The 72,089-nt window shown below is 35.4% G+C and overlaps 1 long non-coding RNA gene across 1 annotated transcript; it reads right to left on the bottom strand.

Moving 5' to 3' along the window:
* Positions 1 to 9,794: 9,794 nt before the first annotated feature.
* Positions 9,795 to 52,493, bottom strand: LOC115835376. Its single transcript, XR_004030342.1, has 4 exons — positions 52,462 to 52,493; positions 47,508 to 47,547; positions 20,688 to 20,791; positions 9,795 to 9,936 (listed from the first exon to the last, which is right to left on the bottom strand). It is a non-coding gene; the product is annotated as an uncharacterized LOC115835376 (long non-coding RNA).
* Between the last annotated feature and the right edge of the window lie 19,596 nt (positions 52,494 to 72,089).

The raw sequence follows: 72,089 nt of genomic DNA on the forward strand, positions 1-72,089 counted from the left end.
GGAAAACATCCATGAAAACTTCCCCAACCTTGCTAAAGAGGCCAACAGTCAAATTCAAGAAATACAGAGAACCCCTGCAAGATTCTGCACAAGAAGACAATCACCAAGACACATAATCATCAAATTTTCCACTGCTGAAATAAAAAAAAAAATGTTAAAGGCAACTAGAGAGAAACAGCAGGTCATTTACAAAGGGAACACCGTCAGGGTAACAGCAGACCAACCAGCAGAAACCCTAAGGCCAGAAGAGATTTGGGACCAATATTCAATGTTCTTAATGAAAAAATATCCTCAACCAAGAATTTCATACTGAGCCAAACAAAGCTTCTTAAGCGAAAGAGAAATAAGATCCTTTCCAGACAAGGAAATTTTGAGGGAGTTCTTTACCTCCAGACTCAACCTACAAAAGATCTGGAAAGGAGAACTAAAAATAGAAAGGAAACACTGTTACCAATTAATACAAAAACACACTTAAGTACACAGAGCAATGACACTGTAAAGCAACCACACAAACAAGCCAGCATAGTAACTAGCCAACAACACGATGATAGGATCAAAGCCACACATATAATACTAACCTTGAATGTAAATGGCTAAATGTTCCACTTAAAAGACAAGTGACAAGCCGGATGAAAAAGCTGACCAAATGGGACTAGGCGCAGTGGCTCACGCCTGTAATCCCAGCACTTTGGAAGGCCAAGGCGGGCGGATCACAAAGTCAGAAGATCTAGACCATCCTGGCTAACACAGTGAAACCCTGTCTCTAGTAAAAAAAATACCAGTGTGGTGGCAGGCACCTGTAGTCCCAGCTACTTGGGAGGCTGAGGCAGGAGAATGGCATGAACCTGGGAGGCGGAGCTTGCAGTGAGCCAAGATTGCACCACTGCACTCCAACCTGGGTGACAGAGCAAGACTCTGTCTCAAAAAAAAAAAAAAAAAGAAAAAAGGAAAAAAAACTGACTAAATGTATGCTGTCTTCAGGAGACTGATATCACAGCAATGACACTTACAGGCTCAAAATAAAGGGATGGAGGAATTATCTACCAAGCAAATGGAAAACAGAAAAAAGCAGGGGTTGTAATCTTAGTTTCTGACAAAACAGACTTTATTATTTTTTTATTCTAATTTTTGTTTTTGAGACGGAGTTTCACTCTTGTTGCCCAGGCTGGAGTGCAATGGCGCGATCTCGGCTCACTGCAACCTCTGCCTCCCTAATTCAAGCAATTCTCCTGCCTCAGCTTCCCAAAGTAGCTGGGATTACAGGCATGCACCACCATGCCTGGCTAATTTTGTATTTTTAGTAGAGACGGGATTTCTCCATGTTGGTCAGGCTGGTCTCAGACTCCCAATCTCAAGTGATCTGTCCACCTCGGCCTCCCAAAGTACTGGGATTACAGGTATGAGCCACCGCCCCCAGCCCAAAACAGACTTTAAACCAACAAAGATCAAAAAAGACAAAGAAGGGCATTACATAATGGTAAAGAGTTGACTCAAAAAGAAATCTTAACTATCCTAAATATATATGTACCCAGCACAGGAGCACCCTGATTCATAAAGTAAGTTCTTAGAGACTTACAAAGAGACTTAGACTCCCACACAATACTAGTAGGAGATGTCAACACTCCACTGACAGTTTTAGACAGATCATTGAGTCAGAAAATTAACAAAGATATTCAGGACCTGAACTCAACACTGGACCATGTGGATCTGACCGACATCTATACAGAACTCTCCACCCCAAAACAACAGAATATACCTTACTCTCATTGAAACATAGCACATACTCTAATATTGACCACATAATCAGACATAAAACAATCTTCAGGAAATTCACTCTTAGGCTACAATGCAATAAAAATAAAATTCAAGTCTAAAATAATGCCGCAAGCCATAAAATTACATGGAAATTAAACAACATGCTCCTGAATGACTTTGGGGGTAAATAATGAAATTAAGGCAGAAATCAAGAAGTTCTTTGAAACTAATGAGAACAAAGACTCTCTGGGGCACAGCTAAGGCAGTGGAAAGTGGGAAATTAATAATCCTAAATGCCCCCATCAAAAAATTAGAAAGATTTCAAATTAACAACCTAAAATCACAACTGAAAGAATTAGAGACGCAAGGACAAAGCAACCCCAAGGATAGCAGAAGACCAGAAATAAACCAAATCAGAGCTGAACTGAAGGAAATTGAGACATGAAAAGCATTGAAAAGATTGTGGAATCTGGTCATTGTTTTTTTTTTAAAAATTTAATAAGCTACTAGATAGATTAATAAAGAAGGGAGAGAAGATCCAAATAAGTACAATTAGAAATGACAAAAGAAATTTTACCACTGACCCCACAGAAATAAAAATAACCATCAGAAACTACTATGGGCCTGGCGCGGTGGCTCAAGACTGTAATATCAGCACTTTGGGAGGTCAAGGCAGGTGAATCACTTGAGCTCAGGAGTTCAAGACCAGCTTGGGGAACGTGGCAAAACCCCATCTCTACAATAAAATATGAAAAATTAGCTGGCATGATGCTGAGTACCTATAGTCTCAGCTCCTTGGGGGCTCAGGTGGGAGGATCACTTAGCCCACAAGATAGAGGATATACTGAGCCACGATCATGCCACTGCACTCCAGCCTGAGTGAGTGTCAAAGTGAGACCCTATCTCAAATAATAGTGTAAAAAATTTGTTGAATTTCTCTTTCCTAATAATTCATTGAGCAGGATATGTACAGATACACTTACTGAGTGAGTTACACTAAAGTTATTGGCAAATTGCTAGTCCGTGGAAGTTCTGGAGTTAATAACACATGCCACTCTACTTATCCAATAGAAAGTATAACTGTGCTCTAGTTTACCTATCTCTACGTGTGACTAATAATACATACCCGTGTAGCATTTGCAGAAAACAGGATTAACTTGTACAACCCCACCTATAATTTGAATAGATTGCACTAAACAATCTTATTAATAACTTTGAATGTGAACTTAATAAAATTACAGGCTTTCTAGCATCATCATGTGACTGCAGTTTCATCTAGCTGACACTAGGTGGAGGATATATTAAATAAGTAACGTTTGACTTGAGGCCAATATTTTCAAGTGTTTTGACTTTCAGAGAATCCCAAGACAGGCATTCTTCAAATATTTGATCATTTTTGATTTATATGAACTTAATTTAAGACCAAAGTCAGAAATAATTAACATAATTATAATTGCTAAATTTGAACTGCAAGAATTACAAAAAAATAACTATATGATGAACTCCCAACAGAACATATTCTGAGCACTTTAAATTATCTCTGTGATCTTGGCAAGATTTTTTGCCATCTCTAGGACTCTCTTGGGTAAAGTTACATTAGTGTTTTTTAAATATATTTAGTAGGAGAATGCTTTTGAAGGAAAAATAATAATATACACACACAAAAAGCTATTGATGTTTAGGATAAATTGGGTGTGGAGTATACTTGCTTCTCCCTTTCCTAATCTTCCATCTGATATCATTTCAGGTGCTGCTGTTAAAACCAAATTTTCACAAAACACTCTAAAAATCACTGACCCTTGCTTTTCCCTGAAGATTTCTGATGAAATATTGTTACTTTTCCTAGGTAATTGCTGCCCAAACCTGCTAAATTTAGCATTATCTGGAGCTTTGTAAAAAAAAGATAATAATAATACAGATGCCTGGGTCTTACATCAGAGTACATAAAGTGAATCTGTGCAAATGGACCCCAAATATTGTTACTTAAAATACATTCTCCTCTAATTTGGAGGTATAATATTATATACATATAATATTATACATGTAGCTTTAACTCTTTAATGCCTTTAGAAATCTGACTTGTTTATTAAGCTCTTGTATTAGTCCATTCTCACACTGCTATAAAGAACTACCTGAGACTGGATAATTTATAAAAATTAGACTTGGGAGGCCTCAGGATACTTAGAATCATGGCAGGTGAAAGGGAAGCCAGGCACATCTTACATGAAAATAGGAGAGAGAGAGAGCAAAAAGGAAATGCCACTTTTAAACCATCAGATCTCATGAGAACTCACTCACTATCAAGAGAATAACATGGGGGAAACTGCCCCCATGATCCAATCACCTCCCACCAGGTCCCACTCTCAACATGTGAGGATTACAAATCAAGATGAGATTTGGGTGGAAACATACAGCCAAATCATGTAATTCTGCCCCTGGCCCCTCCCAAATCTCATGTCCCTTTCACATTTCAAAACTCCTAGTGCCTTCCCAACAGTTCCCCAAAGTTTTAACTCATTTCATGATTAACTCAAAAGTCCAAATCCAAAGTCTCATCTAAGACAAGGCACGTCCCTTCCACCTATGAGCCTGTAAAATCAAAAACAAGTTAGTTACTTTCAAGACAAAATGAGGGTACAAACATTGGGTAAATGTTCTTGTTCCAAATGTGATAAATTGCCCTAAACAAAGGGGCCATAGGCCCCATGCAAGTCTGAAACCCAACAGGGCATTCATTAAATCTTAAAGCTCCAAAAATATTCTTTTTTACTCTAAGTCTCACATCCAGTGGACAATAATGTGAGAGGTGGGCTCCCAACATCTTGGGCAGCTCTGCCCCTGTGAGAAATAAGTCAAAGAAGATTATTTTTACTCTTCAGAGTACAACCTCCACAGTTGCTTTCATGGGCTGGCATTGAGTGCCTGTGGCTTTTCTAGGCACACAGTGCTAGCTGTCAGTGAATCTACCATTCTGGGGTTTGGAGGACGGTGGCACTCTTCTCAGAGCTTCACTGGGCAGTGCCCCAGTGGGGGCTCCAACCCCACATTTCCCCTCTGCATTACCCTGTGAGAGGTTCTCTTCTCCATGAGGGCTCCACCCCTGCAGCAGACTTCTGTCTGGACACCCAGGCATTTCATACATCCTCTGAAATCTAGGCAGACTCTTCCAAAAATCAACTTTTGTGTTCTGCACAACCACAGGGCTAACAGCACATGGAAGCCACCAAGGCTTGCACTCACTGAAGCAACAACCTGAGCTGTACCTTGGCCCCTTTTGGCCACAACTAGAGTTGGAGCAGTGGGATGCAGGGTGCTTTGTCCCAAGACTGCACAAAGCAACCAGAGCCTGGCCCATGAAACCATTTTTTTTTTCCTCCCAGACCTCCAGGCCTATGATAGGGGAAGCTTTCATGAAGATCTCTGAAAAGCTCAGAAGACATTTTCCCCATTGTCTTGGCTATTACCATTTTCTTCTTGTTATTTATGGAAATTTCTGCAGCCTTGATTTCCTCCTTAGAAAATGTTTTTCTTTTCTACCACATGGTCAAGATACAAATTTTCCAAACCTTTATGCTCTAATTCCCTTTTAAGCATAAGTTCCAATTTCAAACAATCTCTTTGTGAACACATGTGACTGTATGCTTTTAGAAAAAGCCAGGTCACATTCTGAAAGCTTTGCTGCTTTTAAATTTTTTATGTGAGGTATGCTAAATCATATATCCTAAGCTCAAAGTTCCCCAGATCTCTAGGGAAGGGGAAAAATGCTGCCAGTCTCTTTGCTAAAGTATGGCAAGAGTCACCTGTACTCTAGTTCCCAACAAGTTCTTTATCTTCATCTGAGACCACCTCAGCCTGGGCTTTATTGTCCGTATCACTATCAGCACTTTGGTCAAAGCCATTCAGCAAGTCTCTAGGAAGTTCCAAACTGTCCTTCATCTTTCTGTCTTTTTCTGAGCCATCCAACCTGTGCTGGTTACCCAGTTCCAAAGTCACTTTCATACTCTCAGGTATTTTTATTGCAATGCCCTACTACCTCAGTACCAATTCCATATATTAGTCCATTTTCACACTGTTATGAGGAACTACCTGAAACTGGGTATTTTATAAAGAAAAGAGGTTTAATTAACTCACAGTTCCGCATGACTGAGGAGGCCTCAGAAAACTTACAATCATGGCGGAAGGTAAAGGGGAAGAAAGGCACATCTAAGATGGCAGTAGGAGAGAGAGAGCAAAGAAGAGAGTGCCATTTTTAAACCATCGGATCTCATGAGAACTCACTCACTATCAGGAGAACATCATGGGGGAAATTGCCTCAATGATCCAATCACCTCCCACCAGGTCCCTCTCTCAATACATGGGGATTATAATTTGAAATGAGATTTTGGTGGGGACACAGAGCCAAACCATATCACCTACATAAATGACTCAAGTAATGACTACATTGGCAAATTTACATGTAAGAATATACAGGTAAGATTATATCTCTAATTATATTATTTTCTTTCACACAGCGTCTTGCTCTTTTACCCAGGCTGGAGTGTGGTGTGGTGGCACAAACAAAGCTCCCTGCAGACTTGAACACTTAGGGTCAGTAGATATTCCCCCCTTAAGCCTCCCAAGTAGCTAGGAATACAGGTGTGCCATCAAGTCTAGCTAATTTTTTAATTTTTATAGAGATGGGGTCTCACCATGTTGCCCAGGCTGGTCTAGAACTCCTAGCCTCAAGCAATCCTCTTGCAACAACCACCCAAAGCACTAGGATTACAGGGATGAACCACCACAACTGGCTTCCATTTATACAATTTATGCCCAAATGTGAACTGCTGAGAGACTTAGCTAAACATGTGACTATCCATGATCAAGTAAGCCTTGTTGTAATACGAGTAGAAAGAATAGGCTAAACCCAAGCCTTTTTAAAGAGACAAAATGACAACAATTCTTCCTTTCTACTCCATTTACATTTATATGCCTCATGTATGTTATTTCATATTGCTATATTTTCCTGTACCCTATTATTTTCTGGAAAAATTTTAAATTAAATTTTAAATTTAATAAAAATCTTAATCACTGGTTTTGCTTTTTGTTTAGGTGATCAGATAATTTTAAGACAAAATTATAAGAATATATACATTATATTTGGAAAATTATTGCTTTAATCACAAAATATTGAGCAAATTTCTTTATATTGGATCATGTTTTTCTCTTCATTTTAATATTTCAAGTAAAATGGTTCCTTCAAAAATAATAAAATTGATCCTAAATATATTGAAATTATTACAGATTTAACTATGACAGAATAATATAATCAAATGTCAAAACGGTAAGTAATACTAGTCACACTGAGATGTGAACACATAAATAGAATGTATTAATCTTTACTAAGATAACTTTAATGTATGAACCATCTTTTAGAAGAAATACAAACTTGCCTTTTAAAAATGGTCACTTTTGAGATTTTTAAAGCACATATCTCTTAAATAACATTGGATAAATTTGTTACACCAGTTTTGTTGTTGTTGTTGTTGTTTTTTGAGACGGAGTCTTGCTCTGTTGCCCAGGCTGGAGTGCAGTGGCACAATCTCGGCTCACTGCAATCTCCACCTCCCAGGTTCACGCCATTCTCCTGCCTCAGCCTCTCCAAGTAGCTGGGACTACAGGCGCCCGCCACCACGCCTGGCTAATTTTTTGTATTTTTAGTAGAGATGGGGTTTCACTGTGGTCTCGATCTCCTGACCTCATGATCCGCCCACCTCGGCCTCCCACAGTGCTGGGATTGCAAGCGTGAGCCACTGCGCCCGGCTACACCAGTTTTTTTAAATTCAAATATGCATTAAATAAACACAAAGAAGATTGAAATATTTGGAAATTATAAGCAGTAGAAAGTGTAAGGTGATAAAATCCATTGATATGGTTTGGCTATGTCCCCACCCAAATCTAAACTTGTTTGTATCTCCCAGAATTCCCTAGTGTTGTTGGAGGGACACAGGGGGAGGTAATTGAATCATGGGGGCTGGTCTTTCCCACGCTATTCTCCTGAGAGTGAACAAGTCTCATGAGATTTGACGGGTTTATTAGGGGTTTCCACTTTTGCTTCTTCTTCATTTTATTCTCTTGCCACCACCATGAAAGAAGTGCCTTTTGCCTCCCACCATGATTCTGAGGCCTCCCCAGCCATGTGGATCTGTAAGTCCAATTAAACCTCCTTTTCTTCCCAGTCTTGGGTATGTCTTTATCAGCAGCGTGAAAATGGACTAATTTTATGTTGCTTGAAGTCAAAACTAAACTATGGAATTTGTTCTTCATTACAGATGAGTACAAGCTCCTGCATCCTCATTACAAGCTCCCTTGTATCAAACAATATGAGAAGAATGGCCCACCATCCTTTCCTCTTAGACAAATTAAAGTTATTTTGCTCTGCATCACTTTTCAATGAAACCCCTGTAAAGAAATTATACGATAGAATTTCTGCCAAATTCATTAATCCTTTTTATTATCTTTTGGCTTTTATATACTTTGATGATTTAAAAAGATTGAATCAACCACTAATTTAGGCAAAAGGTAAATACAATACAAAGACATTTCCCCTGGAAACATTTAAGTGTGAGTTGCCACCGTAAAGACCCATTACCCAACTTTAGTTTGTATTTTCCACAAAAAAAATTCCTATGCTGCATGACCACAATACAACCAGTAATATCAGAAAACCAACATTAAGGCCAGGCATGGTGGCTCATGCCTGTAATCCCAGCATTTTGTGAGGCCAGGGCAGGCGGGTCACCTAAGGTCCGGAGTTTGAGACCAGACTGGTTAACATGGTGACACTTCATCTCTACTGACGATACAGAAATTACCCAGGTGTGATGGCTTACACATGTAATCCCAGCTACTCAGAGGCAGGAGAATCATTTGAACCTGGAAGGCAGAGGTTGCAATGAGCCAAGATCGTACCAGCCTAGGCGACATTGCACTCCCGCCTGGGAGAGAGTGAGACTGTCTCCAAAAAAAAAAAAGAAGAAAGAAGAAAGAAAGAAAAAAGAAAACCAACATTAATACTTTACTACCATTGACTCCCTAGACCCTATTTGTTTCACGAGCTATCTCAATAATGTCCTTCCTAGCAACATGATCCACTTTACAGTGAAACATTCCATACAGTTGACATATCTGTTTATGCTCTTTCAGTATAGAACATTTTCTACCTTTTGTTTGGACATATGTGACCTTCACACTTTGATGATTATAAGTCTGTTAGTTTATAGCATATCCCTCAATTTGTATTTGTCTTCTCTTTTCTCACGGTTGGACTCAAGGTATGCATGTTTAGTGAAAATATCACAAAGAGATGCTGTGCTCTCTTTACGTGCTCTCAGGTGGTGCATGTTTTTGATTTGTCCTGATGATATTCACACTGATCACTTGATTAAGGTAAAGCTAGCTAGGCTCCTCTACTACAAAGAAAGAAATGCTCTACAAATTTACCACTCTTAGGTATTTTAGGGGAGTTTGTTTTGAAACTATGTTTCTAATTAAGCTTTCAATATATGCATTTACTTATTTATAACAATATGGGCTCATGTTTTTCTCTTTGATTCAATGAGTAGTAATCCATTTTGCCATTAATTATTTAAATTCTCAAACAGACAACAATTTAATCTTTCAGGATGACCTTATTATTCCTTTCAACAGTCTTAATTTTTAACAATATATATTCCAGGATCATCTTGTAATTTTTCTGCACCAGCCCCAGAATCAGCCCTCATTCTTTTCAATGGAGCATGTTATTGAGAACCAAGATCTGAGGGTTTAGTACCCTCATCGTGATTAGGGTATCACTTGTACCAGTTGCTTGGCCTCTCCGTCTGTCTGTCTGTTTCTCTGTCTCTCTCTCCATATATGTATCCATACACATTTATATTGATTTTTTTTAGATTCCATGATTTCATTACTGATACATCCAGTTTAATCATCAGGCTTCATACTTGTTTATTTCCATTCTATATTTTTAATCCATTCTCTGGCTTTGAGAAATTTGGCACCTGGTTTTATTTTTTCAACTTGTTTTCTTATTTTATCAATTCTCTGTTTAACCAATGTCACATCTTTTCCACCTTCTTCCTGACACAGATTCCTCTTCACCATGCTTGTGCTCTGATATCCTGTGCCAAAACGGCATTTAAAATCCTTAATTACATGAGAAATGAAGAGAAAAAAACAACAGATCAAAAAACAAACAAATGCTCAAAATCTTGCATCATTGTAACACTTCAAAGTTTACCCCAGTATTTTTTTCTCAAAAAAAGTGAAACAATGTATATTATGTGACAAGCATAGAGCAAATGTTTTCTAAACTGATGATAGCTCTGAGAGCTTTACCCTAAGTCACGTTTGTTTGTGTGAGAGATTTGAAGATCTATCATCTAGTTGTCAATCCCTAGCATATTACTACACTCAACTTGTCATCTCTTATTCTGTGCAGTTCCTTCATTCACTCATGCATTCAACAAATGTTCACTGAGCACGTATTTGAAACCGAAGATGCCAGCGTTGTACAGTTAGTCCTAATCCCTTCACTCTTGCACCTTATCTTAGAATGGTGAAAATAAAAATAGAGAGAAATAAACAAATGATACTATTGTGATGGGTTGTGCTATGCATTATGTGGGAAGCAATCTTCTGAGAAACAGAAGCTTGGGAGACCACATTTGGATTTAGTTGTACAAAGACAATTTCTTTAATATAGTGATATACAAAATTATAGTAAATTGGAAATATAGGTAGAAATAGAAGAGGCTTTATTTTGTATACTATAGTGTATGTGGAAAAACCACTGATGTATTTCAAATAAGAAAACAACATTATCAGATTTATATTTTATAAATAAAGATCTGCAGTTCTGTGGGGTACACATTACAGGACATTTTAGCTTAGGCCAAGGGTCACCAGTGATGGTCTGTAGCTTAAATCTGACACACTGACTGTTTGTGTAAATAATATTATATTGGAATGTAGCCATCTCAGCCTGTTTTCTGCTGCTATAGGAGAACACTACAGACTAGGCAACTTATAAGGAACAGAAGTTTATTTGGCCAGTGCTTTTGAGGGTGGGAAGTCCAAGAGTTTACCATTTGGTGTTGGCAATTGGAAAGGGTCATCCCATAGTGGAAGGGCAGAAAATGGATGGGTGAGAGAGAATGAGAGAGGGCAAGAGTACGTGAAACAGAGAGGAAAAGACGATGGAACTCCTAAGACAAGAGACCCAGTTTTGAAAAAATGGCATTTGTTCATCTAGGAAGATGAGATCCTTAGGAACTAATATCCTCCAATTAGCTCCATCTCTTAAAACTGCCACAATGGCAATGAAATTCCAAATTAAGAACTTTTGGGGGGCACATTCAAACTAAAGAAGTAGCCATCCTCACTTTTGTATATATTGTATATGACTGCTTTTTTCACTCTAATGGCAGAATTAAATAGTTGCCACAAAGATCCAATGATCCACAAAGCCTAAATATTTATTGTATGTATCTTTCTAGAAAATGTTTCTTAACTCTTGATTTAGGCAAAAAATAATAGTAACTTGTTACCAAGGTTTTGGTAATATATATGGCAACGCTTGGACAGATTTGAGATCTAAGTTGGTAAGGATGAAAATAGAAGATAATTCCTAGTTTTGCAGATTTACGTGTTGATAAATTGTGGTCTTTTTTACCTTGATGGTGCCATGATTTTTGTATTTCACATTTCAATTTTTCTTTTCCTTATACTTTCCATCTCTATTCTGAAATTTCTCATGTGTTTATGTGTGTTGCCTTCCCAGCAGCTTTAACATATTAATCCCAGTTGTTTTCCTCAGCCATTATCATGATTAATTTTTTCCCACTACTTAGAAGTTGAGCAGGTTTGGGAGTTTGTCTTTGTCTTCCTTGCATCATTACCTTCAAATATCTTCAGTGTCACCATGTGCTTAATGTGGGCTGTGGTTTTCTAAAGGATTTTCTTGCACTGTGCTTAGCTTTAGGTCTTCATCATGTGCTTGTACCTAGAGAGGACATCATTCTATGCTCTTTTTTCCCTCCCACAGCTATAGATTGCTATTGTTTGTTAATTAGTGCTGGCTAACCTGGTGGGGGTTGAAGAAGGTGAATTTTCTTTGGTGTCCAGTTTTAGTCTCAGTCTTAGGCAGATCCTGTGCTACCAAGTCTCAGATGTGGGGTTTCATCAGGGTTTCTGCCACTTTCATATCACTAAGAGCCTTCTGATTCTCTTGGTAGACATATATTTTTTCCCTTTCCCAGGGATAGAGGACTTTTTTCTTTTTCTTTTTCTCCAGCTATAGTAAATCTTCTCCTGTTCTCTCAGAATAACAAGATTGTTGCTCCTGTCCAAGCAGTTTAAAGCTTTTGCTCCTTGGAGGAAACATGATGTAAACAAGACTTTCTCCTTGCTGCAGTAGCAGCTGCTCCCCTTCTGCAGTACAGCTCTGTGGAAGCAACTTTCTCCAGTCTCCCAACCTGCCCCCAACCTCATTATTTCTCATGAGCCCCTAGTGGAGGTCATTGGAGCAGAGCCTAAGAGTAGGCATGAACCCCCCTATGTCTGTGGCAGTGAGATATTGCATGCTGTCACACCAACCAGTATTGGTACAGCCTTACAGTTCAACCACTTATTTTAATGATTATTGTATAATCAAGGCTTCAAATAGTGGGCCTATTGAAAACAGGAGGCATATAGTCAATATTTTTTTAAATTAACCCATATTTTACTGATATTAATTCATTATATGCTTATATAATATGTTTCAATAATTTTCCTGTATGTGAGAATTCTAGTTTTTATTATCATCAAATATGGTGCATGTGATTTTGTGTATGTGTTTATTCTGTGTTTACAGTTACATTTATTTCTGCAGAATAATTTTCCAAAAATAATATTACTTGCTTGAGCATATAATAAGCACATTTAATTTTATTTAAAAATATCCTTCTGGATAATGTTTCTAAACACTATAGCATCTTACAGTTCCACCAGTAATGTATGAGGACTCCCATGTGCTTTAACAGGCACTGGATATAATTACATTGTTTGATTTTCCAAACTATTCATTGATATTGTAATATTTTTGATAATCTTTTCCCTAATTATATAAAGACTTTGTATATGTCAGTTAGATATTTGCATCATTTTCTGTGGAATTTGTGTTTTAAATTTTGGCCCATTTTACACAGGATTATTTAATTTTTCTATCATCATTAAAGGCTATTTTAAAATATTGGTATCTAATATTCTTCATTAGATGCTTTCTATATCTACTTTTGACCTTTAGTCTTTGGGCAAAATCTTATATAATTATAAATCTAATACCATTGTATAATGGGAGATGATAAATATATAAGGAGACCTATTATTAGTCTTTTAAAAAATATTAATTGGACTTAACATAGTTCTAATATACCTGGAATATCTTTATTAAACTCTTCTTTAAGGGTCCATATAGCACTTTTCATACCAAAGTTTCTACCTGTTTTCAGTGGCCTTTTCAGATAGAGATCAAAAGAAGACTATGCAATATAGATCCCTAACACAGAGAAAAGATCTGAAGCAGGAAATCAAAGAAGTTCCCCTGAGATTTCATTTTCTCATTTATTCTCACTGTGGTGAAGAATAAAAATGTTAAATTTCAAATTCTAAGAAAAAGATTAACCAAAAATTGCACCGTAACAAATTCAGGGCTCAGATTTTAATCTACCAACAAATTGATCATTTAGTATTTTCGTAATTTTTCTATCACCTAGATTACAATGACATTATCTGCCTTTTTTCATATATATATATATATATATTACAAATATGTATGTGTGTGTTTGAGTTATTTGAAATACTGTACTGCAGATCAATATCTTATGCAAATTCTTTCATTTAATTCTGATAGTAATTTTGAGATGTGAATAATCTTTTTTCACATTTTACAACCCAGAAAAATACCACGAAAGGCTGTGTCACTTTCAAGATTACAGAAAGACTAGAATAAGGGAAGTGAGACTAAAAGTCCATTCTTATATTTTTGAGTGAATTTCTCTTTCCAAACATAATTGATCATATTGAGATGACCACTTCATGTATCAATCACGGAGATAATGTTGTTTTCTTTCAAGACATACTTGCATTTTACTTCCTGTCTACACTACTATACAGTTATTCTGATGAAAAGATGGTCATCTTCCTACCCTGCTACCAGGTAAATTCTTCTGTCTTGCTCATTATTGTATTCCAATACCTGGCATAGAGCCTGGATTCAAATTGAGGAGTTCTGTAATAAATGTATTCGAACAAATGCTATTAATGAAAGTTGAATGGTACAGGCATGAATAAAAACAACAAAAGCCTTCTCTTTAGTGGCTAGAAATTGTTGCAACATTTTTAAAATAAAATTTATTGCATATATACTTAATTGTGTTTTTAAAATACTACAAAAGTAAAGTTACCTACGATTTTATCTGAATTTTGTTAGTGGATTAAATAACCAGTACACATATGAGAAAATCAACATTATGTTATCATTGCAGAATATCTCATATATTGTTTATTTAAAGCATATATAAAATTTGTGCACCTTCAAGCCTATAGTGAATTAAATAAATAAATATTATATATAATGTACAGCTTATGTAAAATAAATTAAAAACATTAAAATTTTAAATGCATGTGACTAATTCGTTATCTGTATCAGTATAACCCATTCACTAGTATAAATTATCCAGCTTGTTAAACATTTTATTTAACTAAGTTTTAGTTCACTTACTCTTCTTTTTAATGGAAAAATAAAAAATGTCAATTTTTACATTAAATAATCCAAGTATATTATAAAATATGAACTCAATTATTAAAAATAATTTGATGGTTTCTATAAGTTTTGTACATGTATAAGATTTATGGGTATATGTATAAATATACTCTAATTAAATCACTAGAGTATGTTAATAAATCAAGTTGTGAAACACATTTTTTTCTATTTACCCATTATGAGATTACTATGTAATATTTGGATTCAGTAAAATCATAAGTGGCAATCTATTCTGCACTTATTCTAAATCTGCTAAGATTTATCAAAAACATTTGTTCTAGTTATTCAGAAGTAAAAACATTTTTGTTTATTTTTCTTGAGTAAATATAGTTTCTTAAAACTAAAATAACTGCCTAAAAATGCTTGATTTTAGCACACACAAATTTTTTTTTTATAATATGTCTTTTCTCTGGGAACTTGAAGGCCATCTTTGTAAATAAAAAAGAAATAATCAACATATCTTTTTTGTGTGTGTGAAGTGAAATTTTTTTTTAATTTTATTATTATTATACTTTAAGTTTTAGGGTACATGTGCACAACGTGCAGGTTTGTTACATATGTATACATGTGCCATATTGGTGTGCTGCACCCATTAACTCGTCATTTACCATTAGGTATATCTTCTAAGTCCATCCCTCTCCCCTCCCCCCCCATAACAGTCCCCGGAGTGTGATGTTCCCCTTCCTGTGTCCATGTGTTCTCATTGTTCAATTCCCGCCTATGAGTGAGAACATGTGGTGTTTGGTTTTTTTGTCCTTGCAATAGTTTGCTGAGAATGATGGTTTCCAGTTTCATCTATGTCCCTACAAAGGACATGAACTCATCATTTTTTATGGCTGCATAGTATTCCGTGGTGTATATGGGCCACATTTTCTTAATCCAGTCTATCGTTGTTGGACATTTGGGTTGGTTCCAAGTCTTTACTATTGTGAATAGTGCCACAATAAACATACGTGTGCATGTGTCTTTATAGCAGCATGATTTATAATCCTTTGGGTATATACCCAGTAATGGGATGGCTGGGTCAAATGGTATTTCTAGTTCTAGATCCCTGAGGAATCGCCACACTGACTTCCACAATGGTTGAACTAGTTTACAGTCCCACCAACAGTGTAAAAGTGTTCCTATCTCTCCACATCCTCTCCAGCACCTGTTGTTCCCTGACTTTTTAATGATCGCCATTCTAACTGGTGTGAGATGGTATCTCATTGTGGTTTTTATTTCCATTTCTCTGATGGCCAGTGATGATGAGCATTTTTTCATGTGTTTTTTGGCTGCACAAATGTCTTCTTTTGAGAAATGTCTGTTCATATCCTTCGCCCATATCTTGACTTAAATTATGATTGATAAATCTTAAAGGAAAGATAAATCCAAAAATTATGATGAAATAAATGATGAAGAATATTTAAAAACTACTAAGATGTATTGGAAATTATGAAAAATTTAAAAGTAGACATGGATTATGTTGAACTGGGTATATATGTAGATAGATAAGGGTATAGTTTTGGAGAAGGTAGAAATATATATTCTTCTGGAGGAGAAGTATATTTTATAAAAAAAGCACAACACTGTTTTTATATATATGGTACAAGGGCAAAACTAGGTTGTACATTATACACTTTTTAAAAAGACTATATTAACTAATAAGTAAAAAATAGACATTATTTTAAATTGCATTAGCCTTTTTAAAGTATCACAAATGGGGACAAATATGCTCACAAGAAAATCTCCTAAAAGAAGTGAGTACATTCCCTCATCAGTCCTTTGCTCCTAATTATAACATAATGGAAGATGTCTGAAGTGGTAGGTGATTAAATTTAATAATCTCAATTTCAGTTAAATAACAAAAGCATCATTAGGGGAATAAGTGGAATGTTCATAAACCAGGTCATTATTATTGTTTAATATTCATTATTTAACGTAATTATGGGCCATCTAGGGCTAACTTATCATCTTCCTTTTACAGGTGTGTCTCTAATCTATATTAGGAAAATAATAAGAAAATTTAGAGCTTTAAAAAGTTCTCTAGATGGCCACATTCAGAACCTTCAAAAATTGTCCTAAAATTTATTTTTTCATTTTAAAAATTATTCTATCACTAACTCTGCAAATATTTATTCAAATTCCTCTTTATATATGTGCTGTAATCCAGCCCCTAGCACAGTTTTGAAGAAAGATGATGTCCTGTTCTTAACTAGATTGGGTGCTGATGTCAGAGTAGAAAATATACAACTTAAATACACATTAATTCTATAATTTCAGATAGTGATAAAAATAGAAAAAATAAAACTAGACAATTGTTTCTGGGAGCCAGAGGTCAAATCTGTCTGGGTGGGTAGAATTGGACTCAGACAAAGTAAATTAAAAGGACAAGGCCCTAAGCCAGAAATAAATTTAGAGTAACAATCAGAACTTTAGCATGGATTAAACATAATGGGGAAGGGATGGCTGGCTATTGATATAAACAGAAGTAGGGAATATACCCTATCTTCTTGAGAGTGGTAATCTAAAATATTTAAGGGCTGGAAGAACAAATATGCTTCTGTGGGTTGTCATGAAGTATCACTATAAGTTAAAGCATATTTTCCTCTGATATGGCTTGAATGTATCCCCACCCAAATCTCATTTTGAATTGCCACATGTTGTGGAAGGAACCTGGTGGGAGGTAATTGAAATGTAGGAGCAAGTTTTTCTCGTGCTGTTCCAGTGATAGTGATTAAGTCTCACGGGATCTCATGGTTTTAAAAATAGAAGTTTTCCTGCACAAGTTCTCTCTCTCTTTGCCTGTCACCATCCATGTAAGACATGACTTTCTGGTCCTTGCCTTCCACCATGATTGTGAGGCTTCCACAGACATGTGGAACTGTAAGTCCATTAAACCTCTTTTTCTTCCCAGTCTCAGGCATGTTTTATCAGCAGTAGGAAAACAGGCGAGTACAGTAAATTGCCAACAGTAGAGTGGGGTGTTGTTGAGAACATACCCCAAAATATGGAAGTGGCTTTGGAACTGGGTAACAGGCAGAGGTTGGAAGAGTTTGGAGGGCTCAGAAGAAGACAGGAAACTGTGAGAAAGTTTGGAACTTCCTAGAAACTTGTTGAATGGCTTGGCCCCAAATTCTGATAATAATATGGACAACAAAATCCAGGCTGAGGTGGTCTCAGATGGAGATGAGGAACTTACTGGGATCTGGAGCAAAAGTGACTCTTGTTATGTTGTAGCAAAGAGACTGGTGGCATTTTGCATCTGGTCTAGAGATTTGTGGAACTTTGAGCTTGAGAGAGATGATTTAGGGTATCTCACAGAAGAAACTTCCAAGCAACAAAGGATTAAAGAGGTGATTTGGTTGCTGTTAAAGGCTTTCAGTTTAAAGGGAATCAGGGCATAAAAGTTTGAACAATTTGTAGCCTGACAATGCACTAGAAGAGAAAATTCCATTTTCTGAGGAGAAATTCAAGCCAGCTACACAAATTTGCATAAGTAACAAAGAGCTGAATGTTAATCCCCAAGACACCAGAGAAAATGTCTCCAAGGCATGTCAGAAGTCTTCATGGCAGATGCTCCCATCACAGGCCTGGAGGCCTAGGGGGAAAAAATGGATTTGTGGGCTGGATCCAGGGTCCCCATGCTGTGTGCACCCTAGGGATTTTGAGCCCTGCATCCCAACCACTCCAGCCATGACTAAAAGGGGCCAAGGTACAGCTTGGGCCATGGATTCAAATGGCGCATGCCCCAAGCCTTGACAGCTTTCATAAGGTGTTCAGCCTGCAGGTGCACAGAAGTCAAGAATTGAGGTTTGGGAACCTCTGCCTAGATTTCAGAGGATGTTTGGAAATGACTGGATGTCCAGGCAGAAGTTTTCTGCAGGGGCAGGACCCTCATGGAGAACCTCTGCTAGGTCAGGGAAGAAGGGAAATGAGGGGTCAGAGCCCCCACACAGAGTCCCTACTGGGGCACTACCTAGTGGAGCTGTGAGAAGAGGGACTCCATCCTCCAGACCCCAGAATTGTAGATCTACTGACAACTAGCACTGCACACGTGGAAAAGCTGAACACACTCAATACTACTGCACAAAAGCAGCCAGGAGGGAAGCTATACCCTGCAAAGCCAAAGAGGCAGAGCTTCCCAAGGCTGTGGGAGCCCAACTCTTGCATCAGCATGACCTGCATGTGAGATATGGAATTAAAGGAGATCATTTTGCAACTTTAAGATTTGACAGCCCAGCGGGATTTCGGACTTGCATGGGTACTGCAGCCTCTTTGTTTTGGCCAATTTCTCCCATTTGGAATGGCTGTATTTACCCAACCTCTGTACCCTCATTTTGTCTAAGAAGTAACTAACTTGCCTTTGATTTCACAGGCTCATAGGTTGAAGGTCCTTGCCTTGTCTCAGATATGACTTTGGACTATGGACTTTTGAGTTAATGCTGAAATGAGTTAAGACTTGGGGAGATTGTTGGGAAGGCATGATTGATTTTGAAATGTGAAGACATGAGATTTAAGAGGGGCCAGGAGTGGAGTTATATGGTTTGGTTGTGTCCCCACCCAAATTTCAACTTGAATTCCCATGTGTTATGGGAGGAGCCCAGTGGGAGGTAATTGAAACATAGCATCAAGTCTTTCCTGTGCTGTTCTCATGATAGTGAATAAGTCTCACAAGGTCTGATGGTTTTAAAAATGGGAGTTCTCCTGCACAAGCTCTCTTTTCTCTTGTCTGCTGCCATGTGAGATATGCCTTTCACCTTCTGCCAGGATTATGAGGCCTTCTCAGCCATGTGGAACTGTGAGTCCATTAAATTTCTTTCTTTTGTAAATTGTCCAGTCTTGGGTATGTCTTTATCAGCAGCATGGAAACAAACTAATACAGCCTCTAACCACGAAAACCACAGCAGCTCCTATCCAGATTGTGCTAGCAACTTATTCCAAGTGAGTGTTTATATTTCATACTATAATGAGAAATTCTGATTTTATAATTTTAATGAAAACATAGAAACAGAGCATATGTTTCACAAATTACATAGTTATACCCTGTAATTTTGACACTTTGTAATATTTAATAGAGATACCACATGCTTTACTCCTTTGAAAATTTGTGTGTGGTGGAGAAAGGCACACAAACCTTGCCTGTCTAAGTCTACACTTGGTAATTATGGATTGTTTGGGGGCCTGTATTCTAAGGAATGGAAAGAAATGAACTGAAGGCTAGAATGGCTCTTCCAGAGTTTCTTTTAAGAAACATAAAGCCACTAGTGATTCTACATGCTTAGGTAAGCCAATAGATATTTTCTTAAGACTGAGTCTTGCTGTATCACTCAGGCTGTAGCACAGTGGCGCAATCTTGGCTCACTGCAACCTCTGCATCCTGGGTTCAAGCGATTCTTGTGCCTCAGCCTCCCAAGTAGCTGGGATTACAGGTGTGCACCACCACTCCTGGCTAATTTTTTGTATATTTAGTAGAGAAGTGGTTTCTCCATGTTGGCCAGGCTGATCTGGAACTCCTGTCGTCAAGCAATCCACAATTTTTTTCTTTCAAAGTGCTGGGATTACAGGCATGAGCCACTGTGCTCAGCCACCAATGGATAGTATTTTAGCTGATTACCTCTTGAGATATCCCTGATGAGTTATAAAAATGTCATAAGCTTTGGGTCTGGGCGGGGTGGCTCATGCCTGTAATCTCAGCACTTTGGGAGGCCGAGGCGAGCGGATCACTTGAGAGCAGGAGTTTGAGACTAGCCTGGCCAACATCATAGTGAAGTTCGGGTTCTACTAAAAATAGAAAAATTAGCCAGGTGTGGTGTTCAGTGCCTGTAATCCCAGCTACTCGGGAGGTTGAGGTAGGAGAATCACTTGATCCCTAGAGGCAGAGGTTGCAGTGAGCCAAGACCGCACCATTGCACTTCAGCCTGGGCAAAAAGAGCAAAACTCTGTCTCAAAAAAGAAAAATGTCGTAAGTTTCATAAGTTACTGAAAATTGGTTAACAACACCATCATACATGCTAAGATTTTCTGTACCAATGTAGAATTGAAATATGGTAATTTTCAGAGTGCAACATTGAGCTAGTAAGGTAAGCTGGAGAAATGATGGTCACACTACCTTCTGATTCAGGATCCTTTCAGCTGCCAGTTTTGCCAGTTGCATATTGCTTCAGTCAGAATAAATTCTGGGATTTACTGTAGTGCCTCTTTGTGCCATAGAGTCTGGAAAGGAAAGAAAAACATTTCCAATATTTTCTCAAAGCTAAGATACTCAGAGTAGACACACAAGATATAAATGCAAAATCGAGCAATGTGAGATAACATTCATCTGGGAAGAGGCCATCTCTTTTCAAGTAGAGCAGTAGTAACATATGTTTTTTCTGGGGATGCCACAGTGGAGTTTCTAGTACATAGTCCCCATCACCATGGAGGTTACAAGTTGGGCAATGATATAGTAAAGTCACTTTTCCTGATGGGGAGACTCAAACTTTTTTGCTTCTCTATTCCATAAATTCTAAACTTAATAATCTGTAATATATTTCTGTGTAATTAAGCTAGCTAGAGTTTACAATACAATAAACAAATCTGCAATAGAATAAAACAGTTCCTGACAAATCAGATTATATGGCTTAAGCAAATAGATTTTTTGAGACATGAAAATATAAAAGCAAGTTAGTTATCTTCAAAAATGCCTGGACCCAAAGGCTCAAACAGTGTTTGATTTCCCTCTTCCACTTCCATGTAGTATTCACTCTTAGGCACTATCTATGTGATGTCACAACTCAAATCTATGCATCTTACAATCACAATAAAAAATACTTTTCTTTGTTGTTTTTTTTTTGAGACGGAGTCTCGCTGTGTCGCCCAGGCCGGACTGCAGTGGCACTATCTCGGCTCACTGCAAGCTCCGCCTCCTGGGTTCATGCCATTCTCCTGCCTCAGCCTCCCGAGTAGCTGGGACTACAGGTGCCCGGCTAATTTTTTGTATTTTTAGTAGAGACGGGTTTCACGTGTTAGCCAGATGGTCCATCTCCGACCTGTGATCCCCCCCCTCCCCGGCGCCCCCTCACCTAATTTTATGCCTCATTACAGGTCTCACTGTCAGCAGCCCACCTCCGCGGCAGGCTTCCCATGACTACATATATGAGCATGAAGAGGGATGATTTTCTAAAGAAACTCGCTATTAGCAAAACAGGAAAATGGATGCAGGGCAAGAAAATACAAGCACAGAAAACCCTCTCCCAACAACCTCCCTCACTGTCTTTCTCACATACACACATATTACATTAAGAATCTTGGCCGGGTGCAGTGGTTCACGCCTGTAATCCCAGCACTTTGGGAGGCCGAGGCAAGTGGATCACCTGAGGTCAGGAGTTCGAGACCAGCTTGACCAACAAGATGATACCCCGTCTCTACTAAAAATACAAAAATTAGCTGGGCGTAGTGGTGGGTGCCTGTAATCCCAGCTACTCGGGAAGCTGAGACAGGAGAATTGCCTGAACCTGGGAGGTGGAAGTTGCAGTGAGCTGAGATTACGCCACTGCCCTCCAGCCTGGGTGACAAAGAAAGACTCTGTCTCAAGAACAAAACAAAACAAAACAAAACAAAACAAAACAAACGTACAAGAAAACCTTAATTTCAGAAATAAGGAAATTCAAACATTGTTGATAAAATCTGTATATTTTGATGTTGTACATCAAAATATGTACAGTAAGCATGTTGTACAAAGAGAATAGGAATAATTGTGCAGACAATGGAATAGGAGAGAGAGCAATACACATTTTGAAAAACTAAAAAGTTGTTCAGTGTAACTGTTATCTGTTGTACTCTGTGTGGTGTCTGTGGGGAACTGAACAGTAGCAGGAAGCATCCAGAAATGAAAAATTAGAAATCTGAGATTAATGTATGAAAAGATAATGAGGCTTTGAAAGCCATGATAGCAAATTTAAAATTATTTCTAACAGCACAGGAATGTCAGGGCACATTTTTAAAGGGGAGTGTGTGTAGGTGTTGGAGGCAGGGTGATCGAATTTTCATTCTAGACATATTGCTGAAGCTGCTCCTGAAAGAGACAGGAGAGGGCCGCTAAAGTTAGGAGGCCTTGCACTAACCCAGGACAAAGTCACAATCGAAGTCTTGGCTAGGACTGTGACAAGTGAGATCCAGGCATGGAACTTGAAATCCTAGGGAGTTGCCTTGCTTTTTTCTTTTTTTCGAGAAGGAGTCTCGCTCTGTCACCCAGGCTGGAGTGCAGTGGTACAATCTCAGCTCATTGCAACCTCTGCCTCCTGGATTCAAGCCATTCTCCTGCCTCAGCCTCCCGAGTAGCTGGAGCTGCAGGCACCCACCACCATGCCCGGTTAATTTTTGAATTTTTAGTAGAGACAGGGTTTTGCCATGTTGGGCAGGCTGGTCTTGAACTCCTGACCTCAGGTGATCCACCCACCTCGGCCTCCCAAAGTGCTTGTATTACTGGGGTAAGCCACCATGCCCAGTCCTGCAGTTGCCTTTTCTTTAAACATCTTGATTAGAAGGAAGCATGTGTGGCCAGGTGGGGTGGCTCACACCTGTAATCCCAGCACTTTGGGAGGCCGAGGTGGGTGGATCATGAGGTCAAGAGATTGAGACCATCCCAACGAACATGATGAATCCCCATCTCTACTAAAAATACAAAAAATTAGCCAGGCGTGGTGGCAGGCACCTGTAATCCTAGCTACTCAGGAGACTGAGGCAGGAGAATCACTTGAACCCGGGAGGCGGAGGTTGCAGTGAGCTGAGATTGTGCCACTGCACTCTAGTCTGGCGATAGAGCAAGACTGAAAAAAAAAAAAAAAAGGAGGAGGCATGTGGCCCCACCTGAATTTATATCCTTAGGCTTAAGAAAAATGTATCCTGACATAAAAATAGACTAGCTGTCTAAAAATTCCCAGCATATTTTTTAATGCACACAAACTCATAGGTATTCACTCCAGTATATGATTTATAAACAAGTTGTTACTTGATATTTTGTGGAATAAGCCAGAGTATTTTAATAGACGTCAAAATGTCCTGCTTCTATTTCCACCCTGTTATTGAATTACTGTCAACCTCAGAAAAAATTCGAATCTTTTCTGGGCCCCTGTTATCGTTTGGGGGAGATTAGACAAATTGAATTTGATAGTATACGTTAAATTAAATAAAATTGGTACTATTTGATTGATTTCAATTTATAAAACTAGCAAATTTATATGGCTCTACTATTTTTTTCACTTAAAAAACTCACATGTAATTTTTCAACATGGTAGAGAACCAAAAATCAGGACCCTTGCTTTTCCTCCTTTTTTTTTTTTTTTTGAGACAGGGTTTTTGCTTTGTCGCCCAGGCTGGAGTGCAGTGGCTGGATCTCAGCTCACTGCAAGCTCCGCCTCCCAGGTTCATGCCATTCTCCTGCCTCAGCCTCCCAAGTAGCTGGGACTACAGGTGCCTGCCACCACACCCGGCTAATTTTTTGTATTTTTAGTAGAGACGGGGTTTCACTGTGTTAGCCATGATGGTGTCCATCTCCTGACCTGGTGATCCATCCTCCTCGGCCTCCCAAAGTGCTGGGATTACAGGCGTGAGCCACTGCGCCTGGCCTTGTTTTTACTCTTAAAGTCAGTAGAAAACAAAGCAAACATGCTTCTATATTTACTTAAAAATGATTGACATAGACATATCTGAATATCTATAAATTAAAATTATGTTTTTCAATTACAAATAACTCATAACACCAGCTCTTTAATTCTACCACAATTGCAGATGCCTTAGGCACATCTCCATGGGTAGATTATTGTTTAATAAATATGTACTATATTCATAATTATAGGAACGAAAAGTTAAAATTAATTTCTTGGCCATTTTTTTTCCTTTTTGTAATCTTAACAATGTGGAGCCCTATGTTCATTATTTCTTACAATAAAAGTACTCAAGAATGCCTTAGGTAATTGACCTATAATGATGATAATTTTCTCTTTGCCTGAGAAAATTACTTTTAATTTTAAATTTCTTCTTAATCTTATGGGAATGATTCACCTTGTCAATTCACTTGTTTTTGATTTTCCATTTTAATTAGTCTCAATTTAATTACAATTGATTGAGTTGAAATATCAAACATAAATTCCCTGCATGAATAGACAAATCTCGTTTTCTCAGTAGGCATCAACTTACATGTTAGAGAAAAATATACAAGTTAACTCCTTTGCATGTGGTTGTGTACATGAACTTCCAAGTTTATTTTCCAGAGATTTTAATAAACTGATTTTTTTATAAGAAAAATAACATCATCCCTGGGGTCTAGGTTACTCTTCTTCACTCTTCTTTTGCAGACAGAGAGCAAGAGCAAGAGAGAGAGAAAACCTACAGGTGATTCTTATACATGATCAAAGTTAAGAACTAGAAATTTTATACATTTATTCTCTGTCATTAATTCCCTCCTCCATTTCTTAGTCTAATTACAACATATTGATATAGTTAAGCACCTTTTTAAAAATATAATTGCAATTAGACAGTGTTAGAAAATTAGGTTTAATTTGTTTTTCTTTTCCCAGTTGATTATTGCAATAGCTGTCATTTATCCTTATGCTATGCTCATCCATTTTTCCCTGTTGTATAAATGAGATTTAAGGGATTAGTGTCAAAATAGTATTTTTAAGAGAAAGTCTTATTAAACATTGCCACATGGGAGACATAAATCCAGGGCAATTTTACCAGGACAGAAACCTCTCTTTATTCCCCATCCTGCCTCAATACCAATTTACCCACTTAGTGTTCATTCCCAATTGTGAAAGAATATTTTGTTTTATTATAATACTTTTTATAAGATTCTCAAATTATGAGTATAAAATGTTTTAGTACAATACAATATATGTGAAGATTAGCATTCAATATCTAGTTAAAACAAAAGTATAACCATGAAAATTTAATTACAATTGCAGGTGACTTTCACACTATTGGGCAGTGAGCATTCTTAATATTCTGTATTTTTTTTAATTTTTATAAAGTATGATCAACTTTCAATGGAACACTTTTTTAAAATTTCAAAACTGTTAAACAATCTGCTAAAATGAAAGGCATTATGAATCAGGAAATACAATTAAACAGAATTTGAGGTGAATGTGTGTGTTTTCTGTAAGTGATGTATTTTGTATTACATAAGTACAAAATAAGGTGCTTATTATAAATCAACTCTTCCATTGTCATGTGTCTAAATAAATGCTATGCATTTTATAACGTTTCCTTTGGAAGTATATGTAGTTAAAAAAAAAAAGTATGGCCAACTAGCTTTTGACAACTCTTTGACTGGATGATTCTTAAAGATTTTACCTGTTTTCAACAACAGGCAAGAAGAGATATCATGAATGAACTCCCATTCACAATTGCCACAAAAAGAATAAAATACCTAGAAATACAGCTAACAAAGGAAGTAAAGGACCTCTTCAAGAAGAACTACAAGCCACTGCTTAAAGAAATTTGAGATGACACAAACAAATGGAAAATCATTCTATGCTCATGGATAGAAAGAATCAACGTCATGAAAATGGCCATACTGTCCAAAGTCACTCATAGATTCAATGCTATTCTATTAAACTATCATTGATACTCTTCACAGAATTAGAAAAAAAAACTATTTTAAAATTTATATGGAACCAAAGACAATTCTAAGCAAAAACAAAACAAAAACAAATAACAAAAAACAAAGCTGGAGGCATCACACTACCCAACTTCAAACTATGCTACAAGACTACAGCAATCAAGATAGCATGATACTGGTACAAGAACATAAGCCAAGAAACCAGAATAGAGAGCCCAGAATAAGATAGCATGCGTATAACCATCTGATCTTCGACAAACCTAACAAAAAAACATGAAATGGGGGAAAGGATTCCCTATTTAATAAACGGTTCTGCCTGGCCAATATGGCGAAATCCCATCTCTACTAAAAATTCAAAAAAATCAGCCAGGCATGGTGGTGTGTGCCTGTAATCCCAGCTTCGTGAGGCTGAGACAGGAGAATTGCTTGAACCTAAGAGGCAGAGGTTGCAGTGAGCTGAGATTGTGACACTTCACTCCACCCTGGGCAAAAAAGCAAGACTCCATCCCAAATAAATAAATAAATACATAGTTCTGAGACAACTGGCTTGCTGTATGCAGAAAATTGAAACTGGACCCCTTTCTTCCAACCTATGCAAAAATCAACTCAAGCTGCATTAAAGACTTAAATGTAAAGCTCAAAACTATAAAAACCCTACAAGAAAATGTGTGCAATATCATTAAGGACATAGGCACGGGAAAAGATTTCAAGACACCAAAACCAATTGCAATAAAAGCAAAAATGGACAAATGGGATCTAATTTAACTAAAGAGCTTCTGCACACACAAAAAAACTATCATGAGAATGAATAGAAAACTTACAGAACGGGAAGAAATATTTGCAATCTATCCATCTGACAAGGGTATAACATTCAGCATCTACAAAGAATTTAAACAAATTTTCACGAAAAAAAAACCCTATAAAAAAGTGGGCAAAGGACATGAACAGACATTTCTCAGAATAAGACATACATGTGGCCATCAAACATGAAAAACAGCTCAACATCACTGATCACTAGAGAAATGCAAATCAATGCCACAATGAGATGCATCTCACACCAGTCACAATAGCAATTAAAAAGTGAAAAAAATGCCAGGTGCGGTGGCTCACACGTGTAATCCCAGCACTTTGTGAGGCCGAGGCAGGCAGATCATGAGGTCAAGAGATCAAGACCATCCTGTCCAACATGGTGAAACCCCGTCTCTACTAAAAATACAAAAATTATCTGAATGTGGTGGCACGCACCTGTAGTCTCAGCTATTCAGGAGGCTGAGGCAGGAGAATTGCTTGAACATGGGAGGCAGAGGTTGCAGTGAGCTGAGATTGTGCCACTGCACTCCAGCCTGGCAACAGAGCGAGACTCTGTATAAAAAAAAAAAAAAAAAAAAAAAAATGTCAAAAAACAACTGAGGCTGGTGAGCTTATGAAGCAAAAAAACACTTTTACACTGTTGCTGGAAGTGTAAATTAGCTTAACCATTGTGAAAGACTGTGTGGCAATTCCTCAAAGACCTAGAGGCAGAAATATCATTTGACCCAGCAATCCCATTACTGGTATATACTCAAAGGAAAATAAATCATTCTATTATAAAGATACATGCATTTGTATGTTCTTGCAGCACTATTCACAATAGCAAAGACATGAAACCTACCCAAATGCCATCAATGATAGAGCGGATAAAGAAAATGTGTTACATATAGGTCAGGCATGGTGGCTCATGCCTGTAATCCCAGCATTTTGGGAGGCCGAAGCGGGTGGATCACAAGGTCAGAAGATCAAGATCATCCTGGCTAACATGGTGAAACCCCATCTCTATTAAAAATACAAAAAAATTCACCGGGCATGGTGGCGGGTGCCTGTGGTCCCAGCTACTCAGGAGGCTGAGGCAGGAGAATGGCATGAACCCGGGCGGCGGAGCTTGCAGTGAGCCAATATCGAGCCACTGCACTCTAGCCTGGGCAACAGAGTGAGACTCTGTCTAAAAAAAAAAAAAGTTACATATAAACCATGGAATACTATGCAGCCATAAAAAAGAAAGAGATCATGTTCTTTGCAGGAACACGAATGGAGTTGGAAGCCATTATGCTCAGCAAACTTACACAGGAACAGAAAACCAAATACTGCATGTTCTTACTTACAAGTGAGATCTGGACAATGAGAAAACACGAGCACATGGTGGGAAACAACAGACACTGGGGCCTTTCAGAGGGTGGGGGTTGCGATGAGGGAGATTGTCAAAAAGAATAGCTAATGGATGCTGGGCTTGATACGTAGGTGATGCGATGATCTGTGCCGCAAATCAACATGGCACAGTTTTACCTGTGTAACAAACCTACACATCCTGCAATGTACCCCTGAACTTAAAAGTTGAAAAAAACAACAAAAAACTAAAAAGAAACAAATGTAAATAGGTCCTTTTTAGCAAAAGGCATTCATTTCAAAATTATGTGTTGAGACTTATGTTTCTGGGATGAAGGATGCAAGAGATCAAATCCTACCCTTCTGGTATTCTTTGTTTAGTGGAAACAAATATCAAATTAAGTTTGCAAAATGTTCCACAATAGTAGATTTTTTGAAGATTAATTATAAGACAGAAAGTAGAGTTCTGGTTGACAGGGGCTGAGGGGAGAGGGGATTGGTGATTTAATATTTAAAGGGTATGGGATGTTTGTTTTTTAAGATGAAAATAGTTCTGGAGATAGGTTGCAAAACTACATGAATGATACTTAACACTACTGAACTGTACACTTAAAATTGATTGAGGTGATATATTTTATATTACATACAGTTTACAACAATCAAAATTATAAAAAATTATTATAGCACTTCCATAAAGTGGACCAGTATACAGTGTTTAAAATATAAAATATAAGAATACCAAAATACTATAATCCATGTGACACCACAAGTAGAACTTCCTAAAACCTAATAAAATTAGAGAAGAAGAAGAAGGAGGAGGAGGAGGAGGGGGAGGAAGAAGATTAGGAGGAGGAAGAGGGGGAGGAGGAGGAGAAGGAGGAACACAGTGGTATACCTAATGTAAATGATGAGTCAATGGGTGCAGCACACCAACATGGCACATATATACATATGTAACAAACCTGCACATTGTGCACATGTACCCTAGGACTTAGAGTATATGTAAAAAAAAATCAGTAAGTCAAATAAATTCAAAACTAAATTTAAAAAACATATTATAGACTGGACAAATTACTTTTTTTCTTTTCAATAGAGATGGGGTCTCTGCATATTGCCCAAGCTGGCCTTGAACCCCTGAGCTCAACCACTCTGCCCACCTTGGCTTCCCAAAGGGCTGGGATTACAGATGTGAACCACTGTGCCCAGCCAAAATCACTTCTTATTTTTTTTAATTTTATTTTAAGTTAGGGATATAAGTGCAGGTTTGTTACATAGGTAAATTTGTGACATGGTGGTTTGTTGCACAGATTATTTCATCACCCAGTTATTAAGCCTAACGCCCATAGTTATTTTTCCTGATCCTCTCCCTCCTTCTAGTCTCAACCTTCTAGAAGGCCCCAGTGTGGGCTGTTCCCCTCTAGGTGTCCATGTGTTCTCATCAGGCAAATGACTTCTTCACTACAATTAAGATGTGTATTGAAGAGAAAAAGGTGATTAGACAACTTTCCTGTCTTAGTCTGTTCAGGCATCAATAACAAAATACCATAGACTGGGTGGCTTAAACAACAAACACTTATTTGTTATAATTTTGGAAGCTGAGAAGATTAAGATCAAGATGCCAGCAGATTCAGAGTCTGTTGAGGGCCCTCTTTCTGTTTATAGGTAGCTGTCTTTTTGCTCTTTATAGGTGGCTTTTTCCCTCATATGAGAGAAGGGATGAGGAAGTTCTCTAGGACCGCCTTTATAAAGGCACTTATATCCTTAATGAGTGTTCATCTCATCATGACCTACTCAATATCCAAGAGCTCCACCTAATACAATCCCACTGAGTGTTAAAATTTAAACATATGAATTGGAGGTAAAATAAGTAGCCCGTAACACTCCACATCACTAAAAAAAGTAGTTAAAAAAAAAAAAACAACAAATACACAAAAACCTCTCTGTCTGTTATCTCTTATAGAATAATCATAATAATGTACTTTTGATTTTGCCACATGATTGATAACTTATAATCCCCCAGATGCTGAATAAAATGCTAAAATATTATAATAAAATATATTTTTTATCTCTGGGAAAAATTAGAATAATGTCAGAAGAGTAATTTTCTATAATATATTTTCAATAATTTTCTACATTTTATCTCCATTACCATTATCGTTCCAAGAGGAAAAAGAAAAAACAAGAACAGCAACACATTGCTGTGGTTTGTGTGTTTGTCTCCTCTCAAATTCATGTTGAAGTTTAGTTTCCATTGTAACAGTATTAAGAGGTAGAACCTTGCAGAGGTCTATGAAGTTTCTAACTTCATAAACGGATTGATGCTGTTAATTAAAGAGTGCATTCCTTATAGATGAATATTTCAGTTCTGTCTTTTCTGTCTCTCTCCCACCCCATCCCTGCCCTTCTGCCATGGCATGACACAGTAAGAAATCCCTTGACAGCTGCTGGTAGCTTAATCTTAGATGCCCCATCCTCCAGAGCCATAAAGCAATAAATTTGTGTTCATTATGAATTTACCAGTCTGTGGTATTCTGTTACAGCAGCACAAAATGGACTAAGACATAGGTACACATAATATACATAAGCATGGCACCAAAACTTCAAAGATTTGGGGATTAGAGCTTATATTAATATTTTAAATAAAACAAAGAATAACAACACTTAGAGACTAACACTGTGCTAATACTAAAATTTATCTAATCCAGGTATGAATAGAAGGAATTTTAAAAAATATCTTGAAACAAATGAAAATGGATATACAACATAATAAAATCTATGAGATATGGCAAAAGCAGAACTGACAGAGAAGTTTATAGCAATAAATGCCTATATCAAAAAGTTAAAATAGACAAGCTAACAATAACACCTCAAGGAACTAGAAAAGTAAAAACAAACCAAATCCAAAATTAGTAGAACGAAAGATATAATAAAGATCAGAGCAGAAATAAATGAAATTAAGTCTAGGAACATAATACAGAAGATTCATGAAATGGAAAGTTGGTTCTTTGAAGAGACAGAATTGACAAATCGTTAGTTGGACTAAGAAAAAAAGAGAGACGGCCTAAGTAAATAAAGTGAAAAACAATTAAAGAAGGCATAATTACTGAGACTTCAGAAATACAAAGAATCATTAGAGACTATTGTGAACAAGTATACAGTAACAAATTGGAAAACCTAAAATAAATGGATACATTCCCAGATATATAAAACCTACAAGGATTGAGCCATGAAAAAAGTGAAAATCTCAACAAGCCACAAACGAGTAATAGATTAAGACTATAATAAAGAGTCTCAAAAAAAAAAAGAAAAAAGAAAGCTCAGAACTTAATGGTTTTATTGCCAAATTCTACCAACCATATGAAGATAAACTAATACCAATCCTACTCAAACTCTTCAAATAAATTGAAGAGGAAGGAATAACTTTCAACCTCATTCTACGCGTCCAGAATTACCATGATTCCAACACCAGAAAGGGACACACAACAAAAAAGAAAACTACAGGCCAATATCACTAATACAGGTTGGCTCTGTGTCCCCAACCAATCTCATCTCGAATTGTAATCCCCATGTGCTTAGGGAAGGGCCTGATGGGAGGTGATTGGATCATGCGGGGCAGATTTTTTTTCCATGCTGTTCTTGTGATAATGGGTTCTCATGAGTTTTGATGGTTTAAAAGTGTGGCACTTCCTCCCGAGCTGTCTCTTTCTTCTGCCACCATATAAGATGTGCCTTGCTTCCCCTCCTGCGGTAATTGTAAGTTTCCAGAGGCTCTCCAGCCATGGGGAACTGTCAGGTAATTAAACCTTCTTTTCTTTATAAAGTCCCCAATCTCAGGTATTCTTTATAGCAGTGTGAAAACGGACTGATGCAATCACTGATGAACATAGATGTAAAATACTAGCAAACTGAATTCAATGATGCATTAAAAAGATAATACACCATGATCAAGTGGGATTCATCCCAGGGATGCAGAAATGTTTTAACATATGCAAATCGATAAACATAATGCATGACATTAACAGAATCAAGAACAAAACTACATAATTATTTCAATAGTTGCCATAAAAGCATTTGATACAATTCAACATCCCTTTATATGACAAAAACTCTCACCAAAATAGTTACAGATGGAAAATACCTCAAAATAATGAATATCATATATGACAAACACACTACTAGCATCATAATGAATGGGGCGAAATTGAAGGTCTTTCCTCTAAGGACTGAAACAAAGCAAGGATGCCCACTTTTACCACTTTCATTTAATATAGTACTAGAAGCCCTGGCCAGTGCAGTTAGGTATGAGAAAGAAATAAAGGGCATCCAAATTGGAAAGGAAAAATTCAAATTATCTCTGTTTACAGGCGACATGATCTTACACTTAGAGAAACCTAAAGACTCCACTAAAAATTTTTAGAAATGATGAACAAATTCAGTAAAGTTGTAAGATAAAAAAAATCAACCTACAAAAATCAGTAACATTTACATATGGCAACTACAAACAATCTAAAAAGAAATCAAGATAGTAATCCCATTTACAATAGCTACAAAAAATCAAATACTTCAAATAAATCTAACAAAAAAAGAATGATCTATACAAAGAAAGCTATAAAATGCTGATGAAAGAAATTAAAAATCACAAAAAGAAATTTCATGCTCTTAGAATGGAACAAAGTTAATATTGTTAAAATGAGAAAACTACCCAAAACCATGTACAGATTTAATATATTACCTATCAAAATAATAATATTCTTCACAGAAATTATTAATAAAGTTCTAAAATTTATCTGGAATTACCAAAACTCCAGATAGCCAAAATATCCTTGAGAAAAAGGAACAAAGCTGGAAGCATCAAACCAACTAACAGCAAAATTTACTACAAGTCTGTAGTAATCAAAACAGCATAGTACTCTCATCAAACAGACACATAGACCAATGGGACAGAATAGAGGACTCAAATAAAAATCTATGCATTTACAGCCAACTCTTGTTTGACAAAGACACCAAGAACCTATAGTAGGGAAAATTAAGTCCCTTCAATAAATGGTGCAGGGAAAACTAGATAACTATGTGCAAAAGAATAAAACTAGACCCCTGTTCCTCCTTATACACAAAAATGAAATCAAAATGGATTAAAGACTTGAATCTAAGACTGCAAACTATGAAACTACTGGAAGAAAACACAGGGGAAGTGCCACAGGTTGTTGGTCTGTGAAGAATTTTTTGTGTGTAAGACTTCAAAAGCACAGTCAATCAAAGCAAAAATAAAAAAAAAAATAGGATACTAAAAAGCTTACACACAGAAAAGGAAACAACCAAGAAAGTGAAGGGGCAACCTACAAAGTGAAAGAAAATATTTGCCAAGTATCTATCTAATGAGGGCTTAGTAACCAGAATATATAAAGAGCTCAAACAATTCAATAGCAAAAAAACAAAAGAAAAAGCACTCAAATAATCCAACTTAAAAATGGGCTAAATTTCTGAATAGACTTTTTTTTTCAAAAGAAGACATACTAATATCTAATATAAGTATATGAATAAACACTCAGCATCACTAATCATCAGAGAAATTTAAATCAGAACCACAATGTGATATCATGTTGCCTGTCTTAAAATGTACTGTATCAAAAACACAGACAATAACTGATGCGGATTAGGATATGGAGAAAGGGAAATCATCTTACATTATTGGTGAGAATGTATTTTAGTACCACCATTATGGAGAACAGTATAGATGTTCTTCAAAAAACTGAAAATAGAACTACTATATAATCCAACAATTCCACTAGTGAGTATAGAGTCAAAAGAAAAGAAATCAATATATCAAAGAGATAGCTGCACTCCCATGTTTATTATAGCACTAATCACAATAGCCAAGATAGGGAATCAACCAAAGTGTCCATCAATGGATGAATGGATAAAGAAAATGTAGTACATAAAGACAATGGAATATTATTTAGCCATAAAAAAATAAAATTCTACTATTTGCAACAAAATGGATGAAATTGAAGGCCACTACACTATGTTAAGAGAAGTAAGCTAAGCATAGAAAGACAAATATTGCATACTGTCACTCATATGTCAGATCTAAAAAAGTGGACCTCATGAAGCAGGAGAGTAGAATGATGGTTATGAGTCTAAGAAGGCTAAGGGGAAGAGGAAATTGAGGGAAAAAAGAATATAAATGAATTTATTACCACTGAAGTATACACATGAAGTGGTAAAGATGGAAAATTTTATATTATATGCATATCTTACTTCAATCAGTGAATACAATTAAAAAACATATACACTTATAAATAAATAAAAATAACTGTAAAAATGTTTACATAAATAAAATAAATAATAAATAAAGCACATGAATATTAGAAATATTGAAATTTGGCCTTGAACCAAAGAGACTAAATATGAAAATTAAAAGTAAACAAAAAAAATAACTATTTTTGAAACTTAAAAAATTGCATCACACACAGACATATGCACAAAATAATTTTAATGTTTTTGTTAAAAAAGAATTAAAAGATAAAATTTAAGATTTAAAAACATTACAATTTAAAATCACTAGCTACATAGCCATGTATTAAGGCTAAATCTTCACTCGTAAAAAAATATATAGCCATAATATCTTAAATTTCTAAATACACCAAAATGGGAATACATATATGAAATTTTTTCCAAAATAGTTAAAAATTATAAACAATTACATCATAAAGAATAATCTATGGATGAATAAAAATAAAATTAGAAATGAATGAAATGTTAAAAGTCCATTACTAAGTAAATGCTCAATAAGTAAACTGCTAAATAAATGCCAAAATCTAACCATCTGAAAACCTAAATTTTTGTCTCCTCCACAAAAAAATGCAGTAATACAAAATGAAATGAAATAAAAACACAAATAGAATTAACTATAAATGAAATTAAATTAATTATAAGCAAAAGCAAAGAAAAATCAGAAACACCTAGAAAAAAGTAAAATAAATGAGCGGTTTACACAGTTTAAAAATAATGTTCATAAAACAAATGAAATAAATGTCTTCACATAAAAATATACAGTATCAAAATATACTGAAAGGCAATAAGAAAGCTACGTATATTGATTAAAGACACTGAAAATATCCTGGGGAGTTTTATTATATTCACTTTTACCACCTACCATTTCAGGCAATAAGATATTTTTGCATTACCTTTTCCAAAGCCATAGTTCTGTTATTAAAAATGTGACAAAAACAAACAAACAACAACAAATAAAACAAAAACCAAGAAAGTGTGCCGATAAGTGTTACAAAATTATATTAATGAAGAAATCATTTAAAAATATTTTCACAATGACACTATTACAGACTCAAAACTAGTACATAAGTCTCAAGTTGTCTTAATTTTGATTATGACATTTTGTCATTAGTAATTGTGGTGATATAATGCACCATAGCATTCATTTAAAAGAAAAATGTATAGTCGTCTTATTAGTTATACATATATTTTTGATAAAGTATGTTGATCAAATTCAAATTAAGACTAAAATACTCAAACAAAAATTACATACTTTTAGTAAATGAGAGATGGACTTATAATTAATTGCTCTCTGGATTGCAACTGCCATGCAAAAATGTTACTTTTCGTATCTCCTCACATCTGTAACACTGCCCTGGGATCAGCCCCAGCTACATTGCACAACTTCCTGTGAGCTCAATCATTTTGATACTACTTTACTTCTACTTCTTACCTTCAATTTCTTGCTTTTTTTTTTTTTTTTTAATCTCACGGTCTTTTCCAAAGTCTAGGAAACCTACTTGATCAACACCAAAGCACAAGAAAGTTAAGTTTTCCAGGGCAATCCTCAACTAACAGAGGATAGGAGCCAGTGGATGTAGGTCCAGGACTTGTCCTTAGAATGGGCAATTTTTAAGGTCATTCTTTATGCTTCCAAATAGTTTTACAAGAATTGAGCTATTCTTCCCAAAGCCAAAAAAAAAAAAAAAAAAAAATCCCCAAGATACAACCTAATATTAGCTTTGTATTAAGCCTTTTCTCAGCCTTTCTATTTCCTCATTCCTATATGGGATCACCTTCCAAATTCAAACAAATAGGTGATGTGGGACTGAGATATGCACCCAAGTCATTGTTTCATAAATTACTTTCAGGGAACCCAAACTAAAATAAGTGGCAATAAACTAGTTTTAGGAAAGGGACCATCATTATGGAATTCTGGAACTGGACCTTACTGGCTAGATGACAACAGGTTCCTATTATTGTTAATAAGTGAGTAGTGACGCCTCTTCTACTATGCTATCAGTTCAACATGACAAAGACTTTAAATTTTAGTCCATTGAATCACATACAAAAGAAAAGTTTTGGGTTGTCCAGAAGCTCTAACAGTTTAACAATTTTAGAGCAACAGGAATTATAAATATTGTAGAATTAGATAATTTTTGTCAACTTATCTTAAAAGCCTTGAAAAAAGCAAGTGGCTGATTCACGTCAGCCAACTACTATCTCAAAGTTGGCAGTGAAATCCAGAATCCCTCCATGACAGTTTACAGAGTCCCTCATCTTTTACAATCAGAAGGCAGATGATTAGAAACCAGACACGCAAGTTAATTTTAAGGTCTTCAGAGTTGCCAAAGGAAGTGTATGCCAAGCTCAATGTGACTCCTATGTTAAAATCAGGGGCCTCCTAGGCAGGAGTAGTTCCCTCAGACATCTAATGGGGATGTTCTGAAGGGGTCACAAAAACCCCCTAATTCTAAAGTTCTCCTAAAACATCCAGATCAACAAAAACAAACAAACAAAATCCTCTTCTTATAGGAGAACAGTAGCCACTCATTGTCTGGAGACATTAGAAATTCTAATCTGGGCAGAAGTTCCTGAAGATGATTCTTGTCCTCCTCTAACCCTGTTCCTATCTCTCTTAAGACTTCCAGACCAATCACTAGAGTCAGATTACTCCCTGAAGATTTGTAGTCCTGGCAAACACATACTAGCAGGAGAACAGGGAAAGTGTGTGGGAGCGAATTTTGAGAATTTTTGACCAGAAGTGGGAGTTATGGCTCAGTTAATCATTTTCCTGTGAATCTAAACTTAAGGTGCAGACAAGAACACCAGGAGAGGAATTTTTTAAATGTTGCTGCTGAGATGGCTTTTAGTAGATGAGTTGGAGATGCTGCCCTCATTTCACAAAGGCTATCAGCATGCACTATTGATTAGGACATCCAAAGTCTCAGTGACTGTTGTCATGATTTGGCCAGAGTTGTTAGTAGGAAAAGATGCCATGAAATTAGTCTGCCAAAAGATAATGAGACAATATTATTCTCAAATATCTCAGATTAGGTGGTGATATCTATTCATTAGAATTAATGTGGGTGTGGTAACTGAATTTAGCAGCAATGCCAGAGGGACAAGCAGGATGTCTTTTACGTAAGAGTCTCTTATGATATATAACAGACTGTGATTTTCCTAGGGGTGAAATGGATAGCCAATCAGGGTGTTTCTGGTTTTGCAATTAGAATAAATCCTGAACTAGCAAGCAGAAAACTGGCATTAGCTTCTGTGATGAAAAACCACAATTTCTCACCCACCTACCCAGTCTGAGCTAGTTCTCAGAACCGGAGCCCATCTGTCGAAGTGGAGTCATAACAAACTTGAGGAAGGACTCTACAATGACAGTATAAGTATCAATAACAAATATTAAGAACCTACAGCCATGTACCATAGCGAATGTATACAAAGAAAAGAACACTATCCAGAACTTTGAAGAGCTGTTGGACTTGAAGTCTGAGATTACATTGATACAAGCATACCAAAATTCCCTCTTCGGTTAGATTGAGTGCTCATGAAGAACAGGTACTTAACAGACACATGATTGAAATCAGATTCCAGTCCATAGTTATCTCCCCAGATGCTGAGTGCATAGTTGAGATGGATAGACTTAGTTGCTCGAAGAACCTGCACATTGGTTACCTGATTTCTGTAGTAATATGTAATCATAGGATTCATTATGTATTGCATATTATGTATGATCAAATATAAATCCTTGAAGCTTCCCCAACCCTTTCCTAGCCAGGGCAAGAAATCAGAAACAATACTTAATATCAGAATTAAATTACAGAGATTCATACTACGTTCAAACAATTAAAGAATTGGTGGTGGTAGTTATTCTCTTTATTCCTCTGTTTAATTTAACTGTAAGGGCCACTGGAAAAAAATAAAGAGCTGGTAGATGATAGAGAACTGCTGCAAACTTAACCAAGGGTGAGTCTAATTTACTGTTATTATACTAGATTTGGGATTTTTATTGGAACAGATCAATTTTAGTACTTTATATGTGGCAATAGTCTGGAAAATATGTTCTTTTGTCCTTTTTGATCTTAGTAGATTTTTAAAAACATTTTATGTATATGTGGAAAGATGGTATTAGCAGGAGAACAGGAAAAGTGTGTGAACATACATCTTCTCCTAGGTCTTAGGTATATGTCAATTCCTCTGCACTCCAACAGATTATAGTCCACAGAGGACTTGATCAACTTTCCATTCTGGGAAATGCTATGATAATCCAATAAATTGATGGCATTGTGCTAATTGAACCTAGTGAATAGAAAGTGGCAAGTGCCCTGAATGTCTTAGCAAGCTACAACACTAACATAGATAAGAGCAAAACTTTAAGGTCCAACAGTCTCTGGCATTCTGGGGCATCCATTCTAAGGTAAAGTTTATATTATATACTTTGCATAACCAACTACTAGGAAATAGATACAAGATTTTGTAAATATATTTAGCTATTGGAAACAGCATCTGTAGCTTTTGGGAATGTTGCTTAAATTTTTATATTAGATTACTTAGAAGAAAATATTTTTTAAGTGGGTCATTTGGAAGAAGAGGGCTTTGCAGCAGGTCTAGGTTACAGTGAAAATGGCCCTTCCCCTTAGGATATAGTATGGTGCTGGAGGTACACATGGTAGCCAAGACTCTGTGAGAAACCCCCTGCGGAAGAGTTGCAGCAGAAACCACTGGGGTTCTGTATCGAGGCCATGTTCTCTGCAGCAGATAACTCCTTGCTATTTGAAATGCTGCTTCTGATGTGCTACAAGACCTTAGAAGAGACTGAGTGCTGGATCTTAGAATATCAAGAGATTATGAGACAATGACTCCCATCATGCACCAAGAATCAGTCTATCCCATAATAAAATAATGCATTTTGGATCTTCTCAAAGTATATCCAGAGGCACTCATGATCTAGACCCTCATGTCACCAGCCATTGTTTTTTTGTAATCCCTTCCTCTGATCACACCATGACCTCATGGAGAATTCATTTTGATCAATTAATGAAGAAGGAAAAGTTTTGTACCTGGTTTGTGGATGGATTGATTGAATACAATAGTGCTAGATGATACATGGACCATTAGCACACACAATCATAATGAGAATTAGCCTTAAAGGACTTTGGCAAAAGGGCAATCCTCCTCGTGGGCCAAGCTATGAGCATCACATTTGGATTTCCATTTATGTGGCAGGAAATTTATTGGAATTACAATGTGTTTAAATGCTTGGGTGTGGATGAATGGCTGACCTGATTGCACGTAGACCTGGATGGAGTAAGACAGAAAGATCAGATGTACAAAGGACGGACATGTGGATGGACCTAGAAAAGTAGAAATAAATTATGTACATCTTTGGTTTTCTTTTGCTTCAATGCTTGCCTGAGATCATGCATAACATTGGCCTCTGGACAACTGAAGCTATGTGCCCAACCTGTAAGCAGTAGAGACTGGGATTAAGTCTTTGATAATGTTCCATTCATTACATAAGAGCAAGCAACCACTTAGAATAACTCAGTTACTGGTTCTAAGTCAGTCTACATTTTCAATTCTAGAAGTGGGTTGTAATTCATCTTTGCTGAACAAACTCTTATTTTAAAATGTATTTATATTTTTTGTTCACAATACCTTGGCTAATACTATGATTTGGGGGCCTACTGAAAGCCTAATTACTGAAAGCATAATTTAATTATGTAATGTCCTGCATAATATCACTTGAGGCCAAGTAATGCACTTTATGGTAGAAGAGGTATAATAATAAGCATATAATGATGGGGGCCTTCAGTTCCAACCATATATCATATTTATCAGCAACACCCAGCCAAATAAGATAATGAAATGGTATACTAAAGTTTCAGCAGGGATGTCAGCTCAGGGGAGGTACACTGCAGTGGGTGCCAGTCTCTAGGATGCAAAATATATTGTATACAAGGAGTAGTTAGTTTGAGAAACCAAAAAAGTAAAAGTAGGAATGACCAATTTTTGTATTAGTTTTCTCATGCCAGTAGACCTGAATCAAATGAATGAATTACTACATTGGAAGACAAAATTATGCATCATTAGTTTGAAATACTAAAACGAACAATTTTCTCTAATTATAATTCTATAGAATCAAGGCAGGTCATTATCTCTAGATCTCAGGGGATCAACTGATGTGTCCCTGGCAGTGAGACTAAATAAGCAATTATTGCATCAAAAATTGACTAAGACTAGGCAAACATGCCTGGTTTATTTCACAAAAGGGAAAATCCAGAATAGCTACTATAGTGGCCAAGTTCGTGGAAGAGATGGAAACACAGTAAAGGAGATGAGCAGGAAATCAATTTCTGCCTTTGGACCACTTATAACAGCAGATACTGTGGTTTATTTCTTTAACATTTTGATGTTTTCAGAGCTTAGATCCAGCCACCAGTTTCAAAATATGCGACAGAGAAGAATTTACTTTGTAATAGCATAATCAAACTCCAAGAGCCCTCACACTTGATATTCAATATCACATCGCATTGGCCCTTTTCAATTTCAGCCACAATGGAAGTGGACAGCTACTGGGGAACTCAAACTCCTGTTTATTATCTAAGACCAAAACAAATGTTTCCCTGCTTTTTGTACTCAGGACCTTTCCCAAAGCTGGGAATACTCTGCATAAATACAGTCGATAGATATAGTAAAGGTAATGACCCCAAAGGTAACCCTCAAATAATGAAAGATGGAAGTCAGTGGATAAAAACTCCAGCCTCTGCCTTTGGATTCCTGGCAGAATTATGCTCTCATTGCCTACAACCAGTGACCTGGATTACACAGCCTTATATCAGTTTTTCATTCTTACTTATCTAATGCTCTTCTCTGTCACTCCTCCTTCTTCAGAGTATTTACTAAACTATCTGCATCTAAGTTCTTGTCTCGGATTCTGCTTTTAAAGAAATATAAACTAAGATACCTGTGTTGTATACTGAAAATCTTTTCTAATCCAAGAAGAGTAACTAACATATAGAAGCTTTCATGGAAAATTTTATTGAACAAATAAGCTATATTATTTAATACCAAAGCTAGAATCGCACGTAATGGTTTCCAAATCCTGGAGAAATCAGGTAGAGAGAAACAAATACGTTCTAAATTTTGTTTATAGAGTATACCAAATCATTAAAAGCTGTTAATAGTTGAAAAGAAAAGTTTCCTTGACTCTGAAAAAAAAAATTAAAGGATCAGCAACTTTTTAAGCAAAAAGTCAAAAAGATTACTTCAATCTTGTATTAGTTCAGTCTCTGTGGTTAATTACTGTTCTGTTTGATATTCATGAATATTTCAGTTCTCCATGAGTCCTAAAAGTTTTTCTTCTATTCTGATGTAACAAACTCAAAAGTTATCAGAAACTTGTATTCAAGAGGACCTGTTAGAGTTTTATAGCTGATTATAAAACCAACTTCTAAAGAGAACCAAAAGAAGACAACAATTGTCCATGCATGAGAAAAACTTTTAGGGCAGCTATAGTCAAGGACACAATTGACAAGGAAATTGTTATCTCTGTGGCACACAATAATTTAATATAACAATTATAATTATTACTGATAATGTACAATATGCACTAAGTACTATCAGAATTACAGAAGTTTTGCATAATTTTCAAACATATACCAATAACATATTTATACAGATACAGCCCAAAGACAACCACACACCATTTCACATTTGACAATGTTTCTTGTATAATTTGGCTTATTTTGTATCAAATAAGCCAAATTATGTCATTTTTGGACTTTACGGCACCTAATATCTTAAAGGATTAATTACATTAGTAAAAGACACAATTTTTTATTTAATTTTGGAAAGTCTGTCAAATATCAAAGATTTAAAACACTTGACATCACAGGTCATTGTAAAATAAGTTATTCATTTGACCAAATAAATAACTCAAGGATTTTTTCAAAAAGGCAAAAACTTTATTTCTTTGAGACAGTAGACTTAATTTTCTAAATAATGAGACCTAATAAAAACAGCATGAAGCCAATTAAATTTGGTTTTTGAAATTTTATAAACAATCTATAAAATTTTAATCTTGACCATAGGGTATAACCTCCATAAACCTTTTAGAAGCTTTATAATCTTTATTAAAAAGTCAGTTAGTTTTTTTTTAATTATACTTTAAGTTCTGGGGTACATGTGGAGAACATGCAGGTCTGTTACATAGGTATACATGTGCCATGGTGGTTTCCTGTACCCATCAACCCATCATCTACATTAGGTATTTCTCCTAATGCTATCCTTCCCCCAGAACCACACCCCCTGACAGGCCCTGGTGTGTGATGTTCCCCTCTCTGTGTCCATGTGTTCTCATTGTTCAACTCACACTTATGAGGGAGAATATGCAGTGTTTGGTTTTCTGTTCTTGTGTTAGTTTGCTGAGAATGATGGTTTCCTTGCAAAGCACATTAACTCATCCTATTTATGGCTGCATAGTATTCCATGGTGTATATGTGCCACATTTCTTTATCCAGTCTATCATTGATGGGCATTTGGGTTGGTTCCAAGTCTTTACTATTGTGAACAGTGGCACAATAAATATACGTGTGCATGTGTCATTATAGCAGAATAAATGGTGCTGGGAATATTGGCTAGCCATATGCAGAAAACTGAAACTGGATCCCTTCTTCACACCTTATACAAAAATTAACTCAAGATGGATTAAAGACTTAAATGTAATACCTAAAACCATAAAATCCCTAGAAGAAAACCTAGGCAATACCATTCAGTACATAGGCATGGGCAAAGACTTCATGACTAAAACACCAGAAGCAATGGCAACAAAAGCAAAAATTGACAAATGGGATCTAATTAAACTAAAGAGCTTCTGCACAGCAAAAGACTATCATCAGAGTGAACAGGCAACTTACAGAATGGAAGAAAATTTTTGCAATCTATCCATCTGACAAAGGGCTAATCATCAGTTACAGTTTGAAGAAAACCTTGTTAATTTGACATAGGAGCCCATATGCTCATTTTGCATCAGTGTCCTTTGACATTAATGACTAATTTATACAGAAACTGAAGTTATTTTAATCTCAAAATCAACCCTGACAATCTCACATGCCCACTTTTTTTGTGAGAGTCCCTGGGTCTTGAGTTGTTGAATTGCTTTATTTTTGGCCCTGTGTCTCAAGAATGCAGTTTATTTTGATTGGCATCTTCTACTGGGTCTGAAGATGAGGCTTTAACTGCTCTCAGTATTTACAATTTAGCAGGACTTGGAGTCCTTTGTAGACCCAGGAGTCAAATCCCTGTAACTCAATGTCACAAGAACTTTAAAAGCACATGTAGAAAGATACACAGATTTAATAATCTTAATTAAAATAAAAATTTTATCTAAGCTTTTTTTTCCTAAGCAAACCAAAACATAATAATGACTTAGGAATTGTTTTTGATAAAGTGAAATATCTTTTAGGCCAGTTACTGAAAGGTGGAAGAAAAACTCATCTGCACTGAACAGAATTTTATGTTGAAGAAAGCATTTCCTTTGGGCATTTAAGAAAGCATTGTTAGCATCAGACCACAACAAACAGAAATGGAGGAAAAAAAACTTATATGAGCTTTAAATGAGTTGAAGGAGAGCGTTATCATTTTGTGTCCTTTAAAAGGGGAGAAAAACCTGAAAGTGGCAAGATGCAATAAAAGTTAAACTTGGGTAAAAAAAATTAAAATCTCCTATAATTTACTAAGAGTAAATCATTTCCTTAAGAGAATTTCACTGTTGGTTTCTTTTTTTTTTTTTAATAAATCCTCTTATTGTGACTTACGACTTATACAGACCCTTCATGACATGCTTGAAATTTTTATTTGTCCTGAACATAACCTCTTGCTTAAACAACCATTTTATTCTAGGAATAAATCTACCATATAATATTGTTTCTCATATAAAATTATTTCTCTTTAAGCTTTCTTACCAAAAAGTCACTATTTTTATAATTTTCTTTATATCTCTCTTATTTTCTGGTTTCTTTTACCTAGTTTTTACCTAGCTTTAAATAAGCTTTGAAATAGAAAAAATGGTTCACCTTTTTAAAAAGGACACATGTGTTTTAGAAATAATGTTTTCTAAATATATATTTATAAATATATTTTTATAATATATAAAATAATTTGGATATTTATAATATATAATATATTTTTATAACATATAGGGTATTTATAATATATAATATATTTTATTGGAAAATATCCATATAATGAAATACCTATTATTAAACTTAATACAACTTTAGATTCTAAATTATGACTAGTTTTTCTACATGTATTTATCCTATTACATTTACCTAATTATTTTATTTTAATCATTTACCTACATAATTTGTGAAAACTGTGATAGTCATTATTTAAAGTTATAGAACTGCCATTGCAAAATTTTAACTGAGACAGTGAAAAAGATCTGACCTAACTGACTCCATCTTGCTTCTAACCTCAAGGCTGTTCTTGTTCATTCCTGGGCCTAGGCTGACCTAACTTTGGGAGGAAATTCATTTATAGTTTAGCTTTGAAACAAAGACAATAACAATTCCTTCCCAAAACAAACCTTACTGCCTGTGGACTAGATTGCCTAAAGCCACAAGATTAGAAGTTACAGTAATCTTACTAAATTCAAGATGTAGCTATTGTTATAAAACCAATGTTACTGTTAATAAATCAATGTCTTATTTATTAAAGATTACACAGGCAAAGATCATTCTGCTTTGGGCTGGGATTATACTTTTGTAAACTCTATGCCAAATTTTGACACATTATATTATTTGGCAAGAATAAATATTAAATTGCTTGATTAAATGTAAACAACGTCTGCTGGCAATTTTTAAGCCATTTCTAACATTGCTTAACCAATAATTTTAAATCTAGCTTATTTATTAAATATTTTACTTAAGTTACGTTAACTTGAAAAAGCGCTTGTCTAGTCTTTTCCCTTTTCCTGATAAAGTATTTGATTCAAGTGCTTTTATTTTCTTAAGCCAATTAATTAGAGTTCTTTTTTTTCAGTAGTGAAATGTTGTGTACATAACACATAAATACATAAATGTATTAGGCATGCTGGTAGAAATACATCTTATAGATTCATGATAAACTTTTTTTCTTAAACTTTCAAAGTCTTGATAACCTGTTTTACTATCTTAGGTAGTTGTTAGCTAAATAGCCTTAAATTTGCATATTAAAGGAAATAACTCAGGTGAAAATCCAAGAACAAAATTTAGATCATAAGATACAGTGAGAAAAATTCTGATATGCTAGAGGGAAATTAGAATAGGTTTAATTGCCAATTGAACATAAAATTATAGAAATTATGAACACATACACACACACACACACACACACAGCCTAAATCTTTTACTCCATAACTTTAGCTATGAGATAAATACAAATTCACTGTCTTGCAAGAAGAATGTTTTGGATCCAAATAGTGGTTTTTATCTTAATAGAAAACAGCAGATTCAAAGCAGGCAGAAAAGAAAAATAGAGAAAAAGAGAACTTAGGAAGTCTGTAGTTTGCAGGTCGACCTTAGGGCTCTTTAATGTAAATGTACTCAAAGACCATATTACTTCCATTTTACATAAACTCTGGCAGGTGGAAGTGCCATAAAACCTATGGAGTGCTTGAAAGGGGTTCAGTCTCCTTGTTTTCTCCTCATTCTTAGATTGTTTTCCACTCTTTTTCTTAAAAGGAGGCACTGAGCTGTGGCCTAGGGTTTTGTGTGGTGGATCAATGTGTGCTGCTTGTGGGCAGGACTCCATAGTGTGTCAACACTGAGTTATTTCCACCGTTATGTGTCTCAGTTTTTCTCTCCAGGGGTCTATGACCTGAGAGAAGACTCAAAATGGCGGGTGATCAGCCCTTATATGCATTTCCTGGACGAATGGGGGGTTTTTGTTATTGTTGTTTTGAATTAAGTTTTGTTAGGGATTTCCCTGTGGGGCTGCTGCACGTTGTGCTGGTTCAACCCCCCGAGACACTCCCACGAGGCCCCCAGTCACCCAGGGGTGCCTTTTGGTGGGAGGAACAAATGCCCTTTCTCTTTGGAGCTGAGAAAACTCAATCTCTCATTTAGCTTTGAAAACAGCAGTTCAGTTCCTCACACCAATGCACATAGACAAGCTGAATTGAGAGTAATTTGGGAGAAAAAGCGTTAGATAAGATTCCTTAGAATGTATCCCCAGACTAGAATTAGAATCCTTAAACAACAACTTCCTGAGAGAGAGAAAAAGACAACAGCCAAGACCACTTTATTTAAACTCCTGCTCAGCCACCCCTACTTTGTAGCTCTCATCTGCCATTACACATGCCAAGGTCAAATCCTCTCACAGTAGAATCTCTGTGATCCCCAAAGCCAAAGAGGCCAGGTCATGCAATACAGGAAAACAGAGCTTTAGACCTAAGAAGAATCTGCCCATGACTCTTGAAACTCCAAAAGAAAACAGAATGCCCCAAAACAGGTGAATTCTTTAAAGCGGTGCAAGTCATTAGATGACTTCTCTAGATCTTTTGGTACTACAGATGGCAAAGGGGGTAGGAGGTATAAGGTGGAAGAAAAGTAAATGAAAGAACTTTTGTTTTTTAAAAAAACAAGACGAAAACTCAGAAACTAAGTGCATGTTTTTCCTCCTTTGCAGTTGCAAGGAATTTTGTCCAAATTAGAGAGGCTTTGTTACCCAGAACTTGGAATTCTCACTCTAATTTGACCAAGTCAGGTAAAATTGGTCAAATCTGATGGGTGAAAATCCAGAACAAACAACAACAATAAAAACCCCACAATATGATCACTGGGTGCTCTAATGGTAAGTAGAAATTAAGACCAGCTGGTTGTTAAACTTTAGCCAAGACAAAACCCCAATTCAGGTACTTACCTAGGGATGGGTCTCAGGCTGAAGACTGCTTTCTACCATCCTAGAAGCAGGAAAAAAAAAAAAAAAGAGATCTCAAACTCATCTTCCCTGCTGAAAGGGAGCTCAAACTCCATAAAGAAGTTACCTGCCTTCCATTGTGATGGATACAGGAAGTCTCGCCTTCCTTGTTGGGAGAAAGTAAAACTCCAAAAAAGAAGAGAGGTGCACAGCAAAATAAACTTTAGATCTTGACCAAATTTTTGGAGATCAGAGATTCTCTTTAGGGGATGCTTACAGACCTCTGCAAATTCTCCCACTGGTTTGAGCCATAACAGTGAGAGGAGGTGTCAGCTGGGCTTCCTGGGTCTAGTAGGGGCTCAGAAAGCTGTGAAACTTACTCATTTCCTGCATCAGGACTTACTTCAGTCCTGGATGAATAATATTGAAGATATATGCTTAAAATATTCCTAACACCAGGACTTGTGCATGTGTTTTATTCCTCAAGAAAGCTATAAACAGCTGAAAGTTTGCTGTAAGTTTCCCTGTGTTCTCTCTCCCTTCCCCGTCCCCCAAAACTAAAGGAAAAGAAATGTTAACTTCCCATTTTTCTGTGACCAGCAGACCTTATCTATACTCCCTATTCCAATTCCTTGTAAACATACTTTGTAAAGTCCTGTAAGATCCTGTCTCCTTTGCCATGCTGCTGCAAGGTCATAAAGTAGATAAAACTTAAGTTGCAATTCTGGTTTTCCTCAAAATCTTAGACATGTCACAAATAATTTACTGCCTTTGTTTCTCACTCTGGTAACATCTTCCTGCTGCACATATTTCCCGCCTTGAAGAGTTTAAAAGGCGTTCACCCAAAACCAACACTGGCTACCCATTTGGGACCGCTTCTACGCTGTGGAAGCTTTGTACTTTCACTCTGCCCAATAAAGCCTGCAGCTTTTTCTCTCTATCATTCCATGTCTCTATCACTTGCCGCGGACAGCCGTCACATCAATTCTTTGGCATGGCTAGGCAAGAACCTTAGGCGTTACACTGGTACCAAGCACTGATAGGAGATTTGTCAAAGGTCAGGGGCATCTCCACTCAGAATGCCTCTGGGGTTACCCAAATGTGAACACCCAAAATCTGAGACAGGTCTTAGTTTATTTAGAAAGTTTATTTCGCCAATGTTCCAGACGTGCGCCCATGACACAACCTCAGAAGGTCCTGATGACCTGTGCCCAAGGTGACCAGAGCACAGCTTGGTTTTACACATTTTAGGGAGACATGAGACATCAATTAATATGTGTAAGATGTACATTGGTTCAGTCTGGAAAGGTGGAACAACTTGAGGCAAAGGCGGGAAAACTGGAAGCTGAGAGGGGGCTTCCATGTCTTAGGTAGATAAGAGACAAATGGTTACATTCTTTTGAATTTCTGATTAGCCTCTACAGATGAGGCAAACAGATATGCATTCATCTCAGTGAGCAGAGGGGTGACTTTGAATAGAATGGGAGGCAGGTTTGCCTTAAGCAGTTTCCAGCTTGACTTTTCCCTTTAGCTTAGTGATTTGGGGGCCCCAAGATTTATTTTCTTTTCGCAATAGTACACTATACATACTTTTATCTATATTGCATTCATCATTGAACATTGTATTTTGGAGTTAACAACTTAGTAAATTATGGAGTTTATTCCATTTTCCAGCAGTACAGCATACTTCTTGATTTTTCATTGTTTACTCAGTTTCCTAAGCAACATAATTTATCCAACCAGTCAACCTAAACAGCATTTAGGTTGTTTCTGGTCTTTTGCTATTTTAAATAATGCTGAAATGAATGTTCATAAATCATTTTCTATTTTTTGTCAATTTAACTTTGAATAGATTCCCAGGATTATGAAATAGGTTTGCTGGTTCAAAGGATAAAGGAATGTACAATTTTGATAAACATTGCCAAATCTCCCCTAAACAGTGATATGCCAGTTTGCATTTCCATAGTGATATATAAATGTCCTTATGATCTACAACTTCGACCTTTAGATTTGTAAAAGCTTGAGAGATAATGAATGATATTTAAATGAAGTTGTATTTGCTTTTCTCTTATTATTACATATTGTCATATGTGTAAGAGCCACTGACATTTCTTTTTCTGGCATTTAATATTCATATTATTTGCTCTTTTATTACGATACATTGTTGATTTTTTCCTGATTAATTTTGGAAACCCTTTATAAATTTAACAGTCATTTTGTTTTAAAGAAGTTGCAATTTTATTTTTCAGTTTGTCATTTGTCATTCTTATCTATGGTGTTTTTGAGATGAAATGTTTAGTATAATCAAATTTATATTTTCCATTACTGTGCTGAATTTTGAATACTTACTAAATTTTACTACTTGTGCATTTCTAAGAATTCACTCATTATTTACTAATTTTTATAGAAACTTCATAACTGAAATTTTATACATTTATATATTAATCTGCTTACAATATATGCTAATGTAGAGATGAGACAGGGATCCAGTTTTTCCTTCTAGAACTACCTAGTTATCAAAACATCAGTTATCTTTTCCTCACTGATTTGAGATGCCTTGTTAGTGTACACTGAATTCCCAAATATAATTTGTCTAATTCTGGGTTTTCTATCGATCTTATTTCATTGGTATGCCTGTCAGTTCTGATGTTGATACTAAACTGCTTTAACTACACAGACTTTATATTATATTTTAAAGCTTGGTATGGTTTGATTCCCCACATGGCTTTTCTGAATTTCCTAACTACTCTTTTAAACAATTCTTTTAAATAAAATTTATAGTCAGCTTCCTCAGCCCTTACAATCAAAGTGAAAATACTTACTAGAACTGAATAACTCATCAATTAACTCACAGGGAATTTCTATCTTTTTAATATTAAAACTTCCTGTTTTAATATTAAAAAATAAAGATACAAGGTATCTTTATTTATTTATTTTTATTTTTTATTTTTTTTTGAGACAGAGCCTGGCTCTGTCACCCAGGCTGCAGTGCACTGGCGCAATCTCGGCTCACTGCAATCTCCGCCTCGTGGGTTCAGGTGATTCTCCTGCCATAGCCTCCTGAGTAGCTGGGACTACAGGTGTGTGCCACCATACCCAACTAAGTTTTGTATTTTTAGTAGAGATGGGGTTTTGCCATGCTGGCCAGGCTGGTCTCAAACTCCTGACCTCAGGTGATCTACTCTCCCCAGCCTCCAAAGTGCTGAGATTACAGGCGTGAGCCACTGTGCCCTCCTGGTATCACTTTTTTGTTGATGAAGCTACTGAATTTTCAGTAGCATCCATGATTTTTTTATTAAAACATATTTTAAAATACATTCAGAGATAAGATATTATTAAAAACAAGGGACAAGGAAAAGAAGGACTGGAAGGAAAACTGGAGAAAATGCATTTAACTAGAGTAAAAATACCAAGATGGGGAGATCTCAAAGGAATGTTCAAATACAAGGGCCAAAATAAGATTGTACATATACTAAGTTCGTAAAAGCAAGAACAGGATAAACCCATGATTTTAAAAAATAGGAATAAAACAAAATATCCACATATATCACTGGGATATTTCAGATCACCAGAGATTGTTTTTTAATCCTTTAGAGAATTTGGTCCTTGTTGGTATTATAAATTTGATAACAAAATATAAGCTTATTGACTAAGAATCATTTTAATTGTATTAATATCATGTTAATAATCATGTTAATCGTTTTGATTAGCAATTGTGTCAATGCAAAATTAATATTATTTTAGGAAAAATAAATCATATATACTTATTATTTCTAGTTACACAAATAAGTGGTCCTCAGGACAAAAGGGTGTCTAAGTTCCACACAACAGTTCAACAAGAATCATAAAATGATGGCTGCATAGCAAGCATAAATAGCAGATTCATATGGGAGAATCACTAGAATTTTTTACAGTTTGGATGATCTTAGGCATCTTAATGATTACTTAACGACTAGAAAAAGGGGCAAAGAGAAGAAATCATGGATAGAGAAGTGGGAAACAGCATTAAGCTATTTTGAACAATTGATGAAGTGTGAGAAAATATAATCTGTTAGATCTCAATGCTTAAGGCATTCTCTGAGTGATATTGATAAAAGGATTTTGTGATAGATAGATAGATTGAATTTGCCTGATTGTGCAGAAGGAAACATAATATTAAAATTAATATTAATGTTTAAAATATTAAAAGTTAAAAATAATATTAAAATCTTTCAAATTGATTTTCTATTCTCAGGATAAAATAATAACAAAATATATAAAAATATATGAAGTAATGTAACTATTATATATATTTAATTATAAATATAATAGTGTGGCTGACATATTTGCAAGCGGGAGATAGAAAATAATGGGGAACATAAGGCTTCCACTACCTTACTGAACAGCAATCAAAGAGTAAGTTTTAAATTTTGTAGATAACAAAGCAGAGATTTTGTTTTAAAAGTAAAAAGCTTATTAATAATCTTTGTGATCAAATCAAAGTCAAGATGTGAATTAAAATTAAAGGCATACCGTGAAATCTGTGAAGGGAAGGTGGAAGAAGATGGTTTCTCAGTATAGTACTTTGTCTTTTATTGAGGGAAGACATTAAATATCATTTCATGTTTTAGGAAGAAATCATGGTACAATAATATATTTGAGAATTCTATAACAAAAATCATAATATAGCCATGTGTTGCTTAATGACGGGAATATAGTCTGATAAATGTGTTCTTGGGCAATTTTGTCACTGTAGAGTAAAATTACAAAAACTAGATAGGAGAGCCTATTATACACCTAAGCTGTAAAGCATAGCCTATTGCTCCTAAGCTACAAATTTGTACAGCAGACTACAGTATTAAATACTGTAGGCAATTATAATACAATTGTATTTGTGCATCTAAAAATGTCTAAATCTAGAAAAGGTACAGTAAAAATATGATATAAAAAATATGATACACCTGTATAGGATACTTACCAGGAATGAAGCTTGCAGGACTGGAAGTTGCTGTGGGTGAGACATTGAGTGAGTGGTGAGTAAACATGAAGGCCCAGGCATTACTGTGTACTTTATAAATACTGTACATGGAGTCAACATTAAATTTATTTAGAAATTTTTCTTTCTTCAATAATAAATTAATCTTAGTTTACTATAACATTTTTTCTTTATAAACTTTTTATTTTTAATCTTTGACTTTTGTAATAACATCCTAAAACACACATTGTACAGCATTACAAAAATATTTTATTTTTTATATCCTTATTATTTTTGTATTTGTAACATTTTTATATATTTTTTAATATTTAAGCTTTTTTGTTAAAAACTAATATACAAAAATACACATTTACCTCAGCCTAATCAGGGTCAGGATTATCAATATTACTGTCTTCCACCTCCACATCTTGTTCCCCTGGAAAATATTCAAGGGCAATAACATGCATAAAGCTGTCATATTTTATGACAACAATGCCTTCTTCTGGAATATCTCCTGAAGGAACTGCTTGAGGCTGATTTACAATTAATGTTTTTTTATAAGCAGAAAAGTATAACTTTTCAAAGTTTTACTCTAAAATAATGATAGAAAGTATAGCATAATAAATATATAAACAAGTAACAGTCATTTATTATTACTGTACACAATTACATGTGCTACACTTTTATACGACTGGCAGTGCAGTAGGTTTGTTTATACCAGCATCTCCACATACATGTGAGTAATGCATTGAACTGAGATGTCAGAATGGCTACAATGTCACTAGATGATAAGAATTTTTCAGCTCCATTATTATCTTATGGGACCACTGTCCTATATGCGGTCTGTTGTTAATTAAAATGTTGTTATACAGCAGGTGACTTCACTTAAAAAAATAAATGGTGACCATGCCAGAGAGTGGCAAGTGTATTAGGAAGAAAAAAAGTGGATATTTGTATACAATAAACAAATACAATTTTGATTTGTCAATTTAAAAATTCAGTTAAAAAAGAACAGAGTTGATGAGGTATAAAAAGTGTAATTAAAAATGGGCAAAGGACGTGAACAGACATTTCTTAAAAGAATACATACCAGTGGCCAACAAACATATGAAAAAATTACTTAACATCACTAATCAGCATAGAAATGCAGATCAAAACCACAATTTGATAGCATCTTACACAAATCAGAATGGCAATTATTAAAAAGTAAAAAAACAACAAAGGTTGGTGAAACTGTAAAGAAAAAAGAATACTTGTAGACTGTTAGTGGAAATACAAACTAGTTCATCAACTGTGGAAAGCAGTTTAGAGATTTCTCAAAGAATTTAAAACAGAACTACCAATGAACTCAGCCATCTCATTGCTGGGTACATACTCAAAGGAAAATAATTCATTCTATCAAAAAGACACATGCATCCTCATGTTCACTGCAGTGTTATTCACAATAGCAAATACATAATGTCAACCTAGGTACCCATGAACAGTGGATTGGACAAAAAAGAAATTTGGTACATGTACACCGTGGAATACTATGCAGCCACTAAAAATAATGAAATCACATTTTTTTTGCAGCAACATGGATGAAGCTGGAGGACATTATCTTAAGCAAGCTACTGCAAGAACAGAAAGCCAAATACCATGTTCTTACTTATAAGTGCAAGCAAAATGACTAATACATATTAGTGTAAAGATGTGAAAAATAGAGACTGGGGACCACTAGATGAAGCAGGAGAAGGGGGAATTGGGCAGAAGAATCACCTGTTGAGAACTATGCCTAGTGCCTGTGTGACGGGATCAGTGGGACAAACCACAAGCCTCAGTGCCACACAATTTGTCTATGTAACAAACACACGTGTACCCTTTAATCTATAATAAAAGTTGAAATTATATGTTTAAAAATATGTACAGAGTAGAATGGAGGTTCCCAGAGGCTGGAGGGTAGAGAGATTTAGGAAAATTAAGGTATACAACATTTCAATTAGATAGAAGGAATAAGCTCAGGAGATCCATTGTACATCATGGTGATTATAGCAAATACCAACATATTGTATACTTGAATATTGCTAAGAGGGTAGATTTTAAGTGTTCTCACCACAAAAATTTTACGTATGCAAGGTAGTATGTTAATTAGTTTGATTTAGTTATTCCACAATGTATACAATTATCAAAGCATCATGTTATATACTAGAAATATAAATATATTTTTTATTTGTCATTAACTAACTAAATACATATCAATGAGCATTTGAGGCAAATGTCATATTTAGTGGCAAGCCAAATGAAAAGTAAAAGCAGTGTTGCTTATCTATATCTAGATATTTTAGGAATTTGTCCTTAACCTGTAAATTTAAAATTATAAGATCTATAGGAAAATTCCATTTAATTTTTGGTGTTGGTGATTTTAGCTGTCTATATTTTTATTTATCATTATTACTAGTAGTTTATTATCTTGTGAATCTCTTATGTTGTGTATAAATTTGCTTTGAAAATTCTTACATTTTAATTTAATAATTTTCATTCTTGTGCTGAGTCTAGAATCTTGATTTTTATATAGATCTGTTTATTTTATGTCAAGTCTAAATATACACTCAGGACACCCATTGTATGTCATAGTGACTACAGTTAAAAACAACATATGGCTGGGCGTGGTGGCTCACGCTTGTAATCCCAGCACTTAGGGAGGCCGAGGCGGGCAGATCACGAGCTCAGGAGATCGAGACCATCCTGGGTAACATGGTGAAACCCTGTCTCTACTAAAAATACAAAAAATTAGCCGGACGTGGTGGCGGGCACCTGTAGTCCCAGCTACTCAGGAGGCTGAGGCAGGAGAATGGTGTGAACCCGGGAGGCGGAACTTGCAGTGAGCCGAAATTGTGCCACTGCACTCCAGCCTGGGTGACAGAGCCAGGCTCGGCCTCAACAAAAAAAAAAAAAAAAAAAAAAAAAGGATGGCTTGACTTGTTAAACTCTTCTCCATCCTTAATTCCTCTACCATATGCTTGTGAAAAGGAGAGAGAATTCTAGAAACTGAGGGAATATTACATGAAGGGCAGCAACAAATTTAGAGGCTCAAAAAATAGATGTGTTTACTTTTAATAAATATTAAATATATATAAGCTACATATTATTAAAGATGATTTTTATACTCATCAAAATTCATCCTGAATAAGACTATGCATAAACATGTTTTTAAAATGAGTTTTTAAAAATGAGTGAATACATTTTAAAAGGAATAACACAAATACGCAATATATTTTAAGATACACTTCATGCAGAGGTTTATTTATTTATTTATCTATTTTTTGTTTTGCTTTAAGTTCCAAGATACTGGCGCAGAATGTGCAGGTGTGTTACATAGGTATACATGTGTCATGGTGGCTTGCTGCACTCATTGACCCGTCCCCTAGATTCCCTCCACTCGGCCCCCATCCCCCAACAGGCTCTGCTATCTGTTGTTCCCCTCCCTGTGTCCATGTGTTCTCATTGTTCAACTCCCACTTATAAGTGAGAACATGTCTTGTTTGGTTTTCCGTTCCTGTGTTAGTTTGCAGAGGATGATGGCTTCCAACTTTATCCATGTCCCTGAAAAGGACATGATCTCATTTATTTTTATGGCTGCATAGTATTCCATGGTGTATATGTACCATATTTTCTTTTTCCAGTCTATCATTGATGGACATTTGGGTTGGTTTCATGTCTTTGTTATTGTAAATAGAGCTTCAATAAACATACATGTGCATGTGTTTTTATAGTAGAATGATTTATATTCTTTTGGGTATATACCCAGTAATGGAATTGCTGGGTCAAATGGTATTTCTGGTTCTAGACCTTTGAAGAATCACCACACTGTCTTTCACAATGGTTGAGCTAATTTACATTCCCACCGGCAGTGTAAAGTGTTCTTAACTTCTCTGTAGCCTTGCCAGCATCTATTGTTTCTTGACTTTTTAATAATTGACATTCTGACTGGCATGAAATTGTATCTAATTTTGATTTTGATTTGCATTTCTCTAATAATCAGTGATGCTGAGCTTTTTAAATGTTTGTTGGCCACATAAATGTCTTCTTTTAAGAAATGTCTTTGCACAATTTTCAGTGGAGTTGTCTGTTTCTTGCAAATTTGTTTAAGTTCCTTGTAGATTGTGGATATTAGAATTTTGTTGGATGGGTAGATTGCAAAAAATTTCTTCCATTCTGTAGGTTGCCCATTCACTCTGATGATAGTTTCTTTTGCTGTGCAGAAGCTCTGTATTAGATCTCATTTGTTAATTGTGGCTTTTGATGCAATTGCTTTTGGTGTTTTCGTCATGAAGTTTTTGCCCATGCCTATGTCCTGAATGTTATTGCCTAGGTTTTCTTCTAGGGTTTTTATGATTTGGGGTTTTACATTTAAGTCTTTAACTCATCTTGAGTTAATTTTTGTGTAATGTGTAAGGAAGAGATCCAGTTTCAGTTTTCTGCATATGGCTAGCTGGTTTTCTCAGCACCATTTATTGAATAGGAAATCTTTCCCTATTGCTTCTTTTTGTCAGGTTTGTCAAAGATCAGATGGTTGTAGATGTGTGGTGTCATTTCTGAGGTCTCTGTTCTGTTCCATTTATCTGTATATCTGTTTTTGTAGCAGTACCATGGTGTTTTGGTTACTGTTGCCTTGTAGTGTAGTTTGAAATCAGGAGTGATGCCTCCAGCTTTGTTCTTTTTGCTTAGGATCGTCTTAGCTATACAGGCTCTTCTTTGGTTCCATATGAAATTTAAAGTAGTTTTGAATTCAATGTAGAATGTCAATGGTAGTTTGATGGGAATAGCATTAAACCTATAAATTACTTTGGGCAGTATGGCCATTTTCATGATATTGATTCTTCCTATACATGAACCTGGAATGGTTTTCCATTTGTTTGTGTCCTCTCTTATTTCCTTGAGCAGTTGTTTGTAGATCTTCTTGAAGACGTCCTTCATATCTTTTGTTAGCTGTATTCCTAGGTATTTTATTCTCTTTGTAACAATTGTGAATGGGAGTTCATTCATGAGTTGGCTCTGTGTTTGTCTATTGTTAGTGTAAAGGAATGCTTGTGATGTTTGCACATTGATTTTGGATCCTGAGAGTTTGCTGAAGTTGCTTATCAGCTTAAGGAGCTTTTGGGCTGAAATAATGGGATATTCTAAATATAGAATTATGTCATCTTCAAAGAGAGACAATTTCACTTCCTCTCTTTGTTTGCATATCTTTCTTTTTTTTTTTTTTTTTTTTTTTTTGCCTGATTGCCCTAGTCAGAACTTCCAAGACTACGCTTCATAGGAGTGGTGAGAGAGAAGACATCCTTGTCTTTCACTGGTGTTGGAAGGGAATGCTTCCAGCTTTTGCCTATTCAATATAATATTGGGTGTGAGTTTGTTGAGTATCTCTTATTATTTTGAGATATGTTCCATCAATACCTGGTTTATTGAGTTTTTAACATGAAGGGATGTTGAATTATATCAAAGTCTTTTTCTGCATCTATTGAGATAATCATGTGGTTTTTGTCTTTGGTTCTGTTTATGTGACGGATTACATTTACTAATTTGTGTATGTTGAAGCAAACTTGCATCCTAGAAATGAAGTCAATTTGATTGTGGTGAACAAGTTTTTTGCTGTGCTGCTGTATTTGGTTTGCCAGTATTTTACTGAGGATTTCCGCATCGATGTTCATCAGGGATATTGGCCTGAAGTTTTCCCTTTTTTGTTGTGTTTCTGCCAGGTTTTGGTATCAGGATGATGGTGGTTTCATAAAATGAGTTAGGAGGCTGGGTGCGGTGGCTCATGCCTGTAATCCCAGCAATTTGAGAGGCTGAGGCGGGCGGATCATGAGGTCAGGAGTTTGAGACCAGCCTGGCCAGCATGGTGAAAACTCTGTCTCTACTAAAAATACAAAAACTTAGCCAGGCATGGTGGCATGCACCTGTAGTCCCAACTACTCAGGAGACTGAGGTAGGAGAATTGCTTAAACCCGGCAGGTGGAGGTTGCCATGAGCCAAGATTGCACCACTGCACTAGAGCCTGGGTGACAGAGTGAGACTCCATCTCAATAAATAAATAAATAAATAAATAAATAAATAAGTTAGGGTTAGTGAGGAGTCCCTCCTTTTAATGTTTGAAATAGTTTCAGAAGGAATGGTACCAGCTCCTCTTTGTATTTCTATTAGTATTTGACTGTCAATCCATCTGGTTCTGGGCTTTTTTTTTTTTGGTTGGTAGACTATTAATTACTGCCTCAATTTCAGGGGTTATATTGCTCTGTTTAGGGATTCAACTACTTCCTGGTTTAGTTTTGGGAAGATGTATGCATCCAGGAATTTATCCATTACTTCTAGATTTTTTAGTTTATTTGTGTAGGGGTGTTTATAGTTTTCTCTGATGGTAGTTTGCATTTCTGTGGGGTCAGTTGTGATGTCCCCATCATCATTTTCTTATTGTGTCTATTTGGTTCTTCTCTCTTTTCTTTTTTATTATTCTTCTAGCAATCTATTTTGTTAATTTAAAAAAAAAACAGCTCCTGGATTCATTGATTTTTTGGAAAGTTTTTCATGTCTCTATCTCCTTCAGTTCTGCTTTGATTTTAGTTATTTCTTGTCTTCTGCTAGCTTTGGATTAGTTATCTCTTACTTCTCTAGCTCCTTTCATTGTGTTGTTAGGGTGTTGATTTGAGACTATTCTAGCTTTCAGATGTGGGCATTTTAGTGCTATAAATTTCCCTCTTAACACTGCTTTAGTTGTATCCCAGAGATTCTGGTATGTTATCTCTTTGTTCTCATTGTTTTCAGACAACTTCTTGATTTCTGCCTTAATTTCATTGTTTACTTAGGAGTCATTCAGGAGCAGCTTGTTCAATTTCTTAGCTCCTAATATGCTAAGAAATTCTTAGCTCCTAATATGCTAAGTTGATAATTAATTATAGTTTAAGTGTAAAAAATCTAGTAAAATATTATAAATAACTTACAGTTAAAGTTTAAACATTTTCTATTTTCTATTAGAATTTTTTAAATACAAACTTAGATTTTAATGTTAATTAGGTCCATAATGAAATACTACCTTGTGCCTGCTAGAATGGCTAATCAAAACCTAAAAGATAAATGTTGCTGAGAATGGAAAGAAAAGGGAAGTCTTTTACAGGCAGACTGTAGATTGGTCCTGCCATTATGGAAAACAGTATGGATATTCCTCAAAAGGTTAAAAACAGATTTTCTGTATGATACCATAATCTTACTTCTAGCTGTGTATGCAAAGGAAATAAAACCACAATCTTGTAGAGACATGTGAATTCCCCTGGGAGCATTATTCAACTAGCCAAGCTGTAGAAACAATGTAAATATCTATCAACAGATGAGTTGACAAAGAAAACATTGGTATACTTCCACCATGAAACATAATTGAGCCATAAAAAAAAGAAGAAAACCTCACCATTTGCAACAACATGGCTGAAACTTGAGGGGATTATACCAAGTGAAATGAGCCAGACACAGAAAGGTAAGTAGTGCATAATCTCACTTATGTGTGGAATCTTAAAAAAGAAGTTGAACTCATAATAACGAAGAATAGAATGGCATTTACCAGGGAAATGGAGGGCTTGCGGGAAAGCAGAGACATTTGATGAAGGGTACAAATCTTCAGCTACAACATAAATAACTACTGGAGACCTAATGTCAGCCTGGTGATTATAGTTAATAATAACATATTGCATATTTGTAATTTGCTAAGAGCAGATCTTAAGTGTTCTCATCGCACATACATAAAAAAGGTAATTATGTGAGGTGATGGATATGTTTATTAGATAATGGTAATCACTTCCCAATGTATACATATATTAAAATGGCAAGTCATACACCCCAAATGTATTCAATTGTCATCTGATTTCTTAAGAAAATTATAAAATTATATAATTATATAAAAGATGGTAGTAGAAAAAAATTGTTATGCATGGTACATTCTTTCCTGAAGGATTTAGTGTATAACTTTCAAAGATTAAGTAAGTTTTCTTTTTGTTTTGTAATAGTTAATAATAAAAGAGGGGAAGTAGAAGATTTCTCAAGTTAATTTCAAGAAAAGTAATTTCTTTATACCTGAAAGTGCAATATATTTGATTATCCAACTTGTAAACACAATTTTAAGATATATTTACTTTTGAAAGTAAAAGTAAAAAATGCCTATATTCTAAAGTCTAATTTTAAATTAAAATTTAGTCAAAATAGTTTTGATTATATTTTTTCCAGCTGTACTAAGTAAAGTATATGAGGATGATGCAAAGGGGAAAAAAAACACATAAGCATCCTGAGCAATCTCAAACACAGGGAGCACAGGAAAACAAACCACGCATTTAAAATATTCAGAGTGCTTTGCAGTGTTTATTTATCCTAGGAGCCACAGCTCTTCAAATCTAATGATGAATCAGGTGACCAACCACCAGGAACACTAATCTTTAATCAACCCATATTTGAAGCATGAAATTCCCACCCCAGGAAGATGATTAGTTAATTTAATGGCTGTAGAATTGTCAAATAGGAAATGTGTATAGAAGAGTAATTTAGAATGTTGCTGTTTGTTATTACTCTTACAATTTGAAGAGTAAAATGTCTCTTTATCTGGAACTTACATGATGATTTTTCCAACAACATAACTTCCAAATAGATCACATAGAAAATGTCTCTTTTAATGTACTTTACAATAGTAAAACTATAACGTCTCAATTTTTTTAAATAAATTTGAATAATGGTTTAGGTCATTTGATAAATATCACCTTGTAACTAATAAGATGAAACAAAGCTAAATAGGACCAATTAAGCAGGTGATTTAAATATCAATATGTGGTGAGTAAAAGAATAATCCAACTACCAGTAGAAGATTACTACATTAAGTACTATAACAAGTGTAACACTGTTCCTAAAAAAAGTGCTTTCTTATGTTTATGTAAGATTTATTTTAATGTTGAACACAAATAATTAGATCTTTAAATGAACAATTTGAGAGTTAAATCCATTGCTTTTGATTTTTATAGATTTTACGGTATAGGAAATCTATACTGTCTGATTTGATCCCATTTAACTGTAAGATTTTTACACATGTTGCACTCTACTAGCTGGCAGGAAAATTATTTTAATCGACTGAATGAAAGTATTATTTCATGTAAAAGTTTATTATATCAAGGAAATGATTCAGGTCAGAAGCTAGAATCTATATAAAGTCAGCTTTTGAAAATAAAGACAGACAAATCATTTTTTTTACATTATTATAAAAGAGCTAAGTTGCAAACAACTATCCTTGAGACCAGACCTTTTTCTTCTGGAATAAGTGTGACAGAAGACTAATGTTACTAATTTTATGGCTTTATATTTTGGCATTTAATTCTTCGGAAAATTTTAAACCATTGTGGAAACTGTGCAATAAATCTGGTCAACTTAAACTACCGAAATATTTCAATACATTATAATTAATGTCCTTAAAAACCTTCAATCATTTGGAGGTGGTAGTTTTATTTGATACAGATAAGGGTATACTTTTAAAGAGTCTATTCTTTTTTTGATTAATTATTGCTAACTAATAAAATTCGAAGGTTTTATTTTGTTTTCATTTGATTCCAGTTTCTTAACATGATTTATTATGCTATTTATACAGGTGCAAACAATTATATGACAAGATTATATTTAGATTGCATGTATTAAAATATGAAAGTGATATTACTGAGTTTATTTGAAATGTCCCAACATATTGCCACTATTTCTACTTCATGCAGGTTAAAATACAGACATTTTAAACTCATATTTTCAAAAGATTTTTTTTTTTTTTGAGAGACAGCGTATCCCTCTATCACTCAAGCTGGAGTGCAGTGCTGATCACAGTTCACTGCAGCCTTGACCTCCCTGGCTCAAGCAATTATTCCACCTTAGCCTCCTGAGTAGCTGGGACTAGCAGTATGTGCCCATGCCTTGCTAATTTTTTTTTTTTTTTTGGAGAGACGAGGTCTTGCTATGTTGCCTAGGATATTTAGAGGATATTTTTTACTTTATAAAAGAAAGAGAAGGGGAAAAATAATTAGGCCCTCAACAACTTCTAAATTAAAATGAACACTGTACACCGCTTAGAAACAAATGGGAAATCTTTGGCAAAGGATACATTATAATATTGAATTGAAATTAGAAATGAGTCATGTTTCTGTAACTATAAGTTCAAGAGGTAAAAAACTAACAGATTTTGCTTTACAAATTACCAAAGTATTCAGCTTTGTAATATTAGAACAAACCATGTTGCTGAAATCCAATGTTAATAACATTAGAAAAACTGAGTTGCTTGTACTGTGTGTATCTGACTTAAAATTAACCTATTTTATCTGATTGTGGTGTACAGGTATAATGTGACTAGTCTAACCACATTTTGATTTTGCTTTTTTTGCAATTGTATATAGATATTTACTTTAATATTTACTCTATCATTGAGTAGATTATCGGAATATTTCTTCATATATTCCAAGCAATTGAACAATAAACAATTCTCAGAAAAAAATGACTTTATTTTCAAGTGAGAGACTGATTTTTTTCAATCGGTCACATGATATCTTTGGGCTTCTTGTTTTTCTCCTACCACACTACCTACTTTTTTATCCCAAACATTATTTGACTGACCAACTTTGTGAAGGGTAATTATTATGAGTGAGGTATTTATAGTTCACTAGGAGGCTGGGGAGACACGGAGATGGGGTGACATGAGTGGTTGGCGCCAGATTGTGAAAACAGTGGCTCTCTCACTGAATTGTACCCCAAAGACAGATGTAGAAATACAACATACAACCTAGACTTTTTCTCTCTATGGAGACACAACCAGTTAACTAGTAAGTTTACAAACAGCAATGATGGGGTTTCTAAGAACATTACCATTATGAAATAAAGATAAACTAAAGCAGTAATGGGTAAATGAGCAGCAGTTTCATTAGTGGAGAGGACGATTGCTTGACTATTGTGGTTTGCACAGTGAGCTGGTTTTGTCTGTATTTAGAAAAGATGAAGAAGTGGTCTTGTTTCATCTTCCTTCATCACAACTTCCATAAACCAGTTCTTAACAATTTGAACAGATTTTATAATGTTGAGACATAATGATAACACGTAAATTCTAATTCCATTTGTTACCTAAAATAAGCACTTACGTATGCTCAGTTTTTCCCCTCTCAGTTGAACTTTAGATAGTTTCCCTTGTTTGTTTGTGCTGATGTGTGTGTATGTGCTTGACACATGGGCTTTGTGATGAATAATATTAGGTGTTGACTTGATTGGATTGTAGAGATCCAGAAGGCTGGTAATGCATTGTTTCTGGGTGTGTTTATGAGGATGTTGCCAGAGGAGACTGACATTTGAATTGGTGGACTGGGAGAGGAAGACCCAACTTCGGTGTGGGCGGACAGCATCCAATCATCTGCCAACCCTGCTAGAACAAGCAGGTGGAGAGAGGTGGGATCACTTTGCTTCACTAAGTCTTGTGGCTGTCTCTTTCTTCTTTCTGAGCCCGATGTTTGCTTCTGCTTCTCCTGACCTTCGACATCGGACTCCAGGTTCTTTGGCCTTTGGACTCTGGGACTTGCACCAGTGGCTTCGCCAGGGCTCCCTGGGATTCCACCACAGACTGAAGGCTGAAATGTCAGTTTCCCTGGTTTTTAGGCTTTCAGATTTGGTCTGAGACACTACTACTGGCTTTTCTGTTTCCTCAGCTTGCAGATGGCCTATTGTGAGACTTTGCCTTGTAATCATGTGAGACAATTCTCCCTAATAAACCATCTTTTGTATATACATATTTTCTATTGGTTCTGTCCCTCTGGAGAACCTCAGCAAATACAGGTGTGTGTGTGTGTGTGTGTGTGTGTGTGTGTGTGTGTTGGTGAATCTTTTTCTAACAATTTGCCATTATCTTTTAGGTTTCCCCTTCTCCACTTGAGTTTTGGCCTCCAGAATGAACTACAGGCTAAATGTGTAGGTGCCTCCTTTTTACTTTTGGTCACTTATGTCTTTCCTATGAGTGGGTTCTACAGGAATCCTAAAGAAGCTTCCATACTTTCTAGTTCCCTGATTGGAGAGATGCCTTCTGGGACAGTTTTTCCAAACTGCCTCTCAGCTGCCCTGGAAGGTTGTGCAGCCATACTGCTTCATGTTGCTGAAAACCTCTCTCTAGCAATCAACTTTTGTAGTGAAGTGGCACAAACTCAAGTATACTCAAGGCTCATGGAGAACTCACAGCCTTGCCCCAAATACTGACAGTACATTTTTCTCCCCTACTTCAGCTCTCTGTTGCAATGCTGTAATGCTTGCCTACCCCATTCCCTTTTTAAAAAATCTTATCATAAAGAAATAAACTGGTTATGCTGACATTCAGTATTCATCCTAGGTGTGATTACCATGAAAACCGTTCAACTGGCTTTTATGAATGGTCAAAGGCACCACATGGTAGGAAAGACGGGAAAGAACACATTCTTTTCTTGACATACTAACAATTCTCTCCATTTTATTTCTGACATTTTTCTTTGTCTTTAATACACATGGTGTATATTTATTTATATTAATCTCTTTCTATATTTATCTATATATAAACCTATATCTATATATTTTAGATATTAATATAAATGTAGATATGTTACATATGATACATATGATATATTTATGTAGATATGATGTGTCATATATATCTTTATATATTTGTGGTATATAAACATATAAATAGACATTGATATGAGTATATATAGATATAGATGTATATATTATATATGTTATGTTTATATACATGAAAATGAGAGAAATGAGAAATATACTACAAGTTGCATATCTTGTATATGAAATTCTTAGGGTCATCAGTGTTTTGAATTTCAGATTTTTTCGTTTTGAAATACTTTCATTATACTTACTGATTATCCTTATTCCAAATTTCCAAAATCCAAAATTCTCCAGTGAGCATTTCTTTGATTGTAACATTTGTGTTTAAAAAGGTTTAGATTTGGCCATGCGCGGTGGCTTACACCTGTAATCCCAGCACTTTGGGAGGCCGAGGCGGGCGGATCATGAGGTCAGGGGATCGAGACCATCCCAGCTAACACGGTGAAATCCCGCCTCTACTAAAAATACAAAAAAATTAGCCGGGCATGGTGGCGGGCCCCTGTAGTCCCAGCTACTTGGGTGGCTGAGGCAAGAGAATGGCGTGAACTTGGGAGGCAGAACTTTCAGTGAGCTGAGATCGCACCACTGCACTCTAGCCTGGGCGACAGACCGGAGACTCTGTCTCAAAAAAAAAAAATTTTTTGAATTTGGGATGCTCAACTTGTATTTTGTGATAGTGATTGTTATTGCTCTTAGTAAGTCCTGCAGGGATGAGTCTTATACTTCCTCCTCTTCTATTTTTAGAAAGTGAAGCTACTTAAAATTTATTATTCTTAGTTTTAGTACTTTATTCACTATTCTAGAAAAAGAGGTACAATTCTACTTAGTAGGTAATGTTATTATTTTCCCAGTCAAGGAGTTTCAAATGTTTCTATGTCATTCCCTCGTGATGGCATTATCTGAGCTATAATTTAATCTTCTTTTTTCCCTTAATATAAGCTTCTATCTATACCCTATTAATCATATTTCTTAAAGTGATTGTCTCTTCCCTGCATTATTGTAGTTTTTGTTATTTTTCCCACATCTAGTAGCACTCAGTTTGTGAATATTGGTTCATTATATTTTCGAAAATTACACTTCTGTTTGTATTACAGTCACATGCTGCAAAACAATGTTTCAGTGGATATCAGGCTGAATATAAATTGTGGTCCCCTAAGATTAAAGTAGACTTTTATTATATAGGTGTATGTATAGGTGTACTATTTTTAATCCTTTATAACATCTTTTACTGCATTTTTGTATGCTTAGATACACAGATATTATTGTGTTAAAATTACCTACAGTGTTCAGTACAGTAATATGCTGTACAGGATTATAGCCTAGGAGCAATAGGTTTTACTGTCTTGCCTAAGTGTGTACTAGGTTGTACCATCTAAGTTTGTGTAAGCATGCTCTAAGGAGTTCACACAATGACAAAATTGCCTAACCAGTAATAAAATGATGCATGACTGTATATTTATCTCCATAATAATGAAAGACATTTTACTTGCATTCAAAATGAATTATAAATTGGTACACCCTCCCACGATCCAAAGTCGAACCACTCTTTTTCCTAGAATGCAAACATAAAATTCATTCCTAAACATGCTCCTGCTTTCTAATCTCAGATACACTTTTGCTATTCATTTTTTATTATTTCCTCTGCCCATGTCCACTTCATATTTTGTTTTCTATTAATACATTACCCACCATTCCAAATCCATCACAAATTTCACATCCTACAGCTTTGAAACGATCTCACATTTCCCCTTAAATCTGATATGGCAGTTAGTGCCACTAATAAGACATTATTTATGCCATACAGAATCATTATGTTTGTCCCTCTTTTATTTCTCAACTAGAGTACATGTTTTATTAGAAACATTCAGTGTTATGTCTCTAGGCTTGTCCAGACACTAATCTTCATTTTCATAAACTATCAAAGAATAATTTAAATTAATGAAAACTGGAACTGTATTTTCTTTACGTATGTGAAATGCTAAAGAATATGTATTTCCATTTTGACAAACAGTTGTCTCCCTTCCAATTTGGGATGGTTTCTCTAAAATTATTTTTATCATTTATAAGTATATTAATGCATATTGATATGTCACATCTAAGAGAAGGAAGTTAGAAAGATACTGTCAGCAGAAGCTTGTTCAACTTTTAATTATCTTCTCCTAGTTACAGATAGAAATGGTAAATGGTTAACAATTTGTGAAAAAGATTATCAGCAGCAATGTTAGTTTTTCATATCATGTCCTAAGAAATGTTTTAATTTTGGAAAACAAAAGAGTAAATTAACTTTACAAATAAAGTTAAAATAATATTCAGAAACCAAAAGAAGTGTTAGTTAACACTTTGGGAATAATATTCCCTTCACATGCATTTTATATAATTATACATGAATATGATATAATATGACAGATATATCTATCAAATAAGTTATTATACCTTTTTTCTATTGTGCAAACCAACATGATGATCATAGATTTGCTCCAGTGGAAATAAATATACAAACCTTAGTAATGTGAGATGTGTGGAATGTGAGAGAAAGAGAGAGACTGGAGCATAGACGGTTACAAATTATCCAAAGAAAACATCCTAGGGCCTTTACTGGGGTCTCATTTGTTTGATTGACTGATTTTTAAGTGATCATTTTTAATTGAAAAAAATTATATATATTTATTATATGAAGCATGATGTTTTGAGACATGTATGCCTTGTAAATGATTAAATTCAACTAACATATACACTACATTACATACTTAACATTTTTTGTGGTGTCAACACTTAAGATCTCTCTTAGCAATTTTCAGGATTACAATACACTGTTATTTACTATATTCACCATGTTGTACAATAGATCTCTTGAACTTATTCTTTTGTGTAACTGAAATACTGTATTCTTTGACCAACATCTCCCCAGTTTCCCACCTACAGTCCTGGGTAACCACCATTCTACTCCACTTCTATGAGTTTGACTTTTCAGATTCCACATATGAGTGAGATCATACACTATTTCTACTTCTGTTCCTGCCTTATTTCATTTAGCGTAATGTCCCCAGATCCGTCTATGTTATTGCAAATGACAGGATTTCCTTCTTTTGCTTTTTTAAGACTGAAGAGCATTTCATTGTGCATGTGTATTACATTTTCTTCTATGTATGTATGTATGTATGTATGTATGTATTCATTTGAGATGGAGTCTTGCTCTGTCACCCAGGCTGGAGTGCAGTGGTGCAATCTCGGTTCACTGCAACCTTTGCCCCTCGGGTTCAAGCGATTCTCCTGCCTCAGCCTCCCGAGTAGCTGGGACTACAGGCATGTGCCACCACGCCCAGCTAATTTTTTTATTTTTAGTAGAGACAGGGTTTTGCCATGTTGGCCAGGCTGGTCTCAAACTCCTGACCTCAGGTGATCCACCTACCTTGGCCTCCCAAAGTGCTGGAATTACAGGCGTGAGCCACAGCACCCGGCCCACATTTTCTTTATTCATTCTTTTGTTGTTGGTCTTTTGGTTGATTACATATCTTGGCTATTGTAAATTATGCTACAATGAACATAGGAGTGCAGATACTTCTTTGAAATGCTGATTTAATTTTTTATGGATATACACCCAGAAATGAGATTGCTGGATCATAAGATAGCTCAATTTTGAATTTTTGAGGATCACTCATATTGTTTTTCATAATGGGTATACCAATTTATCTCCCCCCCCAACGATGTGCAAGGTTTCCCTTTTCACCATATTTTCTTCAACATCTGTCACTTTCTATTTTTAATAATAGTGATCCTAACAGATTTGAGGGGGTTCTCTCATTGTAGGTTTAATTTGCATTTCCCTGCTGGTTAGAGATATTGAGCATTTTTTCATACACCTATTGACCATTTGTAGGGTTTTGCATTAAGGACTTGATTGATAAAGAGTAGAAACAATAGCCTCAGAGAATACTAGAAAAAATTGTTATATTCCAGTTAGATAGGAATTTCAATATGAGAGAAATACCAAAAACAAAAGCTCCAAAAAGGGCACAGAGAATCCACATATTTAACTTGAATTGTACAAACTGTAAAGAATCATCAAAAAACAGCTAATGACCAGGAAACAGTTAATTAATTTTAACTGATTTTTGGAAATGTTACAGATGAGAAATTTATTAATCCATCTAAACTACAGGTACAAATAATTAATTCCTCTCCCAAATCATAACTCAATTGAGAACTGCAGATGATTCAATTGTATTCGTACTTACTCTCAGCAAAATCTCAGTACTGTTACAGTGAATCCAGTCTTCCCTCTATTTCATCCATTTCTTTGGACCCAAAGATCTCACACTCTTTTCACATTTTCTGCTCTGTTTTCTTTTTTACCAATTCCATTCTTAACATATTTTATTTTCTCAGCTGATAGTGTAGTTTTCTTCTACCCTCAGAAAAATACCACTGCATATGCATAGGTTTCGATAGATTGTGGGAAGAATTCCACCATAAATACTGGAAGTGTGGTAAAGCAGCTCTTTCCATTTATATATTAATCCCTTTGTTTCAAGGGGTTCTGGAATACGTCTCCATATGCCATGTTGGAAATGATTTGTGTAACATTACGCTGTGCCTCCTTTAAGTTCTCTTATCGGGAGGTAAAGGAACGAGGAACTAGGATGTAATTCAGCTTCCAGGCTATTTTCTACATATGAATTACCTGTATAAAGTGGTCTATGACGTCCTAAGATCAATGCATGTAGGTCGGCCTTGTAACTGTTTGTTTGCCAATTGCCTTCATGCAAAGGAATGTAAATTGCTGGGCAGCCAGGACTGCATATCTTTAATCATTAAAAACCTAGTTTTAAAAATTCTGCTATGATTATTCAGGTTTTGGGAAATTCCGTTTATCCTTGTTAATATGTACATATATAGAGAATAACATATTATTTTATCATAACTTTTTACTCTCTTTATAGATTATCTTATTATCTTATCTAACAAAGTATATATCTAAGTATATTATATAATATTTGTGTAAAATACATAGAGAGATCCCCACAAACAGTATACACTAACACATGCACAATTATTGTTTTATCTGGTAATGATATAAAATATTGGTTACCTAATTCGCAGGCAAATGCAGGGAATATCAGTGAATTTAACCCACATATAAAGATACTATATATCTCAAGATTATTTTATAAGATGTACTACTTCATATGATTTTGCTTAAGAGCTTATTGCTAAAACGTTAGCACATTTTTATCTCTTTTTAATTTGCTTAGATCGTTATAGGCCTGCAGGCTGCCTAGGTTGCTGAGGTCAACCCAAGGATCGGATTGTGCTGCTGTTGTCAGCACTTCAGTTTCCACTGAGATCATTCAGTTCAATTTCATATTTAACCTTTGACTTCAAGCTTATCTTCATCCAAAATGCTTTGCAGACACTTTGAAACAACACATCATTTACATATCATTGCCCCAGTACAAGCCAAAACCATAGTTATCAGGATGTAACAGCAGTGTGAGTTTTACTTCAAGGACACAGGATGATGTTTCTTCTGAGCAAATTAAAAAAGAGAGTTTTCTAACGCACCCAGGGACATTTAAGACACCAGAATAAATATGATAAAATCTTGAATAAAAAGTTCTATTTTAATAAGAAGTGAATAGCTAATAAGAAAATTGAATTGAATATCTTGATATTCATTATTACTACATTATATAAAACAGCACAGTAATGATTTCATCTTTATAAAAATCAATAGTTACATTCCTTCTCTTTAAACATTAATATTTTATGAAAGGTTTAATGTTTTGGATGTTCACCACAGAAGACAATGTTATTTGCTGATGGATAGTGAAGAAATACTTTAGAACATTAAATAACTTACTGATTGTTTCAAATATGTTAATAATGATGTTAGAACTGAAAATATCTTTATGCTATTACTAATGTGTTTATATTTAAGATGCTTCTAATTTTACTGTAAACAACGTAATCTGTATAAAATGGCTAAGTAGAAAAAATGTCCCAATTATTCTTCTCCTACTTATGTTGAATTGTTGAATTAAAAATAATCAATTTATTTTGGATTGAATAGATAAAAATATAAATGGCACCGAGTGGTTCTTTCTTCTGCCATATTTACAAAGTTTATGTATGTCCCCCACCCAAAAATAAATACACAGATTCTAATAGTATTTTCTATAGAAATTAGTCATTCTGGATTTTTATTTATTCATCTCTTAAAATTCTGTGGGTAATAGTTTGCTTAGAATTAACAATGTTTGCTAATTTTAAACAAAACACATTAAATGACAGTATTGAGTATATTTTCTCCTAAAGTTATATGGATAGATATAAATTTTAATCACTTGGATCATAGGGCCTAATGACCATATTACTTCCATGATAATGTTTTGAGTTACTTCTTAATAAAAATTTTAAGTAAATTTTATTTTTTAGAATTGTTGTTAATTTACAGAATAATTGTGAAGAGAGTGCAGACAGTCCTAATATACCCAATTCCCTACCTTTTTCCCTCTGTTATTAACATCTGACATTAGTATGGTATATTCATTCTTATTAATGAACAAAAGTTAATACATTATTACTGACTAAGCACATTTTATTCAGGTTTTTTTGGTTTTTACATATGGTCTATTTCTGTTCCAGGATTCTGTCTAGAGTATGACATTATTTTGTGTTGTTCTGTCTCCTTAGGCTCCTCTACTCTTGATAGTTTCTCAGATTTTTCTCATTTTTGTTGACTTTGAAAGTTTTGAAACATACTGGTCAGGTGCTTTGTAGAGTGCCCCTCAGTTGAGATTTATCTGGTATTTTATTCATGATTACACTGGAGTTATGCATGTTGGGAAAGGAAGATAACAGGGTTAATGCTATTCTCATCACATCATAGCAAGGCTACTTACTATCAACATAAGTTTTCACTGTTGACGTTGATCCTATTCACATGGCTGAGGCAGGTGAATATTATATATTAC

This window comes from Nomascus leucogenys, chromosome 6 (assembly GCF_006542625.1).
Source record: "Nomascus leucogenys isolate Asia chromosome 6, Asia_NLE_v1, whole genome shotgun sequence".
Taxonomy (NCBI): Eukaryota; Metazoa; Chordata; class Mammalia; order Primates; family Hylobatidae; genus Nomascus; species Nomascus leucogenys.